Consider the following 59,995-nt stretch of genomic DNA (forward strand, 5'->3'; position numbering starts at 1 on the left):
AAATAAAAAAGGTTGTCAAAGCATCTCTACTTTCAGCACAGGTCCTGGTATCTCAATGATGTGACAAAGTCAGAATTTCTTCTAGAAACTAATGCAGGGCCTGATGAAGACCCCAACTGTCGGAGGGTCGAAACTCGTTGGATATCATGTTAGTAATGTATAGAAGGGTTTTAAACAGAAGGTGTATAGCACCTATAACAAAGAGCTGTATATATCTCAGGGTTAATAGAGAAGCACCTAATACAAAATGCTCTATATACATAAGGGCTAATACACAGGGCTGTATATACAGTGGTGTGAAAAACTATTTGCCCCCTTCCTGATTTCTTATTCTTTTGCATTTTTGTCACACTTAAATGTTTCTGCTCATCAAAAAACGTTAACTATTAGTCAAAGATAACATAATTGAACACAAAATGCAGTTTTTAAATGAAGGTTTATGTTATTAAGGGAGAAAAAAAACTCCAAATCTACATGGGCCTGTGTGAAAAAGTGATTGCCCCCCTTCTTAAAAAATAACTTAACTGTGGTTTATCACACCTGAGTTCAATTTCAAAGGTTATAAAGCCATTTCTAAAGCTTTGGGACTCCAGCGAACCACAGTGAGAGCCATTATTCACAAATGGCAAAAACATGGAACAGTGGTGAACCTTCCCAGGAGTGGCCGGCCGACCAAAATTACCCCAAGAGCGCAGAGACAACTCATCCGAGAGGCCACAAAAGACCCCAGGACAACATCTAAAGAACTGCAGGCCTCACTTGCCTCAATTAAGGTCAGTGTTCACGACTCCACCATAAGAAAGAGACTGGGCAAAAACGGCCTGCATGGCAGATTTCCAAGGCGCAAACCACTTTTAAGCAAAAAGAACATTAAGGCTCGTCTCAATTTTGCTAAAAAACATCTCAATGATTGCCAAGACTTTTGGGAAAATACCTTGTGGACCGACGAGACAAAAGTTGAACTTTTTGGAAGGTGCGCGTCCCGTTACATCTGGCGTAAAAGTAACACAGCATTTCAGAAAAAGAACATCATACCAACAGTAAAATATGGTGGTGGTAGTGTGATGGTCTGGGGTTGTTTTGCTGCTTCAGGACCTGGAAGACTTGCTGTGATAGATGGAACCATGAATTCTACTGTCTACCAAAAATCCTGAAGGAGAATGTCCGGCCATCTGTTCGTCAACTCAAGCTGAAGCGATCTTGGGTGCTGCAGCAGGACAATGACCCAAAACACACCAGCAAATCCACCTCTGAATGGCTGAAGAAAAACAAAATGAAGACTTTGGAGTGGCCTAGTCAAAGTCCTGACCTGAATCCTATTGAGATGTTGTGGCATGACCTTAAAAAGGCAGTTCATGCTAGAAGACCCTCAAATAAAGCTGAATTACAACAATTCTGCAAAGATGAGGGGGCCAAAATTCCTCCAGAGCGCTGTAAAAGACTCGTTGCAAGTTATCGCAAATGCTTGATTGCAGTTATTGCTGCTAAGGGTGGCCCAACCAGTTATTAGGTTCAGGGGGCAATTACTTTTTCACACAGGTTTAGATTTCTTTTCTCCCTAAATAATAAAAACCCTCATTTAAAAACTGTATTTTGTGTTTACTTGTGTTATCTTTGACTAATAGTTAAATGTGTTTGATGATCAGAAGCATTTTGTGTGACAAACATGCAAAAGAATAAGAAATTAGGAAGGGGGCAAATAGTTTTTCACACCACTGTACATCTAGGTTAATCAACAGAAGATGTCTCTATATAAAGGGAGCTCTATATACATCAGAATAGAGGGCTGTGCAAACCTTATTGGAGAAGGAAAGTCACATTTGGGGGTGCCAAAATTAGACACCCCCACGGGTTGTGTTTACACTAACCTCATCTCCTGTGATGTCACTAATAATCAGTAGAATCTAAAACAATTTGTGATTGCTTTTTATGTTTTTGTGTTATTTAGCAGCTCTCCAGTTTGCAATTTCAGCAATCCAGGTTGCAGAAATTACCCAAACAACCATGTATTGATTTGAATAAGAGCAGAGACGGAACTAGGTGGGGGTGGGGGTGGGCCCTGGTGCGAGCCGGGCCCCGCCCCACCCCCACCCTCTTCCGTGCGGCGCTGCAGCCGCTGCAAGGGGCGCGTGACTGCCGGGGGGCCCTGCAGGGGTGCAGGCCCTGACCCAATTGCACCCCCTGCTCCCCTGGTAGTTACGCCACTGAATTAAGAGACTTGAATATGAATATGAGAGGCCTGAATAGAAAGATGAGTACGGTAATAAAAAGAAACAATATCTATAAATTTGTAGCCTTACAGAGCATTTGTTTTTAGATGGGGTCAGTGACTGCAATTTGAAAGCTTGAAAGAGTCAGAAGAAGACGGCAAATAATTCAAAAACTACAAAAAATAGAAAAAATTAAGGCTGAAAAGTTGCTTAGAACTATCCATTCTATAACATAGTAGAGGTTGACTAAAAGGTGAACCACCTCTTTAAGAAGTGAAAAGTAGAGACTGCTGAATGCAATTTGAATTGTAGTCACCAGGTGGTGCCATCTGACTCTGCAACAGTACATATCCCTACAGAATTATTTTTGTAATATCTATATTTGATATAATATAAAAATAGAGTCGTTCTATATTTACAAATGATAAACCATCAATAAATGACAAGTCTTATCAGCTTTACAGTACTCTTATTTACGGTACCATGGTTTATTATTGCTACGGAGATTAGAAGCAGTAGTGCCACTGTTTAAAGTATTAATAAAATATGACCCCCTTCCCTCTCCCACCTTGTCTATTGAAACCCTGTTAGAGAGGCAAACTCTCCTTATCATCCTAGAGATAGATCCAAATCTTACAGTGTATCCGGGTATCCAATCACAATACAAGGCTTGTACCCCAGTGGTATATAACCATTAGAAATAAACAAAAAGAAACATATATATACACTGGTGTATATGTTAGATTGACACAGTGAGGGAGAGGGTTAAGTACTAAGAAGACCCTAAATGTCAGCGTCAGAAATGGATCAATTGGGCACCAGGACATGTTCCAGAACTTCTTCACCCTTTCTTCAGTTGGCAGTTAAATTCCCGTACCTTATCCCTGAGAAAATAAGGGCGGACCCACCCGGTAGTGGGCAGGATCTAGATTCTGTGGTACCTATTAAGATTCAACGACAATCCCGTGGCACAGCTGTATAATTAGTCACACATACCAATATCAAAAGCCTTTTCTTCCAATTCATTCAGCATCAACAAAATTAAAAAAAAAAATAAACTGAGATACCCCCCCAAAAAAGGCAGATGGATGCGTTAAGATCCCCTGCTGTGGGAGAGTAGTAACTGCAAATTAATGATTGATTTTCTGGCTACAAAACAGGGTTTGAAACACTTGGAAATTGGTTTTTGTTGCATTAGTTTTGCAGTTGATGGACATCAACAGAGGATACAAAATATTTCATTTAGAACAAGGTAGGAGCCCAGTCTGCCCGCCATTAGCACATAGGCAGTAGCTCTGCCCTGTAAATCCACATGGCAAGAAGATGGAAGACGGTAGCTAGGCCTCAGCCCTTGGAATAATAGTCTTAGAACTCTGAAACCCAAAAAACATCAGTCCGATATAATTTACTGTAGAAAAGATGGCAGTTGTGGTTCATTCCAGAGTGGAATCTCCATCCAACCCTTCTCATGCACTTTAAGGGTAAACAGCAAACAGAAGGGGATAAAGTGGACATACGAGTCTGGTTTCATATAGGCCTTAGAAAGTGGGAAACCATCAAAGAGGTGGCACTATAAAAAAAATTCTCTCCTTTCACCCTCTGGTGATCAGAAGTCTCCATCAATGGAACACATACAAAATTCCAGATTCCACTTGGACTTGTTTGGAAGAAAATTAATTGCACCTTATTATACCTGTGCATTCCCTCGCTGGTAGCATCCAATGTTACCATCTCTGAGGGAAGGCAATTAAACTCTGAGTCTGTTTCCTAAGAGTCCTATACATGTCTCTTGATTATGAGCGAAGCCTAAAGGTTGTCCCCAGGCTGGTACTGCGGTTCGGTAGCTGTAAAATAGTCCTCCAGGAACGCCTGCAGGTATTCAAAGGTAGGTCTTTCCTCAGGATCCTTCCTCCAGCATTGGAACATCAGATCATGGAGGGATTCTGGGCAGTCCGGGGGACAAGGCATGCGGTATCCCCGTTCCACTTGGTCCAACACTTCCCGGTTAACCATGCCTGCAGAATACATGTGCAAGAGAGGATGAGTACGGAAGGAAAGGGAACCAGTGAGCATCAATTGGAGAGTAAACAGGGACTTACCAGGGTAAGGGACCCTGCCCTTGGTGGTGAGCTCAGTCAGGAGAATTCCAAAAGACCAGACATCAGATTTAATGGTGAATCTACCATACAGCGCAGCCTCAGGGGCTGTCCACTTAATAGGGAACTTGGCACCTGCAGGGGAGGAATAAGACCGACTCATTATTCTGAACAATTATAGTTACCTACTGTCAGTATAAAGAACTGGATGTACTGTATATAGTCTACTATGATACAGTATGTTGCATCGTTAACTTTTATTATTAAAGACATGGAATAAACTGCAAAGAGATGAAAGGACACTAGCATAGATTATATAGTAATCTATCTGAAATTGTTGTTTTTTTTTTGTTCCTAACAGGATTCTCCTTTAAGGTTTGAGAGAATTACTTATGGAAAGGGATTTACCATGCCTGAAAGCAGCTGCAAAAGGAATCAGCTGATCTAACAGAGAGTGGAAGCTTCCACATCAGCTGCTTTAGTCATAAGCGCATACAGTAAATTCTACATGGCATCTTAAGCAGATGTTAGTAATTCTTTTTCCAGGCTGATGGGGGATTTTTTAGACCAGGCACGTGGGGGTGCAGTATGCAAGAAGCACCTGACAGCTTTCCTATACGTTTGGAGGAATTAGCGGCTTTTGGAACAGGAGCACTTTAACTCTTGCAGTATCAAAGTGCATTCACTCTAAACATGCCACGTTTTGTCAGTAGATCAAATGAGAAACCCAAGCGATGGAAACTGTGGCATCAGCTTCCATAGTAGTTCTATATAGGTACTGTAGATGGCCTTTTCTTAAATTATGACTCGTGGACTTTACAGCAATAATTTTATATTATGGTTAACACTCACTAAACCTTTTAAGTCTTTGGAAATGTTTTATAGTGATGCTGCTTGTCACATGGCTCTTTGAAACTTTTGTGTATTACAGGAAATAGTGCCCCTATTTTAACACAGGAGGATATTAGACGTCACCTATAACTCAGCCTGCAGCGCAACTGCAGATGTGTGCCTTTATATGGTTACATAACCTCACACGGACTTCTAAAAATTCTTATAATTTAAAGTAGGTGTGTACATTATCCCTTATTATTATCCCTTATCTGTAGCATTGTGCCTTTATGTGGTCACATAACCACTCAGTGACTTCTAATATCCTTATTATTTACAGTAGGTGGTACATTATCCCTTATAATACACGAGTGATACTCAGAGTTCCCTGTATAACTCAGCCTGCAGCCTTGTGCCTTTATATGTTCACAGAACAACCCCTCAGTGACTTCTAATATCCTTATCATTTACAGTGAGGGGTACATTATCCCTTATAATAAATGAGTGATACTCAGAGTTCCCTGTATAACAGCCTGTAGCCTTGTGCCTTTATATAGTCACAGAACCTCTCAGTGACTTCTAATATCCTTATATTTTACAGTAATGAGTACATTATCCCTTATAATACATGAATTATAATTACCTGCAGCCTTGTGCCTTTATACAGTATGGTCACAGAACTTCTCAGTGACGTCTAAAATCCTTATAATAGGGCATACTTAAGTGATACTTAGTGGTATACCAGTCCCTGTAGATTTGCACTGTAATAGTTTCCTGGATTTGTTGAGGGATTTTTGAGCTACATAAAAACATAGAGCCCCTTGTGCAATGGCCCTTATAAACAGAGTTTTGAGGACATACCTCTTTTTTTTGTATATCCACTATAATTTTACCGTTGTTGCCTCTCTCCAGATTAGCAGTTCAATTGTGTGTAACGAACGGACATTCATAATTTCAACATATAAGAGCCTGTGAGATATTCTGTGATCTTTCTGTATGCACAATGCTAGAAATTTCACCTAAGGAGCGCCTACCACACATCCCTTAGGGTTGCCACCTGGGGATTTTTAGCAGCAGTAAATCACAAGGAAAGGCTGTGGCCCATACAGTACAGCAATAACAAATCATGAGGATTCTACCTTGACGGGCTGTATACTCATTGTCCTCAATCAGTCGCGCCAAGCCAAAGTCAGCCACCTTGCACACTAAGTTCTCTCCTACCAAGATGTTCGCAGCTCTCAGATCCCGATGCACATAATTCATGCGTTCCACGTAGGCCATGCCAGAAGCAATCTAAGAGGTGCAGAGGTAGATAAGTGAGTGAAGAGCAGAGTTCATGCAACCACTGTCAGACAACATTGCTTACCACTTACCTGGGCAGCCATATCCACAAGTTGGGGAAGCCGTAGATAACGCCCCATTTCACCCTTCAGGAAATCCAGAAGACTGCCTGCATAGGGAAAGATGGGGTTACCAAAGGCATTGTGTATAACCGTCAGCTGAAATAACATATACTGCAAGTGCCCCCTCACCTTTGCTCATATACTCTGTTACTATGTAGATGGGTTCCTCTGACACCACAGCATATAACTGTACCAGCTTCTCATGCCGAAGTTTCTTCATGACCTGTGCTTCCTGCAGAAATGCTTCAGGTGACATGGTGCCAGGCTTCAGAGTCTTGATGGCCACTCGTGTGGTTCCATTCCAAGTTCCTACAGAAATACCTTTAAATGTGAGATGGTGACCCCAGCCGTCAATCTTGTTGAGCAGAAGGAAGTAAAACATGCTTTGTATTACAAGTATGTACTCACCCATCCACACTTCTCCAAAGCAGCCCTGTCCCAGCTTGAGCTCCAAGCGAAGAGAATCACGTGGAATTTCCCAGGCATCTCTGGACAGGCCCTGAGTTTGGGGCTTGGCAGTGGGACAAACAGTGGTCAGGCGGTGACATAGGCCATCTGCGTGTTCTATGGAGATGAAAAAGGGCTGTCAGTCACAGTCTAAGCTGTTAAAGCCCAAAGCCACAACACATTCTGCTGCCCTACCACAAGCATATGGACCAGACAAGCAAGAATCTTTGTAAAACTAAATGTGCAGATTCATTTGTAAAAATCAGAGGGATCAGCACCGTTCACAGGTTCTGTCAGCCCATGAGCACCTAACCGCTGAGAAAGGCCACATGTCAAAATCACTTATGTCAACCAGATTCAACACCATCAGTGATTCTAAAGATGCCACACATTAGCAACAATTTTATAGATGCAATTCAGATACTACACAAGTCCACACTGAATTTCACAAACCCACTCAGACTCTATATATCTCACACCAGCAGACGCAACCTTACAGATCTTATACGTCAAGTCAATCAGGCCATATACGCAAAGATAAAGGCATACAAAACGAAGGTTTGTACAATATTCAGACTGTGTGTGGATTATTTTTCGTACCATGGCAATAGGTTGTTGTTTAGTCTATCAGACAGGTTAGAAGGTTTTTGTCCAATAATGATAATATCTATGCATGTATTGCTTATCTGACGATACCAGTGACACTACTATTTGTCAGACATAAATTTCGTACGTTTGCCATCTGTCAGTTTGTGGCCAGAACATCATCTGATTTGTTCTTTTTACTACTTTATTTAATTTGAATGGGTTGTGGTAGATCGGAAGGTTGCTATGGACAATTGTTCGTCAGACAGAAGGATAAATCTGCACGTCTATGGCCAGCTTAACCTGTAGGTTTCATGTACTTGCAGTGACCCTCCAGATCTTACACTTCTGTTCACAGCACCCCTAAAGATCTTATATACCACAATGATCTAGCACTAACTTCAGATCTCACACATCCATCCAAAGCAACCCTACAAATGTCATGTTACCCATAGTGACCCCTACAGTTCTCACACAACTGTCCACAGCACTCCTACAGATCTCTGGCATTTACAGTGACCATACAGACCTCATGCATCCACCACAACCCTACAGATTTCATATATCTGTCTACAGCGACCCTACAGGTCTCATGCATCCATAGCCACTACCAATAATTCTACATATGCCCATAAAGTCAGGGATGTAAGGTTCCATACATCCACAATGACTCTACAGAATCCAAAAGGAAACTGGTGGAAATGAGGTTCTTTTTAAATTATATTTTGAAACCTTTGCTGATCACAAACCAGATTCTACGTGCCCACCACCTGCCCCTTTAAAGCCACCCCTGTTCCATTTCCCAGCTCTTACTGCTATAGTAGGCCACAAGTTGCTGCAGGCTGATGAACTGAGTTCGTGACGTGATGTAAAATCCTCCACTGTCTAATTTACGGATCTTGTAATGCTTCACGTTGAGGCCGCGATTAGCATCATAGTCAGAGACAGACAAGCAGTACGCACCTGTGGGTAGAAACAATGGAAATAGGGGGGGGTTAGACAGAAAAAATTAAATGTGGTGGGGGCTTTGAAAAATGATGGCTTGAGATCAGGATAAACAATATGCTTTTTTGGGGCAAGATGCACTATCACCTTGCCTACTACTTTACTAATGCAAGCCATTAGCTAATAGAGCATGATGGAGCCACAGTTCAGCTAAAGAGGAATAGGATGGGGGGGGGGAATAGAATAGCTTATAGAATACACACATTAGTGCTAAGACATACACATGTTCCACTCTGGCAGAAGAACACACATGGGAAACAGATTACAGAAGGCCTCAGGCGGAGAACACAAACACTGCATCCTGTTGCTACTGGCAACGCAGATATTCACATAACTGACCCACTTATTGCAGCCCCCTTGTCCCCCTCCTCACACTGCCGAGAGCAGGACAGACAGAAAGCAACTGATGAAAAGGCACAAGTCAAACAGAAAAGAGTGAGAAAGAGACAACACAGAGAGAAAAGGCCCTTCCATCTTCCTTTTGAATCTTGACCCCCTTTTATTGTCTGAAGACCAGTCGCTCTCTGTTCAGAGCTGTATCCGATTCTCTAGCTCTTTTGTGTGTCCCATGACTCCACCATCTGACCCTAATTCTGTTTCATTCATCATCAGCAGGACAAATGCCCCATACCTCAGGCTAAAATTCCACTCCTGCCCCTAAATTAGATTCCATTTCATACACATTCCATTCCTGGCTTGTGAAAATTCCAGATGGCTACTAAGTGTCAGTATTTACCATCCTGTCCCGGCTTCCTGTGTCTCTTAATGTCTTTGCTCTTCAACTGTCTTCTTTGGTGGCATCATTCTCCCAGAGCACCTAAATACTCAGCACTCACCCGATAATCTAGAGACTTTATCCTGTTTATTCCGGTCACATATGTCAGTATACAGGTTTTATAAATAATATAGAGGCTTTTCTATGGATATGTAATACTTTTAACAAATTTAATTTTTTTTATTTTATTGATTGAACCATCTCACTATTTACGGTTATGATTTAATCCACTCCCTCTGATTGTAAGTTTGAAACCTGGCAACTACATCTCAACATTTTTACTGGTGAGTTTATACATCCTATACACGTATGGGATTACAACTCCATACAATATCCCCATTTTGGACACACTGCTCACCTTTGGTAGTTTCACTCTCCCTCACCAGGAAAGTCCCTCTAGGGTTCTCAAGGCTCAGCAGCAGACGCTCTGCTTCTCGGCGTGTTATCTTCCCCAGATACCACCTATTCCACAAGGGAGAGTTGGTGAGAACAGAAGCTGGCCAGAACATGCCAAAAAGGAGCAGAACAAGGGGCTCAGGTTGGTGCACTATAAACAACTGCAGGTCTCTAGGGTGGTAATTAGGGTTATCCATACTTATAGACAACCTGATGTGTCATGATTATCTGTTTTCTTCCTTTTCTTCATATCTTCCCTGGGTTGGAACAAAATAAGTAAACAGAGCGTGGTGCTCTCAAAGCATGTGGCGCTGATCTCTAATTAGATCTTGAGAAAAGGTCATAGTTACCATACAGGCACTCAAGGGGTGCTGCTTTTTAATGTCTTTACTGAAAAAGGAATACCCTGCAGTTGATATTGATATGCTGTTTTGAAATCAGGAATTTTGTAAATTGCCAATCCCACCAGAGAGTGGAGAAGCCACATGCTGATTTTTACTGATTGAAGAAAACTCCATTGCACCTATTTTAATTCATTTTACCTTTTACCACTTTGTTTGACTTAATTATAATTTTATTTTGGAGATACCACAGTGTAGAAATCACTATAGCACTTTGGTGACTGCACTGAATATTAAAAATATTGCACTAGGTTCGGTTTTTTGTTTTTTTCCATAGCCTGTGGCGCTGATCTCTAATTGGATCTTGATTTGATGATCCAATGGAGTAACTGTGAAAAAGATCGGCAAAGGAAAAAATTCTGAGGGTTTACTTTTCCTTTAAATCTTGCAAATATCTGTTGTTTTTTGCAATTTTAACTCTATTATTCTCAAGGGCCTGTGCCTAGCTCAAAAGCTTTTTGGAGGAGGGGATTCAGGTGCCTATATGGAATTAAAATTTTGGTTGAAAAATAAATCTCCGCCCTTCCCATCAGTTGTCGATCGGTGCATGTGCATGCACTGGATCATGGAGGCCGCCACTAGATCTGGCTGGGAAATACTAGAGATCTGAGGGATGGGGGGGCTGAGGCCTCTACAATTGGTGCATGTGCAGTACAAGTTTGTATGCACATGCGCTGATCCAGGACTGACGAAGAGAATGGAGGTCTGGCGCCATCCAACATGTACTACCCCATGATCATATAATGGCGAAGGAAACCCATAAAATAATTGGCACCAAGTCTGGACCATTTGTGCAAATACAGTGAAAATTGTGATTGTTGTATTTGGTGGGAAATCAGGTTTTTACAGTTCAGAGAGTAATGCAAATGCTGCAATCTAGGACCAAAATGGAACGGAATACGTGTGTGTGCATGTATACATTGTCCAAGGGCATAAAACTAATTACACAAAAATCAAGATCTATCTATTCCATAATGCAAAAGTAACGGGTAGATTGTTCATCTCATTTAGCCTGACCTAAAGTTTCATTATATTTTGTAGGTAAACTAATTTGTAATCATTTTAGGAAGAAGTCCTGGCTCATTGGCATGCTGAGCAGTAAATGGGAATATAGTGATACTCACTCTTCAGCCTGAATGGAGTCCGAAGGAGCTACGTAGTTGCTTGGAATGTAGCCAGTCTGCCCAGAGCTTAGAGAACGTGCCAACCACCAGTCGCCTTCCCTACAGACGCAAGACAACACATTTACTATTTCACTCCCAAAGCAGCAGTAAAACAGAATGAAAATATGCTTGTCCCTATCAGAGATGTAATATAGCTGCACAGACATGGCTGCTGGATGGTCACATACCTTATGTCAGGTCTCCTATGGCACAGCATGTGAGGGAAAGAGAACGTGAGAGGTCACACACAGCGCAAAACAGACGAAATGAAACAGAGAAGAGACACAGAGACCGAAGAATCATAGGAAACTGAGGCAAAAGAACAAGCAAAACAAACAGATGAAGAGTCTGTTGGCAGTGGAAAGATGAAAAGTGAAAAAAACATATTTTTGTTGCTACTTTTATGGTGTACAGCAACTAAAATATTATGTAAATGAATGTCTATAATTTAGTCATCTAAAGGTTTGTGCAATACTTAAAGTTGGCCAAATGAATTGAATCTCTACCTAATTTGGCCACTCTTGCGCAGGGCCAGGATGGACTGATCCAATCCTTAGCCCTCTTACTTGGAACAATAATGTATAGGTCACATGTAGTGCACCTCAGTCAGGCCTTTAGGGACCCAACCCAGCTACTATCCAAGCTACACCTTGGGAGGTTGACCACCCAGGTTATCAACCACTGATTGAGACTAAGAAACATTTGATAGTGTATTTTTCTAATTATTGTATTGGTCTATGATACAAACAACGGACTGGCATACATGTAAGAAGGACCTGTAGCTTTATTATTGAAGCCCAAGATATATGTGCATATATATGTACAATAGCGACAAAGTTTCAGTGTAGGCCTTCTTTAGACTTCTGTTCTCTTCCAGCCTCTTCTTATTTCATTTTCTTTTCCATCCTTCTCTTTAATACGATTTTTTTTTAAACATTCTATTTCTGCCTTTCTTATAGTGATGTGCGGGTTGACCCGAAAGCCAAAACCCAATTTGGGAAGTCCACTCCTCTACTGCTCCTGTAGATTCCCTATCTTGGAACCATGGGTGCATACAGAGCAGGAAGACTTGGGTACTGGTTGGGCACAGGTCCTACAATGGCAACATTCTGCAGGTTAAGGATGGGTGCAAATTAAGTTTTTGTGGGTTAGGGTTGGGTGCAGGTGGAGTTTTTTGCACATCACTTCTTACATACACTTTATATATTCACCCTACTCTCCTCTTTTGCATTTCATCTCCCCATCAGTTTGTACTGCTTTTTGCACTTTTTCTCTTCTTTAGTCTACTTTGTCCCTTCTCTCCCTACACCAAATTAGTCTTCTGCATTATATACTCTCCACTTTTTCCCTGCATCCACTTCTGTACTCTTCTTCTGTTTTAGTCTCATTTTGGCCTCCCCATACACTTCTGCTCCCCATTACTTTTTCTCCAATTCTATTATTCTAATTCTCGCTCCGTTTCCTAAATTCTGTTTTTTTTGTTACATTTTCCCCATCGTCCCATTCCTCTTGCTTTCTCTTTCTGTCCCATACACAATTTATTGCTTCCCTGAGATACATAGAATTGGCCTTTGCTTGAACAGAACAGAGGCATGCTGGGACTGGATTTGCAAGATACTTGTCCAGTTTCTGTACTACTCAGTTCACCAGTAAGCACAATCTTTTACATAGCAATACAGACATATTCATGTTTAACCACACAGCTCTGCCTCCCCCCAGTAATTACATGAAGGCTAAGGCTAAGGCCACACTAGGCGATAGCGCGGCGATTTGACTCGCGGCGACTTTTCGCGGCGACTTTTAAGCCGCAATCGCTGTGGAAACTTTTGCGCTGGCGTCTATGGGGAATCGCGAAAAATCGCCAGCGTAAAAACACACGCGGCGATCTTTTTTCTATTGTCGCTCGAAATCGCCTAGCGAGGCAATTTCGAGCGAAAGTAGAGAAAAGATCGCCGCGTGTGTTTTTACGCTGGCGATTTTTCGCGATTCCCCATAGACGCCAGCGCAAAAGTTTCCACAGCGATTGCGGCTTAAAAGTCGCGGCGAAAAGTCGCCGCGAGTCAAATCGCCGCGCTATCGCCTAGTGTGGCCTTAGCCTTATCTGGCAGGAAGGGGTAAGGCCTACAGGTCACAGATGATGCAGCCTGGGCACTATTACAACAGGGGCATTCTAGGCACTGGATTTATAGACTATGGGACATAAATCAAATAATTTGCAATCAACTGAGAGTTAAGGCATAACAATAACAAGGATAAAAAATGCTAAAGTTAATCTTTTTGATTCTGTACCAGCCCAAGGACACCACGGCCCTTTAGCAGTGACGGTGCCTATAAAATGTCCTCAATAGCCTCTAATCTTTTTTCTGAGCACATGGTCTGAGTTTGTCAGTACTGAGTTTAGGGACTGACTCACAATAAACAGTAAATTTACACAATAGAACATTTTACATAGAAGACTGCTTAGTAGGGATGCACCGAATCCTGGATTTGGTTCGGCCAGGATTCGGCCTTTTTCAGCAGGATTTGGATTCGGCTGAATCCTTCTGCCTGGCCGAACCGAATGTGAATCCTAATTTGCATATGCAAATTAGGGGAAGGGAGGGAAATTGCGTGACTTTTTGTCACAAGACAAGGAAATAAAAAATGTTTTCCCCCTTCCTGCCCCTAACTTGCATATTCAAATTAGGATTCGGTTCAGTATTCGCCCGAATCTTTCGCTAAGGATTCGGGGGTTCGGCCGAATCCAAAATAGTGGATTCGGTGCATCACTTCTGCTTAGTAATTAATTCCTATTACATGGCAGCATTTAAAACCAGATCATTCTGCATCAGAACTGATTAATAATCAACCATGTAGGATCAGCTTCAAGGCAAATATCATATACTTTCGAATAATGTTTTCATGATTTCTCACGACTTTAAAGCTTAAATTCTCAACAGAGTGAACTGGTCATGTGCAGTGTCAGCAACACTCAAGCGACTAAAAAGATCCAATATTAAAGGCATGGATCATTGCTGTGATAAGGCTGTGGAGCTGCTGGGTTGCTAAAGTAACATCTGTATATAAATTGCAGCATTTTTAGCCATATTCTTTTAAGAATTTAGTCTAACCCGAAAGACTGCAAATCACTACAGTGCGCCTTCTACTACGAATTCCTGCAAATGTAAAGAAAAACTCACGCTTCCATTGGCCGTTCCATACGCTGAGGTTGATCATTAGAGAAGGTATGAAAAAAGTAAGTTTCCTCACTTTGATCCAAAGAAAAAGCTTTTTGCAAAAACCGCAACATCCTACAACACCCTACAACACCCTCAGCAAATGCAATCCTATGAAGCAGCACCTTCTGCAAATGCAGTGGTATGAAGCACCCTCTGAAAACACAATCCTACAAAGAAGCAAATGCAATCTCTTGGACCGCCTTCAGCAAAAACAGCCCTACGGCAGCACCCTCACTTGGTTCAATCCCACACATCAGCCACTAATGATGACTTTTAAAATGAATTTCTGAGTCGACATTACAGGAGGCAAATCCTCCCACTGGTTGGAGCCCTGTGATGTGGGACATCTGGAGAAGGATGGATACACAGATGCTCTCCTCACTTTCACACGTTCAGGCAAAATCTATTTTATAATCTATTATAAGCTTCTTTGATTGGCTCTCTTTAACCCTTTTGGTGCAGCCCCCCACAGAATCCATGGCATTGGCATAAAAAGTACCATAGTGTCAATGCCATCTGTTCTACGGTTCCAGGTTTCTGTTTGATCTAGGGATACATGAATTCATCATTTTTGGAATAAGTTGAAAATTTGAGAGAAATCAAAGACTTTCTTGCATTCAGTAGTTCAGAGCATCTGTAAGAGTTGGGATTCATTTCAGGTGACATTAGCCTGAGGATTTGGTTCGGCCAAATCGTTGGAACTTTTTCCAGGATTCAGATTCAGCGCATACCTATTTTGCTATCTGTTGTGTTCTGTATTTACACAAGAAGGCAAGATCAAAGAAAAGTTGGCAGCAAAAGTTTACACCAACCTTATGCTCGCGAGGTGTGGGATCAGTTATTTGGAAACCCGGTATCCAGAAAGCTTCAAATTATGGGAAGATCATGTCCCATAGCCTCAATTATAATCAGATAACTCAAAAATGTAAAAACGATAATAATACAGTACCTTGTGCTTTATTTCAACTAAAATACAATTCATCCTTAATGGAGGCCAACAATTGGGTTTATTTAATATTTCATTTTTTATTTTTTTTTAAAATGTATGGAAATTATGTAAAGATCCGTTATCTGGAAAACCCCAGGTCCCGAGCATTCTGGATAACAGGTTCCATACTATAAATATTGGATCTTACAGTCTCATAGGGACACTAAGTTAGAAAAACCTACTTCTTGGGGAAAACCTTTTCCTATCCCCCTAACTAGGACCCCTGCAAAAGACAAAGCTTGATGCGCTAAAAGTTTCCACAAAATGGCGGCTGCCTATATACTCTAAATTGGATTCCAAAAGAAGATATTAAAAATGTATATAGTGTAAGTAAAGTTTATTTTGCTCAGCTAACAGCATACCACAGGATTTGCAATTATGTTTTTGGGTGAAGGGTTCCATTTAAGGAAGCCGATTTCTTGGCCTTCTATTGTACAGATATAGTTAAACATTTTGGGACATCACCCTAGGAACCAGCGCTCAATGTGACTTGTCCCACTTAATTTTATTCAGATCAATTAGGTTCATGAAAGCAGCAAAACACAATCACAGTATCACAATGGAGTCACAAGTGTCCCAGGTTGTCCTGCCTCCAGACGTATCAGGTACACTACACTAAAAAAGGCGCATAACTATAGAATAAGCAAACCATGTGACTGCAGAGGAAGCCATGGGCATACAGGGGCCTGCAGCAGGACACCGACTGAGAAGCAAAATCAGACTACACATTCGCTATAAAGAACATTCCAGCAGCCAAAGGAGAACTAAACCCTAAAAGTTTCAGTATCTCAATAGCAGCAATGATCCAGGACTTCAAACTTGTCACAGGGGATCTCCATCTTGGAAAGCGTCTGTGACACTCACATGCTTAGTGGGCTCTGAGCAGCTGTTGAGAAGCTAAGCTTAGGGGTCGTCATAAAATTATCAAATGAATTACTAATCAGCCTTATAATGTGACATTTATATTCTATGTGTACTGTATATTGTGAGTGGGTCCCTAAGCTCAGTAAGTGACAGCAGCACAGAGCATGTGTAGTGAATCAGTAGAAAAGAAGACGGGGAGCTACTGGGGCATCTTTGGAGACACAGATCTTTACTGTTAAAGGGCTGTGGGTGCCTTGGGTTGGTACAGAAGCCCAAAACATAATGTATAACATTTCCAGCCTACTTTTTAGTTAAGCTTTACTTCTCCTTTAACAGTGGATACCTAACATTACACCTAGTTGTGTCTGCTAATAGCTTTACAAGCATTGCACAATGCTCAGTCCAAAGTTGCCCTATACACGGAAAGGCTTTCTTGTTTGCATTTCACATGACCGTGAAGGCCTAGATGATGACTCCCTGTGCAGCTGCCCCGCTTACTTTTCAACCAGGGAGTTCACTGAAAATATGTTGTAGACAGCTGCAATTTAAGACCATTTCCATCCATAGTAAAAAGGCCACTGTCATCAAAATGAATCGGCCCTCTGTTGTCTAATAACAGGAGCCTGATAATATGTACAGAAGAATAAAGGGATGGGATAATAAAAGATACTCCAAAAGAGGAGTATAATATAGTCTAATCTTCCCAGGCAATAAAAGTCACTAGTAATTTAGATAAAGATCCCCGACCAACTGTGCCCAATGTTCTGCTAAAATCTTGTAACTGGCAGGAGTTAGAAAGAAATATATTTCCTTATAGGACTAAACAGCAAGGTTTATTGCTTTTAAAAACAATAATAGAATGTGACTTTTTATCAGCGCTAATTTAATTAACTAACTTCTTAGGAGGGATTACTGATCCAGTACCCTCCCCTCTCATGACATCAGTTACACTTTCCTACTCCCTCCAGAGTATGTACTGACGCCTCCAAGGCTCCCAATTGTATTTTAAAGGGATTCTGTCATGATTTTTAGGATGTAGTTTTTATTTCTGAATTACACTGTTTGCAAATAATTCACTCACAATATGAAATTTCAATTCTGAACCAGCAAGTATATTTTTTTTTAGTTGTTATATTGGTGTAGGCAGCCATCTCTGGTCATTTTGCCTGGTCATGTGCTTTCAGAAAGAGCCAGCACTTTAGGATGGAACTGCTTTCTGGCAGGCTGTTGTTTCTCCTACTCAATGTAACTGAACATATCGCAGTGGGACCTGGATTTTATTATTAAGTGCAGTTCTTATATCTACCTGGCAGCTGTTATCTTGTGTTAGGGAGCTACTATCTGGTTACCGTCCCATTGTTCTGTTTGTCTGCTGGTGGGGAAAGTGAGGGGGGTGATATCACTCCAACTTGCAGTACAGCAGTAAAGAGTGACTGAAGTTTATCAGAGCACAAGTCACATGACAATATGTCTAGCCCCATGTCAGATTTCAAAATTTTAAAAATCTGTTTGCTCTTTTGAGAAATGGATTTCTGTGCAGAATTCTGCTGGAGCAGCACTATTAATGAATATGTTTTGAAAAGAATACCCATGACAGTAGTCCTTTAATAAGCCAAGCACCAACGATCCAGTTTTCACAGCCACCTCGTGCTAGACGATCATGTCATAACATACGTAAACAAAGGCCAATGGGAGAGAACCAGAACTACGAGTTGATGTTGTCTTCTACCTAAACCTGCACAATAGAAATCTGTTGGGATGGGCCCATATGCTGCCCACTCAATCTGAATGGGGCAGTGTTAATATCTGCCCGTGTACACCCAGCTTTAGTGTAGCACCAGTCAACCCAAAGCCCTCTGGATTGGGCCAACAATTTACTTTGGGGGGGGGGGGTTAGATATGTCAACTGTATAGCCTACATATAAATATAAAAACACTGCACCTATACAATCAGCTGGTGTTCATTACTAGCGAAGTGTTTAACCCTAACAGTGACTAATGCAATGGAAAATTGCTCCCCCACCATAAATCTTCCATTCTGCCTCTATAGGAAACCTTTACATGCAGATGTATAAATAACATTCAGTGCTTTCTCTATGAATAGATATTACTTTAGGAAGAACTGAAACTATGAAAAAACGTCACTATTTAAAAAGTTCCGTAAGAAGCCTACAGGTGTATTTATATATAAACCAGCACAATAAACTCCGGCGCTGTGACTCACGTGTTATTGACAATCTGTAGTCTTTCCCCCTTCTTGAAGGACAAGTCCGTCTCTGTGCGAGATTCATAATCATACAAAGCGACAAAGGTGGTGACTCCCCCTGCAGATGGGAGATCGAGAATTATAGGAAAGAGAACAAGAACTTCCAATCCCCCCCCCCCCCACCATCAGTTCAATGTTTGCAGTGTGTGATGCAGGGAGTATTAAATGTATATACACACTGCAAACACCACAAAGCATTGTGCTATGGGAATAACCCATAGTTATTAAACTAACACTCCCTTTATCCCTAGAGATGTAATGTAGCAGAGCATAATGGCAAGTGCAGTTTGAAAACATCTACATCTATAAAATATGTTCATGTTCTAGATCCTGCCGTGCATTTTCCCACAGTTACCTGCTAGTGGTCCCGTCCGTTGGGGGGAAGTGATGGTATCAGAGAAATTGATCCCTCCAAAAGGCGTCAGGTCACAGTTGCCCCCAAATGGCTGTGCAGGTGGCCGGTGCGAATCCAGGCTCTTGTTGGGAGTCTGAGAGGCAGAAAGGGAGGTGAAAGGCTGGTGGGACCCTTCCACAATATCCAGACTGCGACTCCGTGGCCCGCCTTCTCGCGGCTTACTTTTAGTGGCACCCATCTACGATAAAGAAAAAAAAAAAAAAGCACTTATTTATTAAATTCCAGAGATGAATCTACTATATTAAATCCCTAAAAATGTCTGCAGACATATTCATGGAGATACAATGGGTTTCAGTCACTAAGAAACAAATATCTCAGGATTATATCCATCTGCCTCTAACTGCATAAACCTGTCACTATAGCTCATTGTTCTTCAATATTCATGGCATAGATGCCTTGGCTGCCTTGTTGGTACTGGACTACAGGCTCCCAGCATCCTCTATTTACCAGAGGGGATGCTGGAATATGTAGTTCAGTAGCAGTAAAACATTACAACATTTCCAGACCTGAAGTGAGCACTTTGAGTTTGTAAAACCCAGGCTAACAAGGAGACAATCCACAACTGCAAAGCAACAAACTGTACATAACAGTGGTTGGGAAGATAGATGGCAATTCAGAAGTTGCAGGGTTAAAGCCATGTCCCACGGTCCCATCTACTTTATGTTATATGGGGGGAGGACAGAGGATACAAGGGCTCCCAGGGCCACAAGAGGTCACAAAGAGCCTTCTGAAGAATGAAAAATGTGCTCCCCCTCAAGGAGAAATGGGGAGGAGTCCAGGGAGAGTTAATTGAATGTCTTGGAATGTGCTATGAAAGCAGGGGAGGGGAGAGATGGTGAAAAAAATGAGGGACTCTCTGAGAAAATAGGAGGGTGAGAGGAGAGGAAGGCAACAGGTGAAAAGTCTGCTGATATGATAATATGGGTAAGTTGGCTTTTTGCCGGTGTGACTAAAATACAAATTGCAGGGCATACTGGGAGTTGTAATTTGGAAACTGGAGAGGCCAACATACATTCTACAAGAGAAAAAATCAAAGAACAAAGATGTTGTGTCTGAGCTAATTCAACACTGTCCTCAATTTAATGGGGTGGTAAAAAATGGCCCTGGCCCCTTTAATCACAGCACCTATTACTCAGACTCAAGCTATCCCATGCCCTCAGCACTTCCCCTTCTTTCTCTCACCAAGTACAATGTCTCATTGATGCCCACAAATGCCACAAAAATGCAGAAGTGAATGGGGAAACAGGCAATTAAGGGGCTGACTGACCAGGGGCACAGGCAAAGAATGTTACACAGATATGGGAAGCATTATAAACAAAGCAACCAATCTCATTCTAAGACCAGTCTTAGATAACTTGTAAATGGACTTTTTTTTTCTTTTTTGTAGTTTTTTACGTCTTTACATTTTTACTCATAATCCTACCACTTTGAACCATAGCAACCAGATAGCTGCTGAAATTCCAATATACCCTAGCAACCATGGTTTGAATGGGAGACTGATGATAAATAGGAGAGGGCCTGAACAGAAAGAAAAGATATAAAAATTAACAATAAGAACAAAATTGTAGCCTCATAGGATATCAATATAATAGTTTTTTTTTCTGCCGTGTTCAGTGACTCCTAGCTGGAGAGAGGCAGAAGCCAAGTTATTCATAGCTCCCAACTGTCCTGTTTTACGCAGGACAGTCCCGATTTTGACAGATCAACCCGCAGTCCCGGATTGTTACTGAAATGTCCGACTTTCTCTTTGATCTCCTTCACTTAACAGCCAGAAAAAGAGACAATGATTCCAAAACTTAATTGGCATTTGGCAGAAAAGCCCAGAATATGCAGGTGTATTTTGATACATTTGTAACAATTTAAGATAAGCAAAGAAACAAATGTAACAATTTAAGCAGGTGTCTTGGGGAAACTGACTTGCAGCTTAAAGAGCAATTCACCTTCATTAGCAAAACTGTAATAACACATAAAAACCACAGAAATGCATTCAAACTGCCAAATTTTGTAAAATGATCATGGTAATTAAGGGGTGTGGCCTCAAAATGGCCATGGTCAACAAATCTTTTTGGCCCACTTTCTATTTCCAAAATGTTGGGAGGTATGAAGGAATTTAAGAAAAACTATAAAAAAAAAAAATCAAGACCAATTGAAAGGTTGCTAAGAATAGGATATTTTCAAGAATCTGACTGGCTGCTACAGTGGGTTAAAAAGCAGTCTTCCCATGCCTCACTCAACAAAATAAGATTGCAAGCTCTATGGGGTGGCCTAGAACAGAATATATATTAATATAATAGCAATGTCTGATATTATTATTAACAACATGTGCACTCCCCCACACACAGAACTCGGTGAACCAGGCTAGAAGGACCACACATTCCTAGCAGGTCTATTCTCGCTATACCAGGCCCATTCCGGAGACATTCTGCAGGGGTTAGAACACATACAGAGACAGGAGACATGCACAGACACTTTTGGATGAGATCACCGAGCAAAGTCAGTCCTGGAACACTCTGACAAGCCCAAGAGGACCAGGAAGGATGGTTTGTGTGAGATAATAGTGAGAGGAAGCAGCAACCACATAATCCACTCCAAGTGTCACCAGCCCTCCCCTGAATAAGTGTAATGTCTCTTTAAAATATATACAAGTGTTAGGAGGAAAGAAAGACTTAACAGCACCTCCATAGGCATACCATAGGCTTGAAATATGGACCAGAACTGTAATTCAGACATATGAGAACAACAGAACAGGTACACATTATAGAGAGCAGAGAAAGGGATATAGTAAGGCGAACGGATACTCTAAATAGTAGACACAAATATTAGAATCATAGAGCAGCTGTGTTCTCTCAGGCCTAAATTATTACTGACCAACTGCATGGGGTTTGCACAAAATGACACTTCCATCCCAACCATTTCTAAGAGTCATGGCAGGCAAATCTAATTGCAGTATCACTGTACATGATAGCAGATCCAATTGTTATGGCAAAGTGACAGGACTCACTGTAATGTTTAGGTGTCACCCTGACTCACAAACCCCACCCTCCTCTGTCCCATGTGGCATAGCACCCAAGGGAGCATCATGAGACTTAACCCTGAATCTGCAGTGATTCAAGTCTCCCACAGACAGGAACAACTGGTCATGTGACGAAGGGCCACTCATGCAGGGCACAACCAACTCCCCCTTATTCCTACCTTCCATTCCTATACTCACTGTAACCAATTCCCCCTCATTCCTACCTTCCATTCCTATACTCACTGTAACCAACTCCCCCTCATTCCTACCTTCCATTCCTATACTCACTGTAACCAATTCCCCCTCATTCCTACCTTCCATTCCTATACTCACTGTAACCAATTCCCCCTCATTCCTACCTTCCATTCCTATACTCACTGTAACCAATTCCCCCTCATTCCTAGCTTCCATTCCTATACTCACTGTAACCAACTCCCCCTCATTCCTACCTTCCATTCCTATACTCATTGTAACCAACTCCCCCTCATTCCTACCTTCCATTCCTATACTCACTGTAACCAACTCCCCCTCATTCCTACCTTCCATTCCTATACTCACTGTAACCAACTCCCCCTCATTCCTACCTTCCATTCCTATACTCACTGTAACCAACTCCTCCTCATTCCTACCTTCCATTCCTTTACTCACTGTAACCAACTCCCCCTCATTCCTACCTTCCATTCCTATACTCACTGTAACCAACTCCCCCTCATTCCTACCTTCCATTCCTATACTCACTGTAACCAACTCCTCCTCATTCCTACCTTCCATTCCTATACTCACTGTAACCAACTCCCCCTCATTCCTACCTTCCATTCCTATACTCACTGTAACCAACTCCTCCTCATTCCTACCTTCCATTCCTATACTCACTGTAACCAGCACCCCCTCATTCCTACCTCCATTCCTATACTCACTGTAACCAACTCCCCCTCATTCATACCTTCCATTCCTATACTCACTGTAACCAGCACCCCCTCATTCCTACCTTCCATTCCTATACTCACTGTAACCAACTCCCCCTCATTCCTACCTTCCATTCCTATACTCACTGTAACCAACTCCCCCTCATTCCTACCTTCCATTCCTATACTCACTGTAACCAGCTCCCCCTCATTCCTACCTTCCATTCCTATACTCACTGTAACCAACTCCCCCTCATTCCTATACTCACTGTAACCAACTCCCCCTCATTCCTACCTTCCATTCCTATACTCACTGTTACCAACTCCCCCTCATTCCTACACTCACTGTAACCAACCTGGTTACATACCGGTACCTATTTTTTGATCTTGAATCATTGCAAACATTTGTGGGGAAAGCAGCTCCATATTTGAATGCACACCCCAATATTAAAACAAATCTATGGCCATTAAGGGGAGGCTATCTGTAGAGCATTGTGCCTTTAGATTAGGACTAGATGTAGTAACCAGAATTCTTAACAGAGAAAGAAGCCATTAATATGTATCTCATGGTGCCGTGTTCGCTCATTTAATGTTTTACACGCTTTTTTTTTTTTTTTTTTACAAGAACACAAACTGTTTTACAAAAGTTATGGTGATACAAAACCAAAGTCTAAGAAACCAGCTGAACAACAAAATGAAAGTGGCATTCTAAGCAACTTTCCAACATACATTCATTTAAAAGGTGGTTTTAAAGAGACACTGACACCAGAAAATAAACTTTTTTTTAATATCTATCATAACATTATCTTTGAATGCTATTTATAATTTTGACATAAAAGTATCTGCCTGACGCTTTTACATTACCTTTCTTACTCCCTTTTTCCCTTATGAGGGGGCTGCCATCAGGTCCGGACTGAGAATTAAAATAGGCCCTGACATTTCAGGTACACAAAGGCCCAATCAGCCCACACAGAGGCCCAAACAGCCCCCACCAGCCCACTAAATACTGACTTTCTATGGCACCTTATAGCAGCCCCTCTGGCATTTGCCAGAACCCACAGATTGCCAGTCCGGGCCTGGCTGCCATATTTGTGCAGCAGTAGTCGGTTAGCATTAGAAACGCTAACGCACAAGTTGAGAAGGGACAGTCAGGTTTAGGAACTTCAAGAACTACAAAAGCAGATCAGCGAAAAACGATCAACATGACCTATAGGTAACTTTTTATGTAGATTAATATTTTGAAAATAAAAATGTTAGTGTCAGTATCACTTTAAGGGTTTTACTTATGTGTAAATACAGTTGCCATTTAAAGGAGAACTAAACCCTAAAAATTAATGTGGCTAAAAATGGCATCTTGTATACACTTATTGCACCAGTCTAAAGCTTCAGCTTCTCAATAGTAGCAATGATCCAGGACTTCAGTGTCTCTGTGACATGCTCAATGGGTTCTGTGAATCTAAGTTTAGAGGAAATGCAAATTTACCAGCAGATAGGAGGTTTTTCTATAATATAAACTGATGCTACAAGGTGGATTATTAAATTCTGATTATAATTACACTGGTTTCTAAGCTGACATGTAGTAATTATCTGTATGAAGTACTAATCAGCCTTATATTGTAACATTTCTATTTTGTATATACAGTGTATTATGAATTGGTTCCTAAGCAGCACCGAACATGTGCAGTGAATCAGCAGAAAAGAAGATGGGGAGCTACTGGGGCATCTTTGGAGACACAGATCTTTCCTGCTAAAGGGCTGTGGTTCCCTTGGGCTGGTACAGAAGCTCAAAACATAATATTTGTAGCCTACTTCTTTAAAACAGCATCACTATTCTCTGAATTGGTGGTTCTGACTTTGAAAAAATGTAGCAGAAGCCAGCCGATTTAAGAGACCTGTTTTGGTTGGATGGGAGTTGACTTCTGCTGCACTGAACTTCCCAACACATATTGGTTCCAGTTGTAGTTGCAAATAATGTAAAAGCAGCAGAATATTTCAAAATTCTCTAGTATTGTTTATTTGAATTGCTATTGTCTTTCATTAGGCCACATTTTATTTTAGGGTTTATGATCCCTCTTTAAACTTGAGAACCTACTGTATAAGGGTCAAGCAGCTACAGTTTCCACTAAATCCTTAAAGGGTCTGTCTGACACTTTCATTTCCAATAAAATGAAGCACCACCAAGTTCTTAAAGGAGAAGGAAACCCTAAAAATAAATAGGACTAAAAATGCCATGTTTTATACACTGAACTTATTGCACCAGCCTAAAGTTTCAGCTTGTCAATAGCAGCAATGATCCAGGACTTCAAACTTGTCACAGGGGTCACCATCTTGGAAAGTGTCTGTGACACTCACACGCTGTTAGCTGTTGAGAAACTAAGCTTAGGGGTCGTCACAAATTATCAAGCAAAAAGTAAGGTTGGCCTGTAATATAAGCTGATGCTACGGGGCTGATTATTAAATTCTGATGCTGAATGCACTGGTTTATGTGCTGCCATGTAGTAATTATCTGTATTAATTACTAATCAGCCTTATATTGTGACATTTCTATTATATGTGTACTATATATTTTGAGTGAGTCCCTGAGCTCAGTAAGTGACAGCAGCACAGAGCATGTGCAGTGAATCAGCAGAATAGAACATGGGGAGCTACTCGGGCATCTTTGGAGACTGTACTGTGGTTGCCAGGGGCTGATACAGAAGCCCAAAACATAATGTACAACATTTCTAGCTTACTTCTTTAGTTTAACTTTCCTTATAAGAAGCTGGGATGGCTACAGTTCCCACGATCCCCAGCTAAACAAAGTGGTCAGCCAATCAGCATGTAGATATTTAATTTCCTCTTCAGCTACACAACAACTTTTGACAAAGAGGTACAATTACACAGTAAGGAACTTTCCTAGTAAAAAAGAAATGCCGTTGGTCTGGAGGTTCCAGCCAGAAATCATTTGTTCCTGTTTTTGGCTTTTTCATTTCCTTAAATATTAGTTTTGTTCTGGAAAACCCATTGAGCTGCCGCGTTACGTGCCATTTGCAGCCGAAAGGTTATTCTGAGAGTGAAAACCGAGAGAGGTACATTTATAGACGGCAGATAAGCTCTCACCACAGCGTTATGCAACTTTACTTCATGTTTCTATAATATCTGCACAACCAACTTTGATTCCTGCAAGACTCAAGAATCATATACACTATTGGGGGGGGGGGTGTTAAAGTGTCCTTGACTCAAAAATTACGGTTCTTTTTATAGGCATCAGATGCCTTATCCTGATATCCAAAAAGCCTAGAATTGCGGCAAAGGACTCTCCCGTTGACTCCATTTTAAGGAAATAATATATATTTCTTGTAATTATTTTTTTCTCTGTAATGATAGAACAGTACCAATCCATATGACTTTATTTAAAAAGATACTGACACATTCCTGTAACTATAAATGTGTCAGTATAGGTATGGGATCCGTTATCCTGAAAACCATTATCCAGAAAGCTCTGAATTACGGAAATCCTGTCTCCCATAGATTCCATTTCACCAAAAAATTATCCAAATTTTTAAAAATGATTTCCTTTTTCTCTGTAATAATAAAACAGTACCTTGCACTTGATTCAAACAAAGATATAAGTTATCCTTTTTGGAAGCAAAACCAGCCTATTGGGTTTATTTAATGATTACACGATTTTATAGTATATATAGTATAGTAGTCCCGAGCATTCTGGATAACTGGTCCCATATCTGTATTACTAAAGGTTTAGGGCTGCCTTCTCTAGGGCCTCTCTATTTGTCTATCCTCATCTCTCAAAAATTCCAGATAATAGCTAGGTTATCCAGAAACCCGTTATCCAGAAAGCTCCGAATTACTGAATGGCCGTCTCCCATATACTCCATATTATCCAAATTTTTTAAAAATGATTTCCTTTTTCTCTGTAATAATAAAACAACAGTACCTCGTACTTGATCCAAACTAAAGGTGGCCATACATGGGCAGATAAAGCTGCCGATATCGGTCGTTTAGACCAATTTGACCGCTTATCTTCCGACGGGTCTTCCCGATCGATATCTGGCCACGATATCAATCAGGAAGGTTTGAGTTTTACCCGACGAACTCGCCAAACGAGCGTATCTTTGAGTCTATGGCCAGCTTAAGATATAATGAATCCTTGGAAACAAAACCAGCCTATTGGGTTTATTTAATGTTTACACGGTTTTATAGTAGGGTAAGATATGAAGATCCAAATTACAGAAAGATCTGTAATCCGGAAAACCCCAGGTCCCCAGCATTCTGGATAACAGGTCACACACCTGTATTACTAAAGGTGTAGGGCTGCCCTCTCTAGGGCTGCTCTATTTGTCTATCCTCAGCTCTCAGGAATTCCAGATAAAAGATCCCATACCCATTTAATGAAAGTCAATGCAATATTAGCCACACGACAACATAACAAAAGTTATTTGTAACTGATAAAAAAAAGCAGCCTCTGCCCGACTGTTTATATTCACCACACTTCTGGTTCTCGCTCCTGAGCAACATCGCAGAAGAGAGCTGGTTAACAGGGCCAAAGGAAAATCCTCTTCTGCTACATTGTTTCAAGAGTCAGAAAGGGAGAAACAAATACTTCCATGTACAAATAACCTTAAACATATTATAAATGTTATATTAATGGATAATGGCAAGTTAAGATTCATATTTTCATTCATTGTGCAAAAAAATCTGTTTTTGAACAGAGAACTCCTTTAAATTAATGCTCTCATGGGTTTGTAAGGGGGGAGGGAGACAGATGTGAGTTTAACCAAGAATGACAGGCAGGCTGTAACATGTATCCTGCTAGAAAGGATAGGAGTGGTACGCTCCAGTTTGCATTCTGATAGCCCAACAGGATCAAGGCACGTGTAAAGGTGAGCTGGGATTTAGCCGGAAATCTCAAGCTTGCTCTAGGGCTGAGATGTTTTAAATTGTTGGTCTGCAGCTTAATTGCCAAACTATAGTCTTCACCTATTGCAAAACTGCAAATTCCATCACCCTCAGTCCCTGGCTGTATTCCTGTATCTATAGCCTGGAATGCATAAATGATCATCATTGTGCCACCCACTGCCACAGCAGATGTCTGATCGATGTGTGTTTTATATGCAGAATTGTTTCATATGCATACACACGATAGTTCTTCTCTCCAGAACTACCCAGCCCTACAGAACAGGTGTGTCATGACAGTTGTTGATGTATAACTCTCAAAGACCAACATTTAGCTAGTTTATTATAGAGAGGAGTCATTAGTATAATCAGAGTACAGCTCATTGTAATATCTATCAAGAAAGATTACTATAACTGGCAGAACTCAAGGCACTACATTATTAGCATTGAATATAAATGATAAAATGGTCAGACAGACAGTAACTATATATAATTTTGAGCCAGGCCTCAAAAATGAGTAACTATATACCATGTTCTATGCCTAAATACAGGAACATCCAACTGCTATTAGAACACATAAAAACTGCACACACACACAATCTGTGAGAAATCCCAGGAGCACTCACTTACCAAAACACCAAAAAACTGCACTCCCTGCACCCTCCGGACGTTTCACGTGCACTCCCTGCACCCTCCGGACGTTTCACGTGCACTCCCTGCACCCTCCGGACGTTTCACGTGCACTCCCTGCACCCTCCGGACGTTTCACGTGCACTCCCTGCACCCTCCGGACGTTTCACGTGCACTCCCTGCACCCTCCAGACGTTTCACGTGCACTCCCTGCACCCTCCAGACGTTTCACGTGCACTCCCTTCAGCATTCCTTGTGCACTCCCTGCACCCTCCAGCATTCCTAGTGCACTCCCTGCACCCTCCAGCATTCCTAGTGCACTCCCTGCACCCTCCAGCAGTTGCCGCAACTCCCTGTAGGTTACAGCAGTGATGGCAACTCCCAGTAGGTTACAGCAGTGATGGCAACTCCCTGCACAATACATAATACTAAATAGTTGCACATTTACCAACATGCTCTCAGCTTCAGACAACCCCAATAAGTCCATCTCACAACCTCCATGTGCTGAATTAACGCAATAGCTAATTGGGCCTGATGTTTACAAGACACATGCTGCACTATTACAGGGCTTCTGAGTGCACAACATAAATACAGACAGTCGTACTTACCAAATGGAGAGCCAGACACAGAATTAAAGCCCCAAGTGATAGTGGTTGCCTAAATACCCCCAGAGGGGTTACACAAACCAAATACAGTCCTTCTCTAGCGCCCCCATTCTCTGCACCCGTGGTACTGCCCTGCGCCCCCTAGCGTTACGCTGCAGTCACATCTTACCTTGTCCTGTTGGAGATATCGGGAGATTCCACTATCCGGGAACCCCCCTCACATAGAGGGGGGGGGGCAAGAGCGGTCTTCTCGGACCTACTATCTTCCGCTGCCTCCTCTCTCCACACATCCGATGTCTCCCGGCCCGGGAAGTTTTGAGCTCTCCTCCGACTACGGTTCACGCCCGGCCGGCTCCAGCTCCCTCCTCCCCTCCGTCTGTTCTGCCCTCCCCCGGGTCCGCCTGTCCCTCCTCCTCCCACTGGATCAACCCTGAGCCTGTCACGCCCTTCGGGGGTCTCTACACTGCTCCAATGACAGACGCTCTCCCACCCTCTCCCTAACCTTTTATTAACTCGGCCTGTCCCTGTTTTTGTCTTTCTCCTTTGTCCTTCCCCTTTTATTTGCATTAATTCCTCTCTCAGATCCCACCTCTAATCCCAACAACACTACCCCCCTCTCTCCTCCCCTCTGTGTCTCAGCCTCAGCCTGGCTTCCCTTTTCTCTCACTCACTCATTCACTCATTCTTCCCTGGTGAGTAGCACTGACTGATTTACTGGAGCAATGACACATCCCCATACCTCCTGCAGCAGCATTCCTTTACTACTTCTTCTCCTTATACACACACCTCTATTACTTCTCCTTATACACACACCTCTATTACTTCTCCTTATACACACACCTCTATTACTTCTCCTTATACACACACCTCTATTACTTCTCCTTATACACACGCCTCTATTACTTCTCCTTATACACACGCCTCTATTACTTCTCCTTATACACACACCTCTATTACTTCTCCTTATACACACACCTCTATTACTTCTCCTTATACACACGCCTCTATTACTTCTCCTTATACACACACCTCTATTACTTCTCCTTATACACACACCTCTATTACTTCTCCTTATACACACACCTCTATTACTTCTCCTTATACATGCCTCTATTACTTCTCCTTATACACACACCTCTATTACTTCTCCTTATACATGCTTCTATTACTTCTCCTTATACACACACCTCTATTACTTCTCCTTATACACACGCCTCTATTACTTCTCCTTATACACACACCTCTATTACTTCTCCTTATACACACGCCTCTATTACTTCTCCTTATACACACACCTCTATTACTTCTCCTTATACACACGCCTCTATTACTTCTCCTTATACACACACCTCTATTACTTCTCCTTATACACACGCCTCTATTACTTCTCCTTATACACACACCTCTATTACTTCTCCTTATACACACACCTCTATTACTTCTCCTTATACACACACCTCTATTACTTCTCCTTATACACACGCCTCTATTACTTCTCCTTATACACACACCTCTATTACTTCTCCTTACACAGCCTCTATTACTTCTCCTTATACACACACCTCTATTACTTCTCCTTATACACATGCCTCTATTACTTCTCCTTATACACACACCTCTATTACTTCTCCTTATACACACGCCTCTATTACTTCTCCTTATACACACGCCTCTATTACTTCTCCTTATACACACACCTCTATTACTTCTCCTTATACACACACCTCTATTACTTCTCCTTATACACACACCTCTATTACTTCTCCTTATACACACACCTCTATTACTTCTCCTTATACACACGCCTCTATTACTTCTCCTTATACACACGCCTCTATTACTTCTCCTTATACACACACCTCTATTACTTCTCCTTATACACACACCTCTATTACTTCTCCTTATACACACACCTCTATTACTTCTCCTTATACACACGCCTCTATTACTTCTCCTTATACACACACCTCTATTACTTCTCCTTATACACACACCTCTATTACTTCTCCTTATACACACACCTCTATTACTTCTCCTTATACATGCCTCTATTACTTCTCCTTATACACACACCTCTATTACTTCTCCTTATACATGCTTCTATTACTTCTCCTTATACACACACCTCTATTACTTCTCCTTATACACACGCCTCTATTACTTCTCCTTATACACACACCTCTATTACTTCTCCTTATACACACGCCTCTATTACTTCTCCTTATACACACACCTCTATTACTTCTCCTTATACACACACCTCTATTACTTCTCCTTATACACACACCTCTATTACTTCTCCTTATACACACGCCTCTATTACTTCTCCTTATACACACACCTCTATTACTTCTCCTTATACACACGCCTCTATTACTTCTCCTTATACACACACCTCTATTACTTCTCCTTATACACACGCCTCTATTACTTCTCCTTATACACACGCCTCTATTACTTCTCCTTATACACACGCCTCTATTACTTCTCCTTATACACACGCCTCTATTACTTCTCCTTATACACACACCTCTATTACTTCTCCTTATACACACACCTCTATTACTTCTCCTTATACACACACCTCTATTACTTCTCCTTATACACACACCTCTATTACTTCTCCTTATACATGCCTCTATTACTTCTCCTTATACACACACCTCTATTACTTCTCCTTATACACACACCTCTATTACTTCTCCTTATACACACGCCTCTATTACTTCTCCTTATACACACGCCTCTATTACTTCTCCTTATACACACACCTCTATTACTTCTCCTTATACACACACACCTCTATATATATATATATATATATATATATATATATATATATATATATATATATATATATATATATACCATTGTATAGCCATGGGGCAGCAATTCAAGTTAAATAGTGAATAGGCACGTGCTGTGCAGCTCTGCATATAAATATTAAGTAGTTACCCGGTTGCTTAGCTTCCATTTACCCTGTAACCAGAGAGAGATGTCAGAAGCTGGGTGCCTCATGCTCACCATAGGCATGTGTATAACATAAGGTGAAGTAATACAAGTCATTTCCATATAGAAGGATGATCTATCTCTGTTCAGTCAACTCACAGGGATTAGTAATATTAGAACCACAGCCCTCAGCATTCACATGTGGAAAGCTGTTGAGGACTGCTGGATAGTGATCTTCATTTTTTACTACATCATCTATTGGACTGCAAGCTCTGCAGGACATGGACATTACCCGGCCTTTCTTTTTATGTGCTCCAGCTTTTACATTTCTCCATAAAGTGTCCCTTGTGGTGCTGGCTGCTTTTGGGCAATATTTCAGGAAGAAAAATAAAACATGTTATTTTCACATGTCGTGCAACAGATCTCATAGTTCACACATCTACTCTCTTGGTAATGGACTCTAATTCCCAGCATCCCCCAAAAGTCAAAGGATTAAATTCATTCATATTTATGTCTTCAATAAGAATGTGGTGGGGTTGTCCCCCTGCTGATCCTCAAAAGGGGATATATCTCTAAAAACATAAACTAAGGACCAAAATCAATCTATTCTCCATTCTACTCTCTTAGCATGTGATGTCGTAGACACAGAGCATTGGACTAAAGAATCAATACAAAGATTTATTAACAACTAAAGGTCACTTTAGCCACTCACTTCTTGCAGGTTTGCATTTCTGAATTGCCTGAGCCATTCTTCATAGAGGGTAATACAACAGCGCTCCTAGTGGTTGTATAAATATGGAAACTATCAAGTAATATAGCTCCTGCATCTACTATACAGGGTGGCTTTTGTAATGAGCCATGTTGAGGAACATTCAGATGACTGGAGGGTCAAAAATATGACATATCACCCTTATTTTCACAGTCAGGCATATTTATACCCCCAGTGGGGCAAACCAGGGCAAGGTCTAAGCATAACATGGGCATTGCCAAAACGCCAATAAATTAAATCCAAGAAGATTGACTTCTTTGAGTCCAGCTATTTTCTATGCACACAATGATGTATTGCAGCCTCATGAAATTGCATATAGCTCACCCACATTGATCCTGACAGCTCCATTTGTTGCATTGACAAGATCCTGTTATGAAGGTGCACATATTAGCTTCTGGGGACACGTAACCCCTGTGGGACCCCTGAGGTTTAAGTGGCCTAGTAGACACTGGCAGAGGGGTTGGTTAATTTGATACAAGCACATGGGATATAGTACATGTGCAACTTGAAAACACCAAATGAGTGACCAATCTGACCATCACTAATAGAGGGAAGCGGATCATGTTATGTTAGGCCCAGAACTATGAAACTAAGCCTCTCTACCGAGCCCTGTTGGTAGTGATCTTTAAAGAATGTAATATATATGTATATGATTCTGGCGCCAGTGGGCCTGAGTGGAATGTACAGTTAAGATTTTATTTTATTGTGATTTATGAAAAATCTTAGTTAATAATTTCTAGATTACATCAAGCTTGTGAAAATATCTGTTATGTATTATAAGAGCCTAAAAAACTGGTTCTTCCAGCTTTGCTTACTCAAGATACTAAACTTCTACCAAAGTCTCATTATCCACTCCTTAGTCACATCCGGACTGCAGTAAGTTCTTGGCTTGATGGGCTCCTGGATTCATTGCCCAAGTTTCAGCTAGAATGCATCACACATACTCCGACATCAGCACCCTGCTTTTGATCAGCAGCCAACAAACAAGTTCAGGGGAAAGTCTTATCTACAGCTTATATTACTATTTAACTCCAGCTACTTGTACTAGCCCTATCATCCTCATGAGATTTCTATATTTAATCCATAAGGTATTATAAATGAAGGGAATTAGCATCAAAAGGAGGCTTTGGTCCTTTAGAAAACCCACCGTTCTTGAAGACTTTGCAAGAAATGCTCAGAACTCGTTCGCTCAAAGCAAAAGACGATCAATAAACTCAAAAAACACTTACCAGGAACATGATCTGAATTGCAAAACCCTTTAGTGAGGTTTATCCGATGGCTAAAGGCAGCTATGTGGTCAGATAATTGACTACCTCAGGGTATGTACAGTAGGAGGCCATGCATAGACCCCTCAAGACCGAGTTGGCAGCATATTTGCCTTTGTATGGAGGCCCTTGAAGGGCATGTCTGACTGATATCTAGTCAAAAATTAAGCAGTCAGGTGAGGATTGTAAGAGCTCTGTTGTTGATATATGGTCTTTGTAAGCCTTCAGTATAATCAAATCATTGGCTCTAGCCAATGATTGGATCAGCCCGACTTGGCCTCCTAGTGCATGGGCAATCAGGCAGTGGGAGATGTTATAGATTGAGGCCATAATTTTTTTTTAATTGTTTTTATTAATTTTCCAAACATGTACAACATTTCCTTTATGTTACATACATCCAATTGAAGATTTATAGTAGTCATCAATGTATTGCCTAATAGAAAATGAAATAAAATTAACATTTAAACAAGGTTAACATAATGAAATATATTCACAAAAATAAATTCCAAGTTTACAGAGGTTATTTATCAAAGTCCAAATTTGTCTCAATATTTTCTGAAAAAAAATCAGACCAAATCCGCACAGGTTTTTTCGTCTTATTTATCAATACACTTTCCCTGAAAATCTTGTTTGCGGGAAAAAATCCGAAAAAATAGTTCCACTCGAAGTCTTATATGTAACCTCGGCAGGTCTGAGATGGCGGATTTTCAGATTCTGACAGTAAGAAGTACGGTGACTCCTGGGGGGGTTCTTGTAATCGTTCCAGACCATATAAGTGTTTTTGTTTCTTGCAATAATATGTTACCCCTCAAAGTTTCTGAATCATAACATGTTGTATTATGAAAGGTATAGGTTGTTAGGTATCAAAGTGGTTGTGGGAGGCAATTGATGTATGTAGTCCATATGGAAATATTTTTTTGATTGAGGCCATATTTGATGTAATATTAGGTAGTATAATGCTGGCTAAACACGTGCAAATAATGGGAACCTATTTTTAAGATACTGGACCAACCTGGTCTTCACCCAACTTAAGCTAGCCATAGATGTTGAGATTTTTAAAAGATCAGATCCTGATCGTGAGACCACGATCTTCTCAGAACGATCGTACGATCGTACGAATTTACCATCAACTAAAAAGACCAATTTACCAGGAAAACAAAGGGGAGCTGCCTGCTTGGCCCTGCAAACATAGAGAGATTGCACTGGGACCGACAAAGATTTTTTGACCTGGCCGATCAATTTCCCGACAGATGTTGGCCGAAAAATCGTAAGATGTACAATCGTTCGAATACCACTAACCACACGATAATTGGTCGGGCTTCCCTAAAATCGGTCTATGGGGAGCTTTAGAGTAGGAACCTTCCAGTTATTTCATTATCTGCCTCCAAGTCATGTGATGTGATCAAATGAAATAATTAGGAATACCAAACCAAATCCAAATACTTGGCAGCACCAGATATTCCTGGCGCACAGAAGAAGAAATTTACACATTTTTACTGTTACAGGGTTCAGATTTGGTTTGGTGAGGCCCTTGGATTCGACTGAATCTTGCTAATAAAAGCTTGGATCTGGCCAAATCCTAATCTAGGGATTCCGTGCATCCCTAGAAATTACAACTTGCATGTAAATGCATCTAAATAGCTAAATAATGGATCCGATCAAGACAGATCAGTTACATTGCCTATGTCAAGGTCACCTATAGTCAAGCCTAAAATAACACAAACATGGTCCAACTTTTTTTATCTAACTGAATGATCTGAAGGCCAGATATTTGGAAATTGCCTGATTTGGCAAAGAGTATTGTGATCCAACAAAATTACACGGTGACCACCATAGTACCACCATAGTACCCACATATGCATTGATATTGTAGCCATACTTCCCTACTTCCTTACCCTTTATACCTAAAGGCAGATTTGATAGCCATCAAAAATTATAAATCAACTAATAGTGACTATAATTTCATAATATATTGTAGTCACCACTACTATTGTTGTGGATCCTAATTAAATCTCTCCTGCCAACCACTAGCCTGTTTCTAATTTCCCTACAGAACTAACAGCAGTGTGTAATTAGGTCTGTCCTGGCACAGGTAGCCCATTCTCTGTCGTGTTCGTGTTCTAAGAGATAAAACAAAGAGCACTAAGGATGAGGCAGCCAGGAGTGAGAAGCATGATAAAGAATGAACTCATTGTACGTCTGGCCACTTCCACTTATACAGTTTGGGTCCATTGTCTTCATAATTCCCCTCCATTTATTGACTCATGCGCTAGAAAGTCTAGTTCCTGCAACTATTATGTAATATTATCATTTACTGTTGCCTTTTTAATTTCTTATTTGTTACATGAAGATTATTAAACCTGCACGTCAGTTTGGATAGGACTGGGCCCTCTGCAGCTCCAGTTTAGTCCATTCTGCTTTCTGAGGATGCAGAGACTAGCCAACCCCATGTCTACCCTGCACCCGCCACCACTCTGCCCCTACTTACTTCTGCACCTATTGCTAATGAAGTGGGCATTTATCATTTATTCCAAAACTAAGGGCATTAATATGAAGTCGGCCCTCCCTTTGCTGCTATATCAGCCTCTGCGAAGGCTTTCTATTAGAGGCTGGAACATTGTTGGTGGGAATGGATTCCATTGAGCCACCAAAGCATTAGCAAGGTTAGGTCCTTCTCTGGTCATGGTTTTGAATCATAGCATACACTTTTGGTTGAGCTGAGGTTCTTGCACTCCTATCCAAGGAAACCAATTTTGTGTGGGCTTTATTTTGTGCTTGGGGGTATTATCCTACTGAACTGCAGCTTCAAAGAACAAGACTTTGCTTCCACTGGAACCAGGGCCTTCGATTCAAACCATTTGAGACCCAAGCAATTTTTTTTTCTTTTCTGCCAAATGTTATACTAGGGGCATTACACATTCAGACAGGGATTGTTCTCTTGGTATCCACCAAACCCATATCTGTCCTTCAGACTCCCAGATGTTACTCAATGAAATGCAGTGTCATTTTGCCCCTGGCTTATTATTTTAAATTTAGTTTGTTTTTTTTTGTTTTTTTTGTTTTTTAATTCAGGCCCATCCGATTCCTCTTATAGTCTTGCTACAAATCCTTATCTGATTCCTAGACTAAACTGGACTCAAGCCACCAATGTAAAATGTGCTAAAGAAATTGAAACCACAAAAGGCACATTTTCTCACTAACTTCATACATTAACGTATTTTTAAGGCGAATGACATTTCTGTTTTCAGGCTGGCACTGCTCAAAAAGATTTGCTTTAATGTCTCTGTGCAATTCTAGTGACAAGGCAGTATGATCAGATCAGATTGGGTCGTAGAGCACTGATGGAGCAGGTGCTAAATATCTGTATTTCCCCCAGCACTGGCATGGTATGGGGCCTTCTATTATTGTATGCTTTCTAATGATTACTGCAGTTTGTGTCAATAGTGCGTCAATGTATAAGTACCCAAGCCTATTGGGATACAAACTTGAAGTCTGTGATCCTTATGATATTATACTTTTCAACAATATTTTTGCCAGCAGTGAAAAACTCTGGTTCCAGGATTGTTTGACAGGCCCCAGTAATCAGGAAAGGGCACTGTTGAGTTCGGAGGCAGGAAAACTCACCCGTTTTATTTTCTGTAGCCCCCAACGTTTTCAGATGAATTTTAAATGAGGGGTTTTAGTCTCAGAAGCACAGGGAGACACAAAGAATTGCAGATTTACATTCGTGCACAGTCATTCAGGGTCACAGTCTCTCAGCCTTGCAACAATGATCTCAGTCTCTGGCTGCACATAGTATCTCAGTCACACAGGATAGCAGGATTACAGTCCCACTTAGAAGATAGAGGGAATCCTGGGATTTTTGCTCTCACAATTTCCATTTTAATGGAACACACTATATAGGATAAAATTCACCCACTGGTTTTTAAAGCACATGGCATCTACAGACCAGTTTTACCATTATAGGCCGTGGTTAGTGTAGTAAATGGTATACTGATCAGAATGAGTAGAATCTAAGTTTCATAACTAAGTCCAAGAAATTTCAGCAAAGGGGTTGTGCAATACCAGGACTCACGATTCTTGATAAGCAATGACTAAAACATTGGCTAAAGGTGAGGTGACTTACTTATTATTTATGTGGCCTATTATGGCCCTTGAACAGTTGGGCCCAAATTTATTATGTGGGCACCCCAAGGCCAGACAGTCTCCATACCCACATCTACACACCTGTACTGGGTCTTGACCCAGATTTAAACAACCGCCCCTGATTGGCACAGGGGTGATTATTGGCTCTCTGATGTCTATGTTTTCTAGTATTTGGGGCCCATCCAGCTGAAATCACCCCATATTGTTGTAGCAGTCTCCTGAAGGTATGCAAGAGCTTGTTAGGTGTTTGTCTTTTGAAAAGATACAGCCTTTCCACATCACAAATGCCTGTGAAGCAGGGTCATATTTCCAACACTATTGCAACAAATGAATTGACTGCCAAAGGACAACACCAAATGTGCCTGATAGGAAAATTATATGTAAAACACATAAAAGAAGAAGTTGGGTGCTTCTTAGAAAACAATGGGAATAAAAGGAATACACGACAAGCAGTTATTGGCTGGCAGCCAAGCGGTCTTGACCACAAATATTAATCTGAGTATAGGTTTGAAGCTATGCCCTCCCTGATCATTATCTGATTGAGGCTTGGTTAGATATTGCTGAGGCTGAAAGTTCCATTGGCTGATGATTGTATTGAGATACAGAGGTAGTGCACAACTAACAGTTCTGCATGGGGCTTCCCATGATCTTATCGTTGGCCCAAATATGAAGGATGGGGTCACTACTGCATCTGTTTGGTTGCAAACCAAACTGTCTGACATCTACCCATGTTGAACTGAAATACGTAAATTACAATTTGCAAACTGTTTTTCCTAATATACCCAAATGTATTTGTGGCTGGTGTTAGTCTCATACATAGTCAATCACATCTTCTAGTCTATCTCTATTAATCCTTCCATGTGATTGAGGCTTTCTAAGATTAGTGGGATTTCAGATGTATCACATGTTAGAATGTCCTATGTATTATTATTAGTTCCAAGTACCGGATGGTGGGAGCTTTCTCCTCGTAACAGTGGGCCGCTGAGTGTTGGAGCTCAACAACACCCGGGGATACACGCTTTACAGGAACGTGTTCAGGCCTCACTCTGATGACTGAAAAATGTAATATTTGCCCTGGGTTACTGACTTCACTTGAGTCCTGCCCCCACAAGTGCTTAGCTGTTTGCTCAAAGCTCGGCATTTCCAGTATTTATACAAAGGAGTATAGATAAAGAATGTCTTTGTAAGGGGAAGTAATCAGCACTTGTGAAAGAAATTCCTGTCTGCTAGCAGGGATAACCTTTTGACAGAGGGTAGGAGGGGCCATTAATAATACACTGTGATAAGAAAGGTGAGTACTTATCAATTCAGCCCTTGGGAAACATGTAGTAGGCCAGGACTCCAGCAGCAACATTGAAGGAAGATGATGAAAGAGAACAAAGCACAGTGATGTGTACAAAAACATATATAAAGGCCTCCATATCCTGGGGGAATTAGAAATTCCAGGCTATACCTCAGTTTCAATGTTCAGGTAGATACCTGGTAGGAGGCCAGGATCTAGCAGGATACCATGGATATCATTAATTTCATAGCAGCATACACTACCCGAAGAGCAGCATGGGTAGTTCATTTGGTTCTTGAGCTAAGTAGACTTTAGTAAAAAGTATAAGTCACAATAATCAAGTATCCACCTATCTAAGCATCTTGAGGATTATCCCACTAGTGGCTTCCAGACTTCCTGTTCACTGCCAGGGGACCAGGATGTAATATAGAAATCCAACTTCCTGGTCACTGCTGCCTGACCCCAGAATACTGATTATCATGTCAAAGAAGGATTGACTGATTCATGGTGGCTTCAATAGTGCAGCAGTTTTTACCAAGTTTAGTAAGTCCTGCCAAACAGGGGCAGGCAAATTAATGGTGGACATACAATGGTGTTTCAAGTTTGTGAACCATTTTGAATTTTCAATATCTGCATAAACATGTCCTAAAATGGGATCTGCTTTACAGATCTCGTGTGTAGGGTGGTCGGCTTGGTGCATGACCAACTTTCTCTTGAGCTTCAGTTCATGGACAGATACCGTGAAATTTCCCTAGAGAATTTGCTGGTACAATTTAGAATGAATAGTTTCATCAATGTTGACAAGCAGTCCTGGCCCAGAGGCAGCACAAAAGACTCAAAACATGATATTGCCACCACTATTTTTTACAAATGACATATGACAAAAGTTTCTATTTTGCAAAAGCTTTTCTGTCTACAGATTTTTAGCAAACTATAGTCAGGCAGCTTTTAGTTTGTAGTTGCTTTCCCCTTGGAACCCTGCTGCACACATTTAGTGATTGGATAGTTCAATAGTGTTTTGATAGTGGACACTGTGAACAATTAAATTCTCTCTCACTTTCCCACCCACTTAATTCTGATCCTGCCCACTTCCACACCTTGTGTCTTATTCCCTTCCCTTTGGATTGTAATCTATTTTGCACAGGACCTTACTTACTTTTTGTACCAGTATTGGTTGTGATGTATGTAAAGCTGGCCATAGATGTAAAGATTTTTAAAAGATCCGATCGTCATCGTGAGACCACGATTATCTCGAAACGGTCGTACGAATTGTCCATCAACTAAAAAGACCAATTTTCCAGGAAAACAAAGAGTAGCTGCCTGCTTGTCCCTGCAAACATAGATAGATTGCACTGGGACCAAAAAAGATTTTTTAACCTGGCCGATCAATTTTCTGACAGATGTCGGCTGAAAAATCGTAAGATGTTCGATCGTTCGAATCCCACTAGCCACACGATAATTTCGAAGGATTGGTTGGACTTCGCTAAAATCGATCATTCGGCAAGAAAAATCTTTGCGTCAATGGGGACCTTATCTCCATGGGGCAGATTTATGAAAGGTCAAGGTGAATTTTCGAATGAAAAAAATTAGAATTTGAGCTATTTTTTTGTGTACTTCAACTAGGGAATAGTCCAAATTCGATTTGAATTTGAAAAAAATTTGAATATCGAAATTTATCATGTACTGTCTCTTTAAAAATTTGACTTTGACCATTCACCATCTAAAACCTTGCTGTTTTAGTCTATGGGGGACCTCCTAGAACCCATTTGGAGTCAATTGGTGAACTCGAAAACAGACCTATTCAACCAAAAAAAACCTTCAACTTAATTTCGGTTGGTCTTTTTGAATTAGAATTTCGGCGTTTTTTCAATTCGAAATTCGACCCTTGATAAATATGCCCCTAAATGTTCTATGTATGTAATTCATGTGATTTAGTTGTATAAACACCTTTACTTTAACAATACATTTGTAGCCTTACAGTGCATTTGTTTTAAAGGAGAAGTAAAGTCATTTCACACTTGGGGTGCCAAATGTTAGGCACCACCAAGTGAATGTATTTACTTACCTGAAATCCCGGGACGGTGCTCCTATCAGCCGAAAACTGCACCAGCCTCGGGTTATTCCAGTGAGCACCACGGAGCGATCCTCTTCTGGCTTCTTCTTTCTTCTTGCGGCTGAGCATGCGCATTAGAGTGAAAAGCCGGATTTTTACTAAAAAGTCGGCTTTTTCATTCTACTGCGCATGCGTCTCCCCCATGAAATTTGGAGAAAGAAGAAGCCGGAAGAGGAGTGGTCCATGGTGCTCGCTGGAATAACCACCCCGGGCCAGTGTAGTCTTCTGCTTATAGGAGCACCTGCCCAGTGTTTCAGGTAAGTAAATACATTCCCGTGGTGGTGCCTAACATTTGGCACCCCCAAGTGGTAAAGGACTTTCCTTCTCCTTTAAGAAGGGGTTAGTGAACCCCATTTGCTGGAAAGAGTCAGAAGATGAAGGCAAATAACTCAAAAACTATAGAAAATACATAATAAAGACCAGTTAAAAAGTTGCTTAGAGTTGGCCATTCTATAACATACTAAAAGTTAACAGAAAGACGACATACCCCTTTAATGCCAGAGCCTTGGTAGGCAGAAGAGGCATGTGTTTCAAGCACAATCCAGGCAGTGTTCGGTACCAACAATACTCGGTGCTGCTCTGCTTAACACTATATATCAGAAATATGGAGGGAGGGCTTGACATATTTTGTACAAATAAGGGGGGTTTGAACATGTCTAAAAATGACATTACTGGTTTTTGGTTTGGTTTTGGTTTTCAAACATGACTATGACAATAACTGACCACACTCCAAATATAGTGCAGTGTGTGTACAGTAAGATCTTAGCGTAAGAGGAATAGATGGAATAAAAACATGGAATGGACAGAACACATTGCAGTGCCCCCTGCTGTAGAACTAATGATTTGCTTGAAATCTCAGAAATAAGATGAATAAAAAGAAACAGGGGAATTTCATTGGTCCGATATCTGGAGAAAACATAAATAACAAAAGGAAATGAAGACTATATTTAAGATAATGCTATTTACATGGCAGCTAACCTCACGACAGGAGAATGACAAAAAGCTGAAGAAGCCGCTCGGACAAGTGGTGAAACGTTTTCAAGTCCACTTGCCTTTGACTTAATTCTGCTAGATACCTAGCCTATTGTGTTCATTGAAGCATTATATTATACATATTCACAAACTGCGTCCTAAAAATCCTACCATAAAAACAACGGTAATTCTCAGTCACAAATATCCTCCAAGTGCAAACATACGCTCAGATTTAGTCAGCCTCATATTAAAAACATAAAATCTGATGTCATAAAAAGAAGTCTGTGGACCCAGTGAGTAGACTATGGGCCTCCAGTTGCCCAGCACTGCCATAAAAGATTGGACAGTGTATAGACATCTGTAGTGAACATTATCTGTTCATTTCCAGGTGGTACTAACAACAATCATAAATCTGAAGTTAGGGTCGCCAGGTAGAAAATAATAACTCACCGCAAGAGGGAAGAGGCCCCGGTGCACCGCCCTGATCCCTCAGCACGTGGAGCAGACAATCTGAAAAGTCTTTGGAGCAGGCACTCAAAGAAGGCAAACTTCCACCAGGCAATAAGTTCAAAGTGAAAAGAGTTTATTGTGGTTTATCCCCGTCTGCATCAGAGATGTCCCATTGCTTTCTGAATATGATTTTCCAATATGAAAGTTCTTCCTCCCCATCATCATCATCTCTAAGACCAATGGCACACTGCCCCATATGTATTTGCACTGACAGTAGGGAAATCCGCTGTTACTGTGCCACACAGGCAGATTTCATCCACAAAATGCACACTGGAGTGTCAATGCACACACATACAATCCGCTGTTACTGTGCCACACAGGCAGATTTCATCCACAAAATGCACACTGGAGTGTCAATGCACACACATACAAGGTTGTATTTAACCCATATTTGCCTTTTCACTGCTGGCAAGAAAAACTCAAAGTGTGCCTCAAACCTAAGGCTAGTGCCACACAGGGGCCGATAGCAGTCTGCTGAAATAAAAAGGACGATTTCAGCCCCTACGTGGGCAGTAGTTTCCTCTTCTTTTTGCATTTTGTGTCAGCTTTAGTGTGAACAGCCACGGCTGATTTCAGAGCAAAATTGCAAAGTCTCGCCAAAATCAGCCGACACAACAGTTCCTGATGCAAAAAGGAGAGAATGCCACTGCCCGTGTAGGGGCTGAAATTGGCCTGCGTATATCAGCAGGTTGATTTTAGCCTCTTTGTTGCACTTGCCTAAAGCTACTGGCAGATCTGATGATTCTAAGCATTATCTTCCCCAAGCCATTTAAGGCTCAGCAGAAAGGGAGTAAAATGCTCAAATGCTCCATGCAAAGTGAACTGGAAACATCATCAAGCATCCGATCCTGTCAAGTGACAGAAGCAATTGGCTTGCACCACGTGCTTTCATGGCAAGGGCATACTAAGTGGATTGTCCGCCTGGTGTTGGCCTGTGGGGAGCAACACAGAGTGGAGATCAGCACAAAAACTTGAATGTATACATTTTCAATCTGTGTAGCTCCCCACAGTCTGAGCCAGCCTGTCAATGGAGCGTGCGTTGAAAAAGGGATCTGTTTTACTTCTCCACTAAAAATATGCCTGTCAGTGCTAAAGTAGTGGCTTATTTAACCAATGAAATCCTCCTTCCTGCTGCACTGACCCCTGAGATATGCCTGTTAGGATTAGTGGATGACCTAGCACCCTTACTCAAAACCAGGTACCTGCTGCGAACCCTTCTTTTCTATGCTTAGAAACAGGTAGCAATTAAGTGGAGTCCTCATCCTCCCACTGTAAAGCAATGGGTTAAACTAGTTAACAGCAGGCTCCAGATGATAAAATTAACATACCTAGTGAGGCACTGTCCTCAAAAATTTGAAAAGATCTGGGATCCATGGCTGGAGGCCTGCCCTGAAGCAAGCTTAATGATAGACTAAGCTAATATAGATGGAGCATCCTGTGACTGCTTACTGGTCCTCTACATAATGTCATTATTATTGCCACACTATAGTCCTGCGTGACTACCTGAGATTAGTATGTGTTTATAGCTCCTTCCTATTGCATTGCCTTGTTCCTGTCTGAATGCAAACATGCTACTTTTCTGTTGATATGCTGTGGTCCTGCGAAACCGAATATATGATACTTGAAATGCCTTTATTGTTTTGTGTTGTGTGTTTAGAATGCAAAATAAAAACCTTTGAAGCGGATTCTCTGTTGGCAGGCGTATTTTAGTTTTTTTTAGTGTACTCTTAACCTTAAACATTATACATCTAACACTTGACAGGAGTCATAGGGATGGGTGAATTTGACCCGTTTTGCTTTCCAAAAATTAACCGCCGGTGAAAATTCGCCGAAATGCATTAAAGTCTATGGGCAAGAATTTTTTTTTTTGATGCGTGCCATTTTTTTTTCTCCCATTGGAGTCTATAAGTGTCATTTCCGTGGCAATATTATGCAAAAAAATTGGCTCATCCCTAGACAGGACCTATCTCTTGATGGTGATTCAACTTCACTTTCAACTGAGGGTATTTTGAACATTGAGCCCTGCTTCCGGAGAGTTACAAAAAGCTCGAAACTGCCCTGTCATTACCCTTAGGGTTTTTCTTTCAGGGAAAACAAAGTCACATTTTGGCTCCAACCAAAGCCTATTTGCATCAACCCCCAATAAACCCCACCCCCTGATAAATGAATGCAAATTCCTGCCTGAAAGTCACAGCTTTGTTTCTTCTTGCTTGCTGCTCTCCCCTAACTGATCGAGAAAAGGGGGTAGAATGTGTGGTATATAGGTTTGTTTGTTGGTTGCACTATTATATCTCTATAGTTCTAATAGGAAATGAAGTGTGATGCAGAGAAGCTTCTCCCTTTACTGGTGACAGATAAAAACAGCAGCCTATAAGGTGCAAACAACTTGACATTTCTGTTCGCGGTATTCTGAGTAAGTGAAGGATCGAATGCCGAAAAGTGTGTTTGTTGATATGTTGAGCATCACTTTATTCCAACAAATTGAATGTATGTTGAATGCATCAAACATGCTCAAATATAAGAGCCCTAAAATATGATAAAGCGACGCCCTACACACAATATTGCAGCAAGTATAAGTTTGCTTTAATAATATTTTATGTACAAACAGTTTACTAAGTTAAAGTGAAAAAAACAAAAACCCAGTTGCTTCATATAGCTTCTGAGGCACTAAAAAAACAAATTGGAATAATACGGAGAAGATTAGCATGGCCCCAGCACAAGGATAAAAAAAACCCAACAACAAATTCATGCCCTTACCCCATACCCAGTTATTATTGTTGTCCTCCAATACACCTGCCCTCAGGGCTGCCATTTTTAAATTGCATAGCTCATTAAGCAGCCCCACCCTAACCACCCATGTCACTATTTACATGAAAAATTTCCTTCGGGAGAGATTTCCCTCCCTTTTTCCCATAACCCTAACAGGCAATGAACCTAACTTTTTGCAAGAGAAGAGACTATTGCAAATGCTGTAAATAATAAATAGGGGCCTTTGAACTGTCAACATGAACTTTACTTTCAATTGAAGACACAGAAATCTAAATTTGTATTTACATAATGCTCTTTTTAAAGAGGAAAGACAACGGGTCAGTTGTAGACCATGCACTGGTTAAAAGGTTACACCCATAATTCAATACTACACAGAGTACAGCTGTATTTAACTAAATGGATTAGCTGCCCCGCCACCTGTGTTTATGTGTCTTCACAAGAAGTTGGGATGTATTATATGCAAAGTAATATTTGCATGATGCACAATGTCTTATGTATCCAAAGCCAAGTGCCTTCATGTTAGACACAGGATAGTAACCAAATATTGTGTACAATGGAATAAAGTCTCTGGGTTGCCCACCAATGATGGCTGTGTATTGTAGACAAATATCAAGAGGGCTGCCACCTTGATCTCATTGGAGAAAGGGTCCTGGATTCCTCATAAAACAGTTTTCCAGGTTCCAATGGGGAAAGCATAAATGTTGCACCTCCCCGTCTCACCTCCTCTTCTTTGTCTCCTTCTTCTGTTTCTTTCCAAGTGTGACTGATTGCATTTTAGGTTTCTTCACCACTTCTGTACTCTTCACTTCTTGGGCATCAGATTCCTGGTAAAAAGAAAAAGAAGAGCAGCGTTTGTGAGGTTTTTTTTTTAACATAATTTACACTTTTCGACTCTGAGCAGGCCCGGACTGGCCATCTGTGGGTTCAGGCAAATGCCCGATGGGCCGCTTGCTTTACAAATGAAAATGAGGTCCATCTCCAATATGTAAATGAGCCGATGGCATTAGAAATGTAAAGGAGTTGTCCGTAACAGACGCCCACATCTAAGCCAATACCTGTATTTGTTAGTGCACATGTAGGTGCTATGGGGCGGGACCAGTATCTCTGCTATCTACCCAATCTCCACGCAGTAGGACAAATCTCACACCTTGCCTATCTACGATCCAAAAAAAATGTGCAGCGTTGCCTGCCCCTCAGCCTTAGAACCCAATGGAAAAGAGCAGATTGTACTCGTTATTTTATTGGGTCCATGTTGTATGGGGTGAGTTACTGCTAAGTGCTGGGATGAAAACTGCAGTTGCATTTTGCTGATCTGGCTTCAAAATCACACAGGCATGGATCTGGGGCCAAAACTTTAGAGTCAGGCTAGTTTATGTGGTTTCAGCACAACGGTTATATAATAATGCTGGAGATTCTATGCTAATGAACTAATTATTAATAAATAGAGCTCTATTTATTAATAAACAGTAGTTCTAGTAAACCTTAGGGTTGAAAATATTTATCATGCACGTGAATACATGGGCTGTTTTGATACTTTTGCCAGGGCTGCTTTTTCCTCCCGGTCTGGCACTGACTCTGAGAGCAATGTTTTTGTAACTGGGATTAATAGAATAAATTGGACCGCTTGATAAAATATCATTACTGTGCTTCAGTTGGAAGAAAATACAGATACTTGGAGGGGCACATGGGTCATAACTGTTGCTTTTGAATCTGAGCTGAATGCTGAGGATCAATTGCAAACTCACTGGACAGTTATGTCCCACGTGCCCCCCCTTAAAGTCGCTGACTAACTCAGAGTTAGAGATCTGAAAAGCAGGAAGTTGTGTTCTGTTCTGTTAGTCATCTGGTCACTCCAGCCTCATACCTCCCAACTGTCCTGTTTTTAGAGGGACAGTAGTCCCTCTTTTGACAGCTCAACCTACAGTCCCGTTTTTCTCTGCACTGAACAGCCAGAAAAAGAAACAATGTTTCTAACTTAATTGGCTTTTGGCACAGAGCCCAGAACAGTCACCAGGTGCACTTGGAATCTTTTGTTACAATTTCAGATAAGCAAATAAGTAATTGTAACTATATAAGATAATAATTCTCTTGGAGAAACTAGGACTCACGGCTTAAAGGGCAATTCACCTTTTTAATAACTGGAAAAAAAACACAGAAATGTGTTAAAACTTTCATAACCTGCTAAATTGAAAGAACATGGTAATTATGGGGTGTGGCCACAAAATTGGGCGTGGTCAAATTTTTTTTGTCCCTCTTTTTATTTCCAAAATGTTGGGAGGTATGCAGCCTTTATACATTACATTTTTGGCTAACTAATTAGAAACATTTTTTATTTTGCACACCCAGTTTTTATTTTTACACTGAACTGTACATTTAACTCAGCAAAGGATTTATGGGTAAGAGGCTTCAGGTTACTATAAGTGTATGCACGCTGGGCAAAAGTTTTTGGGTATTAGTTGCCTATTATGGGGTCTATAGATCAGTAACTGAAAAAAAACATACATATGGATTTAAATTAATCTTCAATAGGATTCTGAGAAAAAATAATCTCTATGCAGGTGGGCAAACCTTTGCTTAATAAAGTCTGCTAAGGCGGTATTCTCTGTGCTAAAGAGTGGCACTGCTAATACTTAAACTGGCTGTATATGGCAGATTTAATCTGCTGAATCAGCTCCTCCAGTCAGCGGCATATCTGTGTATTGGGCCACAAATGGGTCTGCTGGACTAATATCTGGCCAAAAATTGGGTAGATATCCAGTGCCAGCCGATGCCGGCCTAGCACCCTAGGTAACCCAGCTGGTCCTGTCATCTCCCACCCTTGACATATATAGTCACGTATGCAGGGCCAGGCAACCCAGCCGGCCTCTTGGGCCCCCCATCATCACTCGCGTATGTGAGCGTGTGCATACTAACATGCACAGGAGCACATTTGTGCGCTTTGCAAATGTAAAGCTGGACTTGTCCATCCGGACTAAACGAAGGCAGCAAGGAAGGTACGTGCCTGGCACCCCCCAAGCTTTGCACCCTAGGTATGTGCCTCTTCTGTCTACCCCTAGTTCCGACCCTGCAGATATCAATTGCGCAGGTCTGATATCCCATCAGATGAGGAGTGCATGATGAGGGTCTCTGAAGGCACCCAATGGGTGACCGGCCCAATCTGGCCCAGCATGAGGGTGGTCAGATCTGGCCATATAAGCATATAAGACTTGTTCTGCCAGTACTGTGTTTAGTGCAGTCCCTTGCATTGAGTCACTAGCTGCAAAAGTACACACATGTCTTCCATACCATTTCCTGGCCCTTGTTTTTAGGGAATATAATGGCCAAAATACAAATCAGTTGGAAGATGGCTCCACAGTAAAGGCCATAACGAAGCACAGTTTCCAGAAGTCCTGGCTCGGGAATGTCTGGTGGGGAGAGATCCAGAGGTTCCGGCATTGTCTGAACTGTGGGACAGTAATAGAGTATATTATAAGGCTTGAATACACGATACTAAACAGTATATTTCTATGCAATAGTCAAAAAGCACCACGACTTGTATAATGTAACATGAACATCAAAATGCAGAAATGATACAGATGTGTGTCTGCCACAAGAGAAAAAGTGTGGGAGTAGAACAATGCTTCCACTTTCAGGCAATCATTCCTGGACAAGGATATCACAACATATAGGAATGCCTGGCAATTATACTGTAAAGTGAATCACTAAGGTGTCCTGTATTCCTAGAGCGGAGGCAGGACTGAGAATTTTGAATCTCGGTTCCATAAAGGATTCAAATGTCAGTAGTAAATTAAGCAAGTATATAAGGTTATCAGCATGAAACAGATACTGATGTGTAGAATCAAACTCTATATTTACTTCTCAGTTTTCTATGGATCTGACTAATCAGCTGCCTAGAATAACACACACACTGATTAAAGGGCACCTATTTAAAGTACAATTGTTTCTCCCACTGGAGAAGTGGGCCAATGCGGTTTTGGGAAACAATACTATTTGGGCCAGAGAAAGCATATAGTTAGCACTATGAGTAACACTTTGAGTAACACTGTCTGGGGGGAGTAGCTGAAAATTTCCAGGTTTGTGACGTCACAAGAATTGACATCATGCACAGAACCTGAAACCACAGAAAACGATCCCCTGACATCACTAAAGTAGTCTGTGTGTGTGCACATCAGATTTTTGCCTCATCATCAGAAATCGGGGGGATGCAAACGTTACGGGAGACTGGCGGACACTAAAATCTGATAACTTTCAATAGAATATGGGGAGTTGACAGCTCTGACTATGTTGTGTGTGCATGTGTGTAATGTAGGATTGGGGAGGAACTCCCAGATCTCACGTCACATACATAATAATGCATAATGAATCTCCCCGAAGACCATGGAACATGGCTGCTCACACCAGGAATTCTAACCAGTGCAGGCTGCATAATGCTCACAAGCAGGGCCGGAACTAGGGGTAAGCAGAAGAGGCAGAGGCCCCCAGTTTACCCTAGTCCATGTTCTCTCTTCCCGCTCTCCTCTGTGTCACTGCAACTCTCTGGGGGAGAGATGTGACAAGCTGAGGTGGCAAGTTGGGTTGGCTCTGCTCACAAGGAGCATTTTCTGGCTAAAATAATAATGTTTATCCCCAATCAGAGTGCAGAAAACAATGCTACTATGATAGGTGTCCTTTATTGCTTATACAAGCAATACCTTAAAATGCACAGGCAACAGCCTCCATAACACTGGAGTTGCAAAGTAAAACCAAAGGACCGGGCTTAAGATGGTATAATATGGTGTTGGCTGCCTATTTGAAAGGCATTTCTATAAGTTAGGAGAACCCCTATTGTACCAACCTAAAGTTTCAGCTTGTCAATAGCAGCAATGATCCAGGACTTCAAACTTGTCACAGGGGGGTCATCATCTTGGTAAGTGTCTGTGACACTCACATGCTCAGTGGGCTCTGAGCAGCTGTTGAGAAACTAAGCCTAGGAGTCATCGCAAATTATCAAGCAGAAAATGAGGTTGGCTTATATTATTAAATTCTGATGCTAGTTGCAGTGGTTTCTGTGCGGCCATTTAGTAATTATCTGTATTAATTACTAATCACATTTATATTCTGTGTGTACTGTATATTTTGAGTCGGTCCCTAAGCTCAGTAAGTGACAGCAGCACAGAGCATGTGCAGTGAATCAGCAGAAAAGAAGATGGGGAGCTACTGGGGCATCTTTGGAGACACAGATCTTTACTGCTAAAGGGCTGCGGTTGGCTTTAGCAGTACATAATGTACAACATTTCTAGCTACTTCTTTAGTTATGCTTTAGTTCTCCTTTAAGCTGGCCATACATGTGAAGATCCCTTCTTTGGCAACAACTGAGCAGATCCTTGCCTGATCTAGCCACCCTTGTGAAGTCAGTCTGGGGGATGTTGACAGGCTGATACTGAGGATCTACTAATAATAACATTACAGTATAGCCTACTATATAATAAAACACAGTTAAGTAAATCAGTCTTATCCTAATTTAATTTCAAGTTGAACTTGCATGCACAGGAATAAATAGGTGTTCTCCTACATTAGCCTTCAAGCTGAGACCCTGCCCCCCCAACTCCATGTACCCCCAACGGTTCCAGCTCCACAATTTGGAAACCAATGGGAACAAATTTAGATATTAGAAGGACCCCTTGGGGAAGAATTAAAGACAAATTTTTAAATGGAACAATTTATTTTTTCAGTCCATAAAACAGGGATGTCTGACATGTAGCTCTCAGCTGTCGGGGGTACTGGTAGTTGCAGATGGGACATTCCTGATAATGGATCTCCCCCCACTCCCCTTGCATATCCCAGCTTCATGCATTGTACTAAAGCCCCTCTCCTCTTAAAGGGACATTACTGTATGATCATTATCTCATAGCATAGGCATGCTCCCTTCCTCTAAATGTATAGGGCACCATAAAGAAGGTTTCAGTTGCATTTTACCTCGTACTAACGTCAGTATATCAGAGCTGCAGAGAGATCCTTTCTGGTCAGCGTCTGTGCTGAAATGAGGACTGGGCGTGTCCTTTCATTCTCCCACAGGAAGTGGTCATAACTGTGAGTGTCAATGAGAACTATGCAATAGAAGCTCAAGTCCTGCCCCTGTCTCTGTGCTCCCTGCCCAACCAAACTGTGTCACAGCTTTTCCAGCCTTGTCAGTCCTTTGAATGGACGTGAAGCTGCATATCTGCGGATTCACTTTAATTCCTGCTTTTCCATTCATACCAGAAGAACAATATAAAGGTGGCCGTGAATGTGTATGGTTCTCTGCACAGTCCAGAGACTGTTGGCACATCAGTCAGGAACCCTGCCACTGTAACAGCCTCACGTGGAGACATGCCTTCGCCATTAATGGCAGAGACAAACGCGAAGATTTGGGGAGATTTAGTCGCCCAACGACAAATTGCCTCTTCTTCGGGCAACTAATCTCCCTGAAAAGCCTTCCCACTAGAATCTAAATCGCCAGCTGGATGACACTCGGAGCTTTTAGTTTTCTGAAGTCGCCCAAAGTTTCCTCGTGAGGCAATTTTGGAAACCGAATTGCTTTGAGTGCCACCCTGCCGGCGATTTAGATTCTAGCCGACGGGAAGGCTTTTCAGGGAGATAAGTTGCCAGAAGAAGAGGCGATTTGACTCCGGGCGACTGAATCTCCCCGAATCTTAGTGTGTACCCCTATCCTAAAGCCAGGACTGGACTGAGAGTCAAAACAGGCCCTGGCATTTCAGGTACACAGAGGCCCAATCAGCCCACACAGAGGCCCAAACAGGCCCCACCAGCCCACTAAATACTGATTTTCTATGGCACCTTATAGCAGCCCCTCTGGCATTTGCCAGAACCCACAGATTGCCAGTCCGGGCCTGCCTAAAGCAGTAGATGCAACTCCTTCAAAATGAAATGAATGAATCACAGCTGGAAGTTGCCTCCTTATTTACTATTGTAATTATGCGGTTTTGCCACAGAATAACCTCCCTTAACTTTCAATAAAAGCCAGTGTCGGCCACCTGCTCCAGCCGCTAAGCCTCTTCCACCCCCCCCCCTGCCTGAGCCATAAACCCCTCTGCCACTACCTACTATTCCTTGTGGCCGCGCCGGGGCCCAATGAGTAAGGTCAGATGCCCGGAAATGCTTCACGCAGGGAGTGGGTCTGGGCCGACGGGACCCACTATGTTTTTCTCAGTGTCCAACCTGCCCTGTCCAACCCTGAATGTAGTGGCCACTAGTGCCCCTGTGTTGAAGAATGAGATGATTTACAAAATGTTTAAACCATATACCATATCTCCCAACAATATGGAAATAGAAAGAGGGACAAAAAGATTTGCTGTGCGGAGCGAGCCAACATTTTTTGTTCACGCCCATTTTTGTGGCTCACACCCCCTGATTACCATGTTCATTTTAATAAATTTGCCAGCTTATGAAAGTATGAACACATTTCTGTGGTTTTTATGTGTTATTAGTTTTGCTAATGAAGATGAATTGCCCTTTGAGCTGCAAGTCATTGTTTCCCCACGAGACCTGCTTATCCTAAATTGTTACAAAAGTATCAAGGTGCACCTACCACGTATTCTGTGAGCCCATGACTAAGTGCCCTGAGTAGGGCGGATGGAGATGCAAATATCCACTTTTAACTTTGTACAAATAAAATATATTTTTTAACAAATTTTCCTTGGTCCTGTGGATCCGTTTGAGTGCCGGTCGGCCCTACTCTTTCCATATATCTGTTTTATGTGTTATTAGTTTTGTTAATGAAGGTGAATTGCCCTTTAAGCTGCAAGTCACTGTTTCCCCAAGAGACCTGCTTATCTTCAATTGTTAGAATTGTTTCTTTGCTCATTTTAAATTGTTACAAAAGTATCAAGGTGCACCTACAACGTATTCTGGGCTCTCTGCCAAAACCAGTTATGTTTTAGAAACGTATCTTTTTCTGGCTGTTCAGTGCAGGAGATCAAAGAGATAGTTGGGACATTTCAGTAATAATTCGGGACAGTGGGTTGAGCTGTCAAAATCAGGACTGTCCCGCAAGAAACAGGACAGTTGGGAGGTGTGATATACAGTAATTGCAAATAGTACCAAGACAACATATCAAATATTGAAAATAAGAAATGTTTTCTTCAAAATATATGCTCGTTTTGAATTTGCATCACCTCTTCTTTTAACAACACTCTGTAACTGTTAGAGGAGAGCAATTGCTGTAGTTTTGAAAGTGAAATGTCCCATTCTTTCCGGTCTCTTTTGTTGTATGTTTCCTTCAATGGGTGACAGGCATGGATTGCAGGCAGGCCAGTTTAGCACCCTGACTCTATTACAATGGAGCCATGCTGGTGAAATACATACAGAATGTGGCTTGTCATTGTCTTCCTCAAATAAGCAAGACAACGTCTCCTCTTTGGCCTGGAGGATACAGTGTCCATGATTTCTAAAAGGTATTTAAAATTTGATTTCAGACCTAGGGTTTATCCCTGTCCGGTTCAAAACATCATGCCCATTTTTTAAAGTTTAAAAAAAAGGCCAACATTTTACGAGTGGTGCGGGTGGAACTACATAGTCATGCCCCCGATATAACCAAACATGTCCCTAATGTCACAGAGCACACCCCTGATGTCACCACCCTACCCTCTGACATTACAGAAATACCCCTCTGATGTCACCAGCCGTCCCCTGTGGCAAAGCTGGCAACCCTAGTCAGACCAAAGGGCAGTTTTCCACTTCCTCCACTGCCTCAGTCCATTTTAAGTGAGCTTAGGCTCAGAGAAGGTGGTGTGTCTTGATCAGGACGGCCATCATGGGGGGCACATGGGACAGGGCACCACTGCCGAAGCCACTGATGGAGGAGGCGAGGAGCCACCAGAGAAGAATGAAGCAAGCATCGCTGGAGAAGAATGAAGCATTGCCGCAGAAGACTGAAGCAGTAGTGCTGAAGAAAAACAAAGACTGACAACCATTTTTTTAATGTGTAGGGGGCCCTGACCACCAATTTTTCTGTTTAATGGGTAGGGTCCCTGGCAGTTGTTTTTAAATTTGTAGGGGGGCCTGACCATCAATTTTTTTATTTTCATGTGTTGGGGTGGCCCGTCATTTTTTTTGTTTAACATTTAGGGGACCCTGGCACCAGTTCTACTTCTGTAGAAGGCCTTGACCACCATTTTTTTCTTTTAACATGTAGGAGGCCCTGAGACCATTTTTTCTTTTAACATGAACGGGCCCTGGCAACAATTATTTTTTTGAACACGTAGGAAGCCTTTGCACTGGGTTTTATTTAAAGACTTGTAGAAAACCCTGATCACTAATGGCCCTTATTAGGACTGGTTATTTTTTTGACCACATGTCTTTGTGGCCTTAGTGCTGTGGAGTGGTGGCCCCAGAAAATGTTGTTCTGATGGCGGCCCTGGTCTTTATCATATTTATGTAAGATTTCTTCTTGTCAACTGTGTTGACATACAATGGTTTCTGAGCCCACACAGTGATATCCACTACAGAATCATCTTTTTAATGCAATGCCGCCTGAAAGCCATTCAGTATTGGTTTTCAACTTTGTCCCTTGTGTACAGAGATTTCTCTAAATCTTTTAATGACATATACTATATTGTAGATGTTGAACCCTCCAAACTCTTTGCAATTTTACTTTGAGGAATGTTATTCTTGAATTGCTGCAAAATTAGCTAGTTCCTGTATCTGGAGGGTGGGCTGGTACCTGGCACCTCCAGTGGAGGAAACACATTTTTATCATAGGTGCCTTTAATATGAGCAACCCCTGATGGGGCCTCCTCTGCAGTACTGGGGTCCAACCTGTACATTACCTGCAAATAGTGGATATGTTCTATCTGCGTTCACATTTCAAAAACATTACAGGCACACGAATTGGCTCTAGAAAAAATCTGGTCCTAGTTTTAACTTGATAGGGATGGGACCTTAGATGGTAACCTGCAATGAATGTTGTATCAAATTCATCTCTGTGAAGCACTGCAGAGTATGTTGATGCTAAATAAAGGATAATAACAATGTGTATTACTTGATTATTTATAATACAATGCTGCACACAGTGAGCTGCAAGTTGATGCGGGTGCATAATTTATCCCTTGAACATTCTTCATTGTTTGACTTCAGCACACGGAATACTGTGTAAAGGTACAGCATATCTATGCTCACATAAGGAAATGTAGGTTTCTTGTAGCGATGGAGAGTATAGATACTGATACCTGCGATATATAATTGTACGAAGAATCCACTTATCCTATAGAACGATACATATTTTTGTATGTATGGATCTGTTCTTTGAATTATCCTCCGATACCCGTTCAACGCATATGCAAGTGCATAATTACCCCATTCACATCAGCCCCCACCCTTACACTTCCCTCCAGTCTCCTTTCCACCCAATCTCCTCCTACCAGATGAACCTTATTAATATAAAGTCATGGGATCTTATAAAGGATCACTCCTGCAGCAGTGCTCATTCCAAGCTTGTAGTTGGGGCAGCTGAGCACCTCCATATCCCAATTTCGCAGACCCTCTGACTGTAAGGATTTTCCGGCTCTGAAGTACACCACTGGAGAGGGAGAAGTTCAGCAGGGCTGACTACACAGTTTTTACTGCAACAAAAGGTAAGATGGTGGGATACTGTAGAACTTGCGTAGAGATTGTACGTATGTAATTGGATCCAAAATCAGCATAGCAAAATCTTTTGCTAATTTCTTGCCATGATTTGAGGTGTCAACTAGGAATAGCAATGTTTAGGAACCCTAGTACTGATGACTATTTCATAGTGCATGGTACCATATCATACTAAGGGATGTTAAGCTTTGGGTCCAGCTCTTGGGTCAAGTGATGACTTTACACTGGGTGACCATCTCTTGAGACTAGCCCATCAAGGACTGAATCCTGGCATAAATATGTTGACCTGTGCAGTGGCTAAAGATGAGCCTTTATGTAAATCAAGGGTACGCAAGCTTTTTTACCTGTGAGCCACTTTCAAATACAAAGTTGGGGAACAACACCCCTTCACCATATGCATCAGCACAATCAAGTGGGACTCTAGCAAAGGTCACTGGAGAAGAGTTAATCCCCAGCTAATACTAAGGTACCAACTGCTATAGAAATAAGAAGGTGTGCACCTAACCCTCTTTAAGGGTATTCTGTTTTCACTTTACTAAATCTAAGGTGAGCCTCTTACATACAGGGTGATCTCTTCTGGGATGAGTTCCTGAAAGCATTATAGCTCTCTGCAATGTTGCATGGGCAGCTCCCTGTGAAGATACATCCTCACCTGGTGACATGGAGGCTCACATATTGGTCACATAATTGTGTAACCTTATCCCTTTTCTTTTCAGATGCACAGAACACTTTGCCTTTTGCTGCTTCATTTTGGGTTATGTGTGCAGTGTTACATCTTACATCCCAAATACAGGTATTGACATGGCTATATATATATATGAGACCACAAGGGTGTAAGTGAACTTTGCTACATAAAAATAAAGGTGCTGTCTATAAAAAATAAAAAGACCCCAATGAGTTTTTAAGACACTATCTGTAATCCAATATTTAGTAAGATGTCCTTAGCTCATAACATAGGTATAAAAACAAAACAAAAAAGATGGCAATTGCAGTCATCTTGCTCTAGTTCTTAGAATATTGAAGCAGTAAATGCATCCCAGATTACCATGATTGGCCTTTAGATCAGGGTCCCATAGGAAGGATGGACACCCCCACAGTTTTGGACCAGTTGTCTACAGGTAATTAGATAGTATAGGACAAAAATAAGTGGAGTAGTCAGTCACTGATAGTTTGCAGGAGTGAGGGGCTGATGGGACAAAATTTGTCTGCTCACAAGAAGGAGAGGCTAAAAAAGGTACAGAGATCAGATTATGAGCGGTTGGGGGGTTGGTGTGTACTGTGGATGTAAATAGCTGTAAAAAGAACAGGGACAGAATTAGTTGACTGAATGATAAAATGTAATATCTATATATGAAAAGGCAGGAAATAGAGAAAATCTATTGGGTGGTATTTTTTTGGCAGGGGGTTTACAATGAGGAAGTATACCTTGATTTACCGCAAACCTCAATCTTTCATGAATGCCTGGTTATTTTGCAAAAGACTTTTAGCTGATCTTATATGCAGCTACAGCAAGAACAATGATTTATAGAGTGTTGCCACACAAGATTATATAAGTAGTCACCTTAAAGCATGTAACAATTGTCCCCCTAGTAGTCAGCGACAGAGTGAAACTGGCACATAGCATGTATATACCTATAATACCACATAGTATGTATATGATCACCCTTGACTAATGGAAAAACTGACATACTGCTGTTTCATGTTCCTTATTCCTTCATTGTCCTGCAGGTCTAACCAGACTCCAGATGACCTTAATATCCAGGCACTTGAGCCCTTGCAAAGCCAAGACTGGTCATCTTTGGATGAAAAAAAGGAATATATCAGGGGACTGTCAGAAAACAGGTTACTTACATGGACTATATTTGACAAAAGCTAGTATGGCACAGAGTAAGATTAAATCAGTGTGTCCAGCTGCCATAACTATGTACCCTTTATTCCAGGGTGGAACGGCATGTGGATGCCATATTCACCAACACATATAGGAAATTCCTGGGGCAGATTTCAGCCAGGAGATACCTCCAGAACATGATCGGAAAAACCCTGGGGTAAGTATTACAGGAGGAGCAGCATTGTTTTCTGGGATTTATTCGTTTTACCGATCCTCATCTCTAATTAAAGGCAGGATACCCAAAAAAAGGCAGATCCTGATGATGGCAGGTTGCTGGGGGAAGAACTGATCACCCTACTGAATGACAGGTGAGCGTTTATAGAGCTGTTCTGTTGGGGCATTTGTGGATTTTAGAATTGTAGGTATGGGACCTGTTATCCAAAATGCCCGGGACCTGGGGTTTTCCGGATAACAGATTTTTCTGTAATTTGAATCTTCATACCTTAAGGCTACTAAAAATTCATGTAAGCATTTAATAATTCCAGTAGGCTGGTTTTGCTTCCAATAAGGATTAATTATTTCTTAGTTTGGATCAAGTACAAGGTACTGTTTTATTATTACAGTGAAAAAAGGAAATCATTAAAAAAATTGAGCAAATTCTGTGATTCTGAACTTTCTGGATAACAGTTTCCGGATAACCGATCCCATACCTGTAATAGGTTTATTATTCAAACATGAATTTCTATAAATGTATTTACTGCTCAATCATTTCAGAGACATGTTCAATATCCTTGTGCAGTCGGAGATACTCAGGGCTAAATCAAGGCAGTATCCCGTGTTGACTTGCACTGCACCCCCCCCCCCAAACTACAGTGAAAAAGGAAATCCGTTTAAAAAAAAATTTGTATTATTTCCGTAATTCGGGACTTCCTGGATAACAGGTTTCCGGATAACCTGTAATAGGTTTATTATTTGAACATGAATTTCTCTACATCTATTCACTGCTCAATGATTTCAGGGACACGTTCAATATCCTTGTGTAGTCGGAGATACTCAGGGCTAAATCAAGGCAGTATCCCGTGTTGACTTGCACTGCATCCCCCCCCCCCCCCAAACTACAGTGAAAAAGGAAATCCGTTTAAAAAAAATTTGTATTATTTCCGTAATTCGGGACTTCCTGGATAACGGGTTTCCGGATAACCTGTAATAGGTTTATTATTTGAACATGAATTTCTCTACATCTATTCACTGCTCAATGATTTCAGGGACACGTTCAATATCCTTGTGTTGTAGCAAATAATCAGGGCTAAGGAAATTAAGGCAGTATCCGGTGAAGTTCATTTGCACTGCACTCCCCCACAATGCTGAATTTAAATCACAATTTTTTGTATCTACAGCGGGATTCCAGATTGGAGGGCAGAAGAGTACCGTAGTACCCGGTTATAAATGAGTTTCCTGGCAGATCAATGAACACATGTTCGTCTCAATACATGTTAATCCGTGCCAATAAAACGGCAATGGCAACATATGTGATCGAGCATTGGTCATCAAGATTTCAGACTTGGTAATAAAATATAACATTATGGGCAAATAAAAGGAGGTCAGTTGCCAAGTTGCATACAAATTCTTTGTTCAGAAGGAATTGCTTTTTGCCTGTGATGCA

At 41.4% G+C, this 59,995-nt stretch overlaps 2 protein-coding genes and 1 non-coding gene across 6 annotated transcripts; 1 reads left to right on the plus strand and 2 right to left on the minus strand.

The window, feature by feature from the left end:
- Positions 1 to 2,662: 2,662 nt before the first annotated feature.
- On the minus strand, positions 2,663 to 29,621 carry src.S (SRC proto-oncogene, non-receptor tyrosine kinase S homeolog). Of its 4 annotated transcripts, none has more exons than XM_018237156.2 (13): positions 29,279 to 29,621; positions 19,004 to 19,241; positions 18,607 to 18,706; positions 11,501 to 11,515; positions 11,274 to 11,372; positions 9,711 to 9,814; positions 8,386 to 8,535; positions 6,949 to 7,104; positions 6,670 to 6,849; positions 6,511 to 6,587; positions 6,277 to 6,430; positions 4,310 to 4,441; positions 2,663 to 4,225 (listed from the first exon to the last, which is right to left on the minus strand). In XM_018237156.2, exons 2-13 carry the CDS (start codon positions 19,239 to 19,241, stop codon positions 4,017 to 4,019), a joined length of 1,614 nt encoding a protein of 537 aa, XP_018092645.1. In that variant the 5' UTR covers positions 29,279 to 29,621; the 3' UTR covers positions 2,663 to 4,016.
- A 16,055-nt stretch (positions 29,622 to 45,676) lies between these two features.
- manbal.S (mannosidase, beta A, lysosomal-like S homeolog) lies at positions 45,677 to 51,971 on the minus strand. Its single transcript, XM_018238397.2, has 3 exons — positions 51,840 to 51,971; positions 49,170 to 49,327; positions 45,677 to 46,708 (listed from the first exon to the last, which is right to left on the minus strand). The coding sequence occupies exons 2-3, from the start codon at positions 49,317 to 49,319 to the stop codon at positions 46,601 to 46,603; spliced, it is 258 nt and encodes an 85-aa protein (XP_018093886.1). The 5' UTR covers positions 49,320 to 49,327; positions 51,840 to 51,971; the 3' UTR covers positions 45,677 to 46,600.
- On the plus strand, positions 45,760 to 45,870 carry LOC121399214. The gene has a single exon (XR_005964826.1). It is a non-coding gene; the product is annotated as a U6 spliceosomal RNA (small nuclear RNA).
- Positions 51,972 to 59,995: the final 8,024 nt, after the last annotated feature.

The sequence above is a fragment of the Xenopus laevis genome, chromosome 9_10S (genome assembly GCF_017654675.1).
Source record: "Xenopus laevis strain J_2021 chromosome 9_10S, Xenopus_laevis_v10.1, whole genome shotgun sequence".
NCBI lineage: Eukaryota > Metazoa > Chordata > Amphibia > Anura > Pipidae > Xenopus > Xenopus laevis.

What these genes read in the sequence shown, in the direction of transcription:
- src.S (XM_018237154.2), bottom strand. Translation starts at nt 19,241, where the DNA reads ATGGGTGCCACTAAAAGTAAGCCGCGAGAAGGCGGGCCACGGAGTCGC. An exon ending in ACTTGTGGCCTACTATAGCA is followed by an intron (nt 7,105 to 8,385) that starts GTAAGAGCTGGG and finishes TCATCTCCATAG; the next exon opens with AACACGCAGATGGCCTATGT. An exon ending in TTGTGGATATGGCTGCCCAG is followed by an intron (nt 6,431 to 6,510) that starts GTAAGTGGTAAG and finishes TGCACCTCTTAG; the next exon opens with ATTGCTTCTGGCATGGCCTA.
- manbal.S (XM_018238397.2), bottom strand. Translation starts at nt 49,319, where the DNA reads ATGCCGGAACCTCTGGATCTCTCCCCACCAGACATTCCCGAGCCAGGA. An exon ending in AAAACAAGGGCCAGGAAATG is followed by an intron (nt 46,709 to 49,169) that starts GTATGGAAGACA and finishes TCTTTTTACCAG; the next exon opens with GAATCTGATGCCCAAGAAGT.